At 41.5% G+C, this 72,089-nt stretch overlaps 1 protein-coding gene across 3 annotated transcripts; it reads right to left on the bottom strand.

Moving 5' to 3' along the window:
* Positions 1-37,561: 37,561 nt before the first annotated feature.
* Positions 37,562-68,131, bottom strand: LOC109866530 (ankyrin repeat and SOCS box protein 2). Of its 3 annotated transcripts, none has more exons than XM_020455241.2 (10): positions 68,019-68,131; positions 58,570-58,872; positions 57,173-57,307; positions 56,065-56,234; positions 55,543-55,698; positions 54,913-55,158; positions 54,607-54,778; positions 47,344-47,911; positions 41,673-41,826; positions 37,562-39,050 (listed from the first exon to the last, which is right to left on the bottom strand). In XM_020455241.2, the coding sequence occupies exons 2-10, from the start codon at positions 58,863-58,865 to the stop codon at positions 38,893-38,895; spliced, it is 2,055 nt and encodes a 684-aa protein (XP_020310830.1). In that variant the 5' UTR covers positions 58,866-58,872; positions 68,019-68,131; the 3' UTR covers positions 37,562-38,892. The 3 variants fall into 3 exon arrangements, with proteins under 3 accessions (XP_020310830.1, XP_020310831.1, XP_031656680.1); XM_020455242.2 differs by having other exon boundaries at positions 68,000-68,127; XM_031800820.1 differs by having other exon boundaries at positions 57,173-57,304; positions 68,000-68,127.
* Positions 68,132-72,089: the final 3,958 nt, after the last annotated feature.

The raw sequence follows: 72,089 nt of genomic DNA, 5'->3' as shown, positions 1-72,089 counted from the left end.
CTAACATTAGTAACCTAACCAATTCGCTATAGTAATAACTGGTATGCGGCTCCTTGCCGTTGTTGTGCTGAAAATCTCCCCCCTGCCAGAATTCCACACCCCTTCGCATGAATGCGCACACAATCAATTATTCATTGCTGCAACTTGCTTGCTAGTTGAGATTTCTGCTCTTTACTCCATTGTCAGTATAGCAAATAGTTCACTGATCTTAGTAGCAGAAAACTTTTTTTATTTGTGTCCTTTCATTGCGGGGGAGGCACTAGTAATGTCTGCAGTTTTCAGTTTGGCTATTTGTTTCAAGTGTATTAGTTTATAAATACATCTCTTTGCCAAAATCCATCATCTCTCACATGTCTTATTCGACTAGTATTTGTTCTGAAATGTTTATTGCTTACATTTTACTCCCTCCTCTATGTTTAATATAACACACATACATTTCTTATTGATTTCGGTTGATTATCCTGATGTGAAGTTTGTTCTATAGAAAGTATTTGACTCTGATGTTTGCCACAGAAAATATTTCACTCTAGTGACAAAATTAAGGAAATTAAAAGGGGGGAGTGAGGATTTTGGCAAGGCCACTTTCTTTTTAATTTCCTCAATTTTGTGGCTAGAGTCAAATACTTTCTGTGGCACACACTACTGGTCAACATGAGCTACCAACATGATTCGGAAGTGTGCCAGGCCTTGCAGTCCCAAGATAGAAGGGGGGGGGGCTCGGGAACACCCGTTCGTCTGATGATGGCACTCATCCTAAGGAATCCAGAAATCCCTGAAGTGTGTATTTCCGAGGAGAGCCGAAAACACCCGAGGTTCCCCGAGAATCATCAACGACGGGTGAATTGGATACTCCTGAGCTTATGCAACTGGGAGAGCTAGGTTATTGGTTGGGGAATGCTCATGTAGGCAGAGTTGTAGAGGGGCAGGACATATAATAGTTACCTGACCTGTTAGGAAACCCTTGTCTCTGGTGGGTACAAGTGCTCTGGTGAGCCAGACTGGGAGTTCACTAATATCATGACACAAGGGGAGACCCAGATGCAAACACAGGGGGCAGATGGTTGGAGTCTTACAATATTTATTAATCCAATAGGGTAAGGCAGGAGAATAGTCGTGGACAGGCAAAAAGGTCAAAACAAGTTAAATGTCCAAAAGGTACCGAAGGGAAGGCAGAATCAAGGTCAGGGCAAGCAGGATGATCAGGCAGGTAGGAAAGTAGTCCAGAGTCAGGCAGGGGTCAAAACCGGGAAGGCTAGCAAAAGGAATATGGGAAAACACACTGGTTGACTTGACTTAACATACAAAACAAACTGGCACAAAGAGACAGGAAACACAGGGATAAATACACAGGGCGTGACACTACCACTGTATCATCAAAGCTAAGTAAGTTTCAGAGATGGTCAGAATATGAATGTTATCTGTTGCTAGCAAATTATTGATTTCATGAACCTTGTTTCTTAATTTGTGGGATAGGGGGCAGCATTTTTACTTTTGGATGATAAACGTGCCCAGAGTGAACTGCCTCCTACTCTGTCCCAGATGCTAATATATGCATATTATTAGTATTGGATAGAAAACACCCTGACGTTTCTAAAACTGTTTGAATGATGTCTGTGAGTATAACAGAACTCATATGGCAGGCAAAAACCTGAGAAAAAAATCCAACAAGGAAGTGGGACATCTGAGGTTTGTAGTTTTTCAACTCAGCCCCCATTGAAGATACAGGGTTATATTAGTTATGTTCAACTTCCCAGTGCTTCCACTAGATGTCAACAGTATTTAGAAACTGTTTTGAGGATTATACTCTAAAGGAGGGACTCATGAGGGCTCTTTGAATGAGTGGTCTTGCAGAGTTTCACAGCCTCGGTCTGGCGCGCACATGTGAAAGTTAGCTACGTTCCACTTCACTTGTACAGATAACGGAATTGTCCGGTTGAAACATGAATGAAGTTATGTTAAAAACGTCCTAAAGATTGATTCCATACTTAGGTTGGCATGTTTCTAAGGAATGTAATGGAACTTTTTGAACTTTTCGTCCAACGTTTGGCGCGACCTGAACACACTTTTGGATTTGTTTATCAAATGCCCACCAAAAGAAGATATTTGGACATAACTGATGGACATTAATCGAACAAATTAAACATTTATGGTGGAACTGGGATTCCTGGGAGTGCATTCTGATAAAGATCATCAAAGGTAAGTGAATATTTAAAATGCTATTTCTGAGTAATGTTGACTACCCAATATGGCGAGTATCTTTTTGGCTGCTTTGTTGTCTAAAGGCTGTACTCAGATTATTGCATGGTTTGCTTTCTCTGTAAAGTTTTTAAAAAATCTGACACGGGGGTTGCATTAAGAAGAAGTCAATGTAAAGTTCCATGTATAATAGTCGTATCTTTATCAATGTTTATTATGAGTATTTCTTTAAATTGATGTGGCTCTCTGCAATATCACCGCATTTTTTAGAACTACTGAACGTAACGCGCCAATGTAAACTCAGATGTTTTCATATAAGTATGAACTTTATCGAACAAAACATACATGTATTGTGTAACACGAAGTCCTATGAGTGTCATCTGATGAAGATCATCAAAGGTTAGTGATTCATTTTATCTCTATTTCAGCTTTTTTGACTCCTCTCTTTGTCTGGAAAAAATTGATGTGTTTTTCTGTGGCTTGGTGGTGACCTAACATAATCGTTTGTGGTGCTTTCGCTGTAAATCCTTTTTGAAATCAGACACTGTGGCTGGATTAACGATAATTTTATCTTTAAAATGGTGTAAAATACTTGAATGATTGAGGAATTTTAATGATGAGATTTTTTTTGTTTTGAATTTGGCGCCCTGCACTTTCACTGGCTGTTGCGGGGGTTCCGCTAGCGGAACCAGTCCTAGACAGGTCAATGTTAACGTGGGCTATTTTTAGTACTCTTCTGGAATGCTTGACTGTTTTCGTTGCTTTACTGGGAAGCTTAGTAGAAGTAGACATTCTCATGTTATTTATGTTAGTGCTGGGTGAGCTGCACACAGTGGACTTCCTACTAGGGTACAACGCCTCACTACTAACAATATAACTCTGGTTCATAAGCACTCGATTACTGCATGCCATAGCTGGAGGATCAGCAGAAGCAGGTGTCTCCTAACGCCCCTCGGATAATGTACATTTTCTGAAGCATTAGGACAACTCAGTGACACATTGGTATGGATTAACTGAGCTAGGCTTTGATCATTGATAAGGAACCCAAATTATTTTGGTGGATCCCATCCTCCGTATAAAACAAAAACTTTGTTTTCCAGAAGGTATCGCAATTGTTAATAAATGTTACACCCACAGAGCTGCAATAAACACAAAGCCAGCTATTGAGGGCTGAAAGTCTGCTGTTCAATGCCACGAGGGCACAGGGCCAAATATTATGGGGTGTTTGTTGGTGTCATTTAGAGGCCCAATCAGTTCTTTAAAATGAATTTTCATCTGTTCTGAGCTGCCCTTCATAATGTTATTGAATCCCACATGAATAATGACAGACTAAATTTCCTGATGCAGGTTTTAAATGTTTGGGAGCAGATTATTGATGTCCTGATGCAGGTTTTAAATGTTTGGGAGCAGCTTATTGATGTCCTGTTGTCGGTTTATCATTTTTGGGAGCAGCTTATTGATGTTCTGATGTCGGTTTATCATTTTTGGGAGCAGTTTATTGATGTCTTGATGCAGGTTTAAAATGTTTGGGAGCAGTTTATTGATGTCCTGATGTCGGTTTATCATTTTTGGGAGCAGTTTATTGATGTCTTGATGCAGGTTTAAAATGTTTGGGAGCAGTTTATTGATGTCCTGATGTCGGTTTATCATTTTTGGGAGCAGTTTATTGATGTCTTGATGTCGGTTTATCATTTTTGGGAGCAGTTTATTGATGTCTTGATGCAGGTTTAAAATGTTTGGGAGCAGTTTATTGATGTCCAGATGCAGGTTTATGATGTTTGGGAGCAGATTATTGATGTCCTGATGCAGGTTTATCATGTTTAGGAGCAGCTTATTGATGTCCTGATGGAGGTTTATAATGTTTGGGAGCAGATTATTGATGTCCTGATGCAGGTTTAAGATGTTTGGGAGCAGCTTATTGATGTCCTGATGCAGGTTTAAAATGTTTGGGAGCAGTTTATTGATGTCCAGATGCAAGTTTATGATGTTTGGGAGCAGATTATTGATGTCCTGATGCAGGTTTATCATGTTTAGGAGCAGCTTATTGATGTCCTGATGGAGGTTTATAATGTTTGGGAGCAGATTATTGATGTCCTGATGCAGGTTTATCATGTTTAGGAGCAGCTTATTGATGTCCTGATGCAGGTTTATAATGTTTGGGAGCAGATTATTGATGTCCTGATGCAGGTTTATCATGTTTAGGAGCTTCTTATTGATGTCCTGATGCAGGTTTATAATGTTTGGGAGCAGACTATCGATGTCCTGATGCAGGTTTATAATGTTTGGGAGCAGATTATTGATGTCCTGATGCAGTTTTTGTATGTTTGGGAGCAACTTATTGATGTCCTGATGGAGGTTTATAATGTTTGGGAGCAGCTAATTGATGTCCCGATGGAGGTTTATAATGTTTGGGAGCAGATTATTGATCTCTTGATGCAGGTTCATAATGTTTGGGAGCATTTTATTGATGTCCTGATGCAGGTTTATAATGTTTGGGAGCATCTTATTGTTGTCCTGATGCAGGTTTATAATGTTTGCGAGCAGTTTATTGATGTCCTGATGCAGTTTTTGTATGTTTGGGAGCAGCTTATTGATGTCCTGATGCAGGTTTATAATGTTTAGGAGCAGATTATTGATGTCCTGATGCAGGTTTATCATGTTTAGGAGCATCTTATTGATATCCTGATGCAGGTTTATAATGTTTGGGAGCATCTTATTGTTGTCCTGATGCAGGTTTATAATGTTTGCGAGCAGTTTATTGATGTCCTGATGGAGGTTTATAATGTTTGGGAGCAGATTATTGATGTCCTGATGCAGGTTTAAAATGCTTGGTAGCAGTTTATTGATGTGCTGATGCAGGTTTATAATGTTTGGGAGCAGCTTATTGATGTCCTGATGCAGGTTTATAATGTTTAGGAGCTGCTTATCGATGTCCTGTTGCAGGTTCATAATGTTTGGGAGCATTTTATTGATGTCCTGATGCCGGTTTATCATGTTTAGGAGCATCTTATTGATATCCTGATGCAGGTTTATCATGTTTGGGAGCAGACTATCGATGTCCTGATGGAGGTTTATAATGTTTGGGAGCAGACTATCGATGTCCTGATGCAGGTTTATCATGTTTAGGAGCATCTTATTGATATCCTGATGCAGGTTTATCATGTTTGGGAGCAGACTATCGATGTCCTGATGCCGGTTTATCATGTTTAGGAGCATCTTATTGATATCCTGATGGAGGTTTATAATGTTTGGGAGCAGATTATTGATGTCCTGATGGAGGTTTATCATGTTTGGGAGCAGACTATCGATGTCCTGATGGAGGTTTATAATGTTTGGGAGCAGATTATTGATGTCCTGATGGAGGTTTATAATGTTTGGGAGCAGTTTATTGATTTCCTGATGCAGGTTTAAAATGTTTGGGAGCAGCTTATTGATGTCCTGATGCAGTTTTAAAATGTTTGGGAGCAGTTTATTGATGCCCTGATGCAAATGTATAATGTTTGGGAGCATCTTATTGTTGTCCTGATGCATGTTTATAATGTTTGGGAGCAGTTTATTGATGTCCTGATGCAGGTTTATAATGCTTGGTAGAAGCTTATTGATGTGCTGATGCAGGTTTATGTTTGGGAGCAGCTTATTGATGTCCTGATGCAGGTTTAAAATGCTTGGTAGCAGCTTATTGATGTGCTGATGCAGGTTTATGTTTGGGAGCAGCTTATTGATGTCCTGATGCAGGTTTATGTTTGGGAGCAGCTTATTGATGTCCTGAAGCAGGTTTATAATGTTTAGGAGCAGTTTATTGATGTCCTGATGCAGGTTTAAAATGCTTGGTAGCAGCTAATTGATGTGCTGATGCAGGTTTATGTTTGGGAGCAGCTTATTGATGTCCTGTTGCAGGTTCATAATGTTTGGGAGCATTTTATTGATGTCCTGATGCCGGTTTATCATGTTTAGGAGCATCTTATTGATATCCTGATGCAGGTTTATAATGTTTGTGAGCAGTTTATTGATGTCCTGATGCAGGTTTATAATGTTTGGGAGCAGTTTATTGATGTCCTGATCCAGGGTTTATAATGTTTGGGAGCAGTTTATTGATGTCCTGATGCAGGTTTATAATATTTGGGAGCAGCTTATTGATGTCCCGATGGAGGTTTATAATGTTTGGGAGCAGATTATTGATCTCTTGATGCAGGTTCATAATGTTTGGGAGCATTTTATTGATGTCCTGATGCAGGTTTAGCATGTTTGGGAGCAGACTATCGATGTCCTGATTCAGGTTTATAATGTTTGGGAGCAGCTTATTGACGTCCTGATTCAGGTTTATAATGTTTATGAGTAGCTTTGAAGATTTGAAAGAAAATGTGCCTTTAAAAACTGCAAAGCCTATAACCCGCGATGGGATTGAATCGTGGTCCTAGTTTTTCAACACTTACACCCCAATGTGTTGAGCAGTTTTTATCCAATGGCCTAAAGTGCTACTCTCCTTCCATTTTTGTCATCACCACTGAACATGTTTTTCCTGCTGTACAATCTCAAAAGTATGACATTAGCAGAATGTAACTTAGGGACCAACCCAAAGGACTGTGAAGGAAATTTTACTTTGTGAAGAAACAGTCTTGAAAATGTTCATCTTGACTTTGGTGTCCTAAACAATCCTTGGTTCCTGCCTGAGCCTGGTAAAGATATGAGGGGGGACCGTCATGACCTCCTCCTTTGGATCATCTAGCAGAACATCCAGAATATGTTCTATAAGTTAAGATAGGAGACGGAGCCAGACATGCCGGAACCAACCCTATGAACTATGTCTATGTAACGTGTCTGTAACCAATATATAAGAGAACTAATGGGACAGCCCCGTCGGAGCTCCTGATCGATATGTGCACTTTTGTGTATTGAGTTGGTTGGAACCTCTCCAACGTGCTGACAACAAAGGATGATTACTTTAATATTGACTTTGAGTGTCCCTGTGTAGTATTTCCACGACAGGACTAACAAAATCAGTGGCAGTTTCCCAGACACAGATTAGGCCTAGTCCTGGATTTAAAATAACTTCAGATGAAGATGATCTATTTAGCTTTTTAGTCCAGGACTATGCTTAATCTGTGTCTGAAAGAAACTGCCCCATAAAGCATGTCATGCACTGACCTATGCTTTATATTAGAATAAGATAGTAAATTGAGCTCATTATTAACGCATGTCAGATTTTCAACGCAGGTTTTATTGATTGGGTGGTGAGGGTTGGCGTGGGCAGATCCCTCCGGAGGCACCAGTAATATAAAACAAAGAGAAGAGAGAAAGCATGCTATAATACAGGGACAAAAATATAAGGAGCCAATAAATAAAATAAAAGTACAAAGATGTTACATTTTTTGTTTGAATGACTTTTTTTTGTTGTTGACAAATGGTAGAAGCCTCAAACCTTAACTAAGGAAGATTTTAGACCAGGGATAAGCGAGTGTTCACAATGCCTAGAGTGCTCACTGTCCAATCACAAAAGCTACACTGTCACCTAATTTACATATGCTCGTGATGCCTGTGATGCATTCATACTTTCATCCTTCCAACCAAAATAATTTATTCTGTTCTTAAACATTGGTTGCTATGACTATCAAAAATAGCTGCTATGCAAGCTGACTAATGTCGTCTCACTAAAATCCTACTGAAGTTACAAAAAAAACTCTACAGCTGGAATGGGATAAAATGCATAGAATTAAAATAGCCTAGTAATAATTTTATAGGATCTCTATGAGCAGACACTACATGTTTGTCTGTTTCCATAGCTTTTCCATTGACATTTAATTGGATTCAGAGATTCAGAAAACATGCATCGCATTCTTTTTAAAGGGGAGAGATCGAATTTCAAAAGGTCAGACAGGCAGACAGCAAGGTTTATGCAATCCATCACTGTTGGAAAGCAAATGCTAGACTAGAAGCAAGGGGAAATAATGTGTTGATAAATGTCAATGCTTATAACATTGGTCGCATGTTGTGTTTGTCCGTTAGCTCAGGGCTTTGGAAAGTGTGAATCCTTAGCCCAGGGTTAAAGCTTACCTCCGGGTTAAACTGAAGAGGATCAAATTATGCCCTTTCTATGCTAAAAGCACCACCATTTTATCTATACTTCGAGCTAACAAAAACAATGAAGAAGCATATTATAGCTGGCTACGTGTTCATGTGCCAGATACACCTTGAACATTTCTCTCGACCCTCTAACACAGGCCTGGGCAATCCCAGTCCTTGGGAGCCTGATCGGTGTCACACTTTTCCCCAATCCCAAGCAAACAACCTGACTTAAATGAATTGCATTAGTAACACAATATACGCACTGCAGCAACTAAACAGGTTTCTATGGTGACGACATGCTACAGCAGTGCCTGGCTGAAAGAGTGTAATGCATCTCTTTAAATTTGTAATAAAATTGTACAGGGGACAATACATTTCATTTGGTTAAAATAAAATAAAACTCTATACACATTGCACGTAAATGGCGCATAATTTTTGGTTTCCATTTAGTAGGGCTGCTACATGATGTCTGATCTCAGGTAAAATCCTGCCATTGCGCACTCGACCAAGGCACTTCACCCCTAAAGTGTTCTTGGGGCACTGCTCTGTGGCTACCCGTTGAATAAAGTAGTAGCAGTAGTGGAAAAGTAACCATATATATATATATATATATATATATATATATATATTTCACCTTTATTAAACAGGTAGGCCAGTTGATAACAAGTTCTCAATTACAACTGCGACCTGGCCAAGATGAGGCAAAGCAGTGCGACAAAAAACAACAACACAGAGTTACACATGGGATTAACAAACGTAGTCAATAATACAATATAAAAATGTGTATACAGTGTGTGCAAATGAAGTAAGGAGGTAAGGCAATAAATAGGCCGACAGTGGCGAAGTAATTACAATTTAGAAATTTACACTGGAGTGATATATGTGCAGATGAGGATGTCCATGTAGAAATACTGGTGTGAAAAGAAAAACAAAAACAAATATGGGGATGAGGTAGGTAGTAGGTTGGATGGGCTATTTACAGATGGGCTGTGTACAGGTGCAGCGATCGGTAAGCTGCTGTGACAGCTGACGCTTAAAGTTAGTGAGGGAGATATGTCTCCAGCTTCAGGGATTTTTGCAATTAGTTCCAGTCATTGGCAGCAGAGAACTGGAAGGAAAGGCGGCCAAAGGGGGTGTTGGCTTTGGGGATGACCAGCGAAATATACCTGCTGGAGCGCGTGCTACGGGTGGGTGTTGCTATGGTGACCAGTGAGCAAAGATAAGGAGGAGCTTTACCTAGCATAGACTTATAAGATGACCTGGAGCCAGTGGGTCTGGTGATGAATATGTAGCGAGGGACAGCCAACTAGAGCATACAGGTCACAGTGGTGGGTGGTATGAGGGGCTTTGGTGACAAAAAGGATGGCACTATGATACACAGCATCCAATTTGCTGAGTAGAGTATTGGAGGCTATTTTGTAAATGACATCGCCGAAGTCATCCTTGATGGTAGGATAGTCAGTTTTACGAGGGTATGTTTGGCAGCATGAGTGGAGGCTTTTTTGCGAAATAAGAAGCTGATTTAGATTTAACTTTGGATTGGAAATGCTTAATGTGAGTCTGGAAGGAGAGTTTACAGTCTAGCCAAACACCTAGGTATTTATAGTTCTCCACATATTCTAAATTAGAACCGTCCAGGTTAGTGATGCTAGTGGGGCGGGCAGGTGCGGGCAGCGATCGATTGAAGAGCATGCATTTAGTTTTACTAGCATTTAAGAGCAGTTGGAGGCCACAGAAGGAGTGTTGTATGGCATTGCAGCTCGTTTCAAGATTTGTTAACACAGTGTCCAAAGACGGGACAGATGTATACAGAATGGTGTCGTCTGCGTAGAGGTGGATCAAAGAATCACCCGCAACAAGAGTGACATCATTGATATATACAGAGACGAGAGTCTGCCCGACTATTGAACCCTGTGGCTCCCTCATAGAGACTGCCAGAGGTCCGGACAACAGGCCCTCTGATTTGACACACTGAACTCTATCTGAGATGTAATTATTGAACCAGGCGAGGCAGTCATTAGAGAAACCAAGGCTGTTGACTCTGCCGATAAGAATAAGGTGATTGACAGAGTCGAAAGCCTTGGCCAGGTCGATGAAGATGGCTGCACAGTACTGTCTCTTATCGATGGCGGTTATGATATCATTTATGACCTTGAGTGTGGCTGAGGTGCACTCGCGACCAGCTCGGAAACCAGATTGCATAGCGGAGAAGGTATGGTGGCATTCGAAATTGCCGGTGATCTGTTAGTTCACTTGGCTTTCAAAGACTTTAGAAAGGCAGGGCAGGATGGACATAGGTCTGTAACAGTTTAGGTCTAGAGTGTCTCCCCCTTTGAAGAGGGGTTGACCGTGACCGCTTTCCAATCTTTAGGAATCTCAGATGATACGAAAGAGAGGTTGAACAGTGTAGTAATAGCGGTTGCAACAATGGCGGCCGGTTGCTGCGGTGGTGCAGAGCTGTTGGTCGGGGTTGGGGTAGCCAGGTGGAAGCATGGCCAGCCATAGAGAAATGCTTATTGAAAATCTCGATTATCATAGATTTATCAGTGGTGACAGTGTTTCCTAGTGTCAGTGCAGTGGGCTGCTGGGAGGAGGTACTCTTATTCTCCATGGACTTTACAGTGTCCCTTTACAGTCTGCCCAATCTTTTTGGAATTAGCACTGCAGTTTTCATACTTGAGTAAAAGTAAAGATGAATTCATAAATGACTCAAGTAAAAGTAAAAATCACCCAGTAAAATCTTATTTGAGTAAAAGTAAAAAAGTATTTGTTTTTAAATATACTTAGGCATCAAAAGTTAAAGTGTATATATATCATTTCAAATTCCTTATATTAAGCAAACCAGACGGCACGGATTTAAGGATAGCCAGGGGCACACTTCAACACTCAGACATAATTTACAAACAAAGCATTTGTGTTTAATGAGTCCGCCAGATCAGATGCAGTAGGGATGACCAGGGATTTTCTTTTTTAGTGAATGAATTACACCATTTCCTGTCCTGCTATGCATTCAAAATGTAACGAGTACTTTTGGGTGTCAGGCAAAATGTATGGAAAGTACATTATTTTCTTTAGTAATGTAGTGGAGTAAATGTAAAAGTTGACAAAAATAGAAAAAGTAAAGTACAGATACTGAAAAAAACTACTTAAGTAGCACTTTAGAATTTTTACTTAAGTACTTCACACCACTGAGTAGTAACAAAATAAAGTAAGTAGGTTGAGGAGCAGTCATGTCTCTCCACTCTATTTATAAAATGTACCATGTTTACTGGTGAGTTGCTGGTCTGGCAACCACTTTCAGTGGATACAAAGTCTCTAAGGCTGAAAACCTCAACAACACAAACACTACTTCAAATCCCTGCAATTGGCACTTCTACAGAACAAGGTGTTGCTGGCATTTTTCCTCTCAACCACCATTCAGAAACCTAGGCCTATTTTACGTAAACATATACTCAAAATGAAATACTTTTAAACAAATAATGAAACACTTTTCAACAAGATTGTATAGCAACGGTCTTGTCTTTCGCCTGTCTTTCAATCTGTACAAATTATTGGGTCATGGGAAGCGTATCATGAAAATTTGATCTGCGCATCCCAAATGGCACCCTAATCCCTTTATAGTGCTTTTTTAAACTTTAGCCCTAGCAACAATTGGTGCACTATGTAGGGAATAGTGGTCAAAAGTAGTGCACTATGTTGGGACGCACACATATCTTCTTTCAGTACCAAGTGAGCTTGGCCGATAGGGACATTCCCCAGCTGCCAGCACTCCTGCACACTCACCCAGTGAACACTTTGCTGATCCATTTCCACATTCTCTGAATGGGGGAAAATTTAATCCCTGCCTGACTGAAATTAAGCGCCTCGCACTCTTGGCCTTGCATTTAGCAGAAACATAACACTATGTTACATATCTCACTACTTTGTTCCATACTCTGTGCTCTCCTGATTCCTAATAATTAACACTTGTCAATATTAATGAAAGGGATTATGTTCAGTAAAACCATGGAATATGGTGTTAATAATATTTATACAACTCTATTAGCAAAGTACAAATTACAAGTACAAGTGCATAAATATCATAATTTGTCATGAAGAAAAATAGTTGGAAAAGCTATTTATCATTTTTGTCACGGTTTTCTTGTGGTGAAGGAGAGGCGGACCAAAACACAGCATGGTTATATTGATTCATGTTTGATAAAAAAAAGATAAACACGAACACTACAAAACAATAAACGTGGAAAACCAAAAACAGCCCTGTCTGGTGCAAAACAAAGATACAGGACCATCACCCACAAAACCCAACACCAAACAGGCTACCTAAATATGGTTCCCAATCAGAGACAATGACTAACACCTGCCTCTGATTGAGAACCATATCAGGCCAGACATAGAAATAGACAAACAAGACATCCAACATAGAATGCCCCAGATCACACCCTGACCAAACAAAACATAGAAACATACAAAGCAAACTATGGGTAGGGTGTGACAATTTTGTTGCAATGTTTTTATAAATCATGTCCAATATTTGATTGGCAATAAAAAATGTGTTGATGTTGGTCACATCTAAATGATTTGAGTTTGTCATGCTGCGCAGTTCCAAAACAATCCAAATGGTAGCAGCCTAAACCACAAATGAATGTTTTGCATGAAATTATGTTTTAGTTACACGCAATGTAGCAGGATTGAGAATTTAGGCTACCATCCTTTGGATTATGTTGGAACTGCTTAAAATCACATTAGCATTAGGCTTGTATTACAACTGTAGAGTATTTAATTACACAAAAACACCACCTCCAACCCGCTGTAGTAACAACACTTCACAATTTTACACACATGTACATACCAGCAGACAATCCATTCTCCAACTAAATATTCACGTTTGCGAGTTATATTACACAGTACTAGGACGTTAGTCCATCAATAAAGATTAGAAATAAAACTAAATGAATCTGTAGATGCAAACCTGTTTATGACTTCACTCTTCCCCAAGCGTGTTATTATCTATATCTTCGTCAGTTGTCATGATGCATTCTATTTTGGGTCATTGGGCTCCACAACCAGACGTCTTAATGCACTGAAAGACCTCTCACAGCTGCTAACTGGGATGGTCAGCGCGGCCTGTATGATTGCCTTCAGTGATGGAAACATTACAGGGTCTAACAGTTTATACACACAGGACGTGTCAGAAGTGGCATCTTTCTTTTTTTGAGAGATAATGTTTAGCAAGAACTACTTTCTCTGGCTTGAGAGGAATATGACATGTTTGTCTTGTGTGGGCCTCCCCTCTCTCTGTGTTCTCTCTCTGTCCTTTCTGCTCCCCTCTCTTCCCTGTCTGAAGTTCTGCTTTCCTAGATCTCCTATATTATTACAGAGAGGGCATAGTATCAGTACCATAGCAATATGGAGTATTGTGAACAGTCAAACACACAGAAGCAACATACACACACACACACACACACACACACATGGAAAATATGAACAACAGGCAAATAATGTTTACCTGAATTGAGCTAAAGGTCAAATCTGGGATTATTTCTGTTCCATAATAATATTAGCAGTTCACTCAATCTTAAACCTGATTAACATTCAACTGTCTTATCCTTCACTAACCTCAATACCTGTGTTCTCTCTCGCTCTGTCACTTTAGCAACAAAATCGACATGCGTGCAACCATGGGAAAAACCGATGAGGTTGGCTTAGATTGTTGACAACATGTAAACTATTTTTTTTTTCCAATGTGTATTGAAAACAAATACATTTGCACAATGACCAATTGTTGTTTCAAATACATTTACAGTCGTTGGTTAGCTAGCTAGCAAATACTTGCCGTATGTGACCGACCGCCTTGATTTGGTCTTATGTAGCAAAATTTGAAATTGTGTTTTTTTTGCATTGGATAAAAGCTGAGACACAGAGCTCCCTGTCATGGATGCCATGGTTGCCCTTAGTTTGAAGATGTAATCTGGAGACAGGTGTTTTCTTAATCTCCTTAGCTTACATACTCTAATTGCACTGATTTCAAAACTCGGTCCTCCAGAAAGTGGAGAGCAACACTGATGCAGTCCTACTATGCGATACATTTAAAATAAAGCTGCATTAGACAGGATTACCAACACATACTGACCAGCTCAAATAGACAGAACCGTGAAATCAAATCAAATTTTATTTGTCACATACACATGGTTAGCAGATGTTAGTGCGAGTGTAGCGAAATGCTTGTGCTTCTAGTTCCGACAATGCAGTAATAACCAACAAGTAATCTAGCTAACAATTCCAAAACTACTACCTTATAGACACAAGTGTAAGGGGATAAAGAATATGTACATAAAGATATATGAATGAGTGATGGTACAGAGCGGCATAGGCAAGATACAGTAGATGGTATTGAGTGCAGTATATACATATGAGAAGAGTATGTAAACAAAGTGGCATAGTTAAAGTGGCTAGTGATACATGTATTACATAAGGATGCAGTAGATGATATAGAGTACAGTATATACGTATACATATGAGATGAATAATGTAGGGTATGTAAACATTATATTAGGTAGCATTGTTTAAAGTGGCTAGTGATATATTTTACATCAATTCCCATCAATTCCCATTATTAAAGTGGCTGGAGTTGAGTCAGAGTGTTGGCAGCAGCCACTCAATGTTAGTGGTGGCTGTTTAACAGTCTGAAGGCCTTGAGATAGAAGCTGTTTTTCAGTCTCTCGGTCCCAGCTTTGATGCACCTGTACTGACCTCGCCTTCTGGATGATAGCGGGGTGAACAGGCAGTGGCTCGGGTGGTTGCTGTCCTTGATGATCTTTATGGCCTTCCTGTGACATCGGGTGGTGTAGGTGTCCTGGAGGGCAGGTAGTTTGCCCCCGGTGATGCGTTGTGCAGACCTCACTACCCTCTGGAGAGCCTTACGGTTGTGGGCGGAGCAGTTGCCGTACCAGGCGGTGATACAGCCCGACAGGATGCTTTTCGATTGTGCATCTATAGAAGTTTGTGAGTGCTTTTGGTGACAAGCCGAATTTCTTCAGCCTCCTGAGGTTGAAGAGGCGCTGCTGCGCCTTCTTCACAATGCTGTCTGTGTGGGTGGACCAATTCAGTTTGTCTGTGATGTGTACGCCGAGGAACTTAAAACTTATTACCCTCTCCACTACTGTTCCATCGATGTGGATAGGGGGGTGTTCCCTCTGCTGTTTCCTGAAGTCCACAATCATCTCCTTAGTTTTGTTGACGTTGAGTGTGAGGTTATTTTCCTGACACCACACTCCGAGGGCCTTCACCTCCTCCCTGTAGGCCGTCTCGTCGTTGTTGGTAATCAAGCCTACCACTGTTGTGTCGTCCGCAAACTTGATGATTGAGTTGGAGGCGTGCGTGGCCACGCAGTCGTGGGTGAACAGGGAGTACAGGAGAGGGCTCAGAACGCACCCTTGTGAGGCCCCAGTGTTGAGGATCAGCGGGGTGGAGATGTTGTTGCCTACCCTCACCACCTGGGGGCGGCCCGTCAGGAAGTCCAGTACCCAGTTGCACAGGGCGGGGTCGAGACCCAGGGTCTCGAGCTTGATGACGAGCTTGGAGGGCACTATGGTGTTAAATGCCGAGCTGTAGTCGATGAACAGTATTCTCACATAGGTATTCCTCTTGTCCAGATGGGTTAGGGCAGTGTGCAGTGTGGTTGAGATTGCATCGTCTGTGGACCTATTTAGGCGGTAAGCAAATTGGAGTGGGTCTAGGGTGTCAGGTAGGGTGGAGGTGATATGGTCCTTGACTAGTCTCTCAAAGCACTTCATGATGACGGAAGTGAGTGCTACGGGGCGGTAGTCGTTTAGCTCAGTTACCTTAGCTTTCTTGGGAACAGGAACAATGGTGGCCCTCTTGAAGCATGTGGGAACAACAGACTGGGATAGAGATTGATTGAATATGTCCGTAAACACACCAACCAGCTGGTCTGCGCATGCTCTGAGGGCGCGGCTGGGGATGCCGTCTGGGCCTGCAGCCTTGCGAGGGTTGACACGTTTAAATGTTTTCCTCATGTTGGCTGCAGTGAAGGAGAGTCCGCATGTTTTAGTTGCGGGCAGTGTCAGTGGCACTGTATTGTCCTCAAAGCGGGCAAAAAAGTTATTTAGTCTGCCTGGGAGCAAGGCATCCTGGTCCGTGACAGTGCTGGTTTTCTTTTTGTAATCCGTGATTGACTGTAGACCCTGCCACATACCTCTTGTGTCTGAGCCGTTGAATTGAGATTCTACTTTGTCTCTATACTGACGCTTAGCTTGTTTGATTGCCTTGCGGAGGGAATAGTTACACTGTTTGTATTCGGTCATGTTTCCAGTCACCTTGCCCTGATTAAAAGCAGTGGTTCGCGCTTTCAGTTTCACGCGAATGCTGCCATCAATCCACGGTTTCTGGTTTGGGAATGTTTTAATCGTTGCTATGGGAACGACATCTTCAACGCACGTTCTAATGAACTCGCACACCGAATCAGCGTATTCGTCAATGTTGTCGTCTGACGCAATACGGAACATATCCCAGTCCACGTGATGGAAGCAGTCTTGGAGTGTGGAATCAGATTGGTCGGACCAGCGTTGAGCAGACCTCAGCGCGGGAGCTTCTTGTTTTAGTTTCTGTCTGTAGGCAGGGATCAACAAAATAGAGTCGTGGTCAGCTTTTCCGAAAGGAGGGCGGGGGCAAATGCCTAGTTTCCTGAAACGAGTCACATATTTGCATTGACATGAAATCAGTCAAAACACCTCAAAACAAGACATGGTATCAATAACATGATGAAACATGCTGAAATAAGCCACTTATGATTCCCTACATGGCAGTGTCATTCTTGCTAGCAGTCTGGCCATCCAGAATCACAACAGGCTGACTTCTGCCCCATGGAAGGCCGCACATTGTTCTCATGACGTTGTCAGCCAATCCATCGATATAGCTACTGTAGATGCTAAGTAATTGTACTGTAAACACACATACAAAATGTATTAAATTACTCCTGCAAATAAAACAACTGTCACTGTGTTTGCTGAGTTGTATATTTTGCCCTCTTTCTCATGAAGGAATGTCCATCTTCTATAAATTGGAAAAAAATGTGACTCGGCTATCCAGCTAAGTTTTTCAACAGATAGCTAGCTAATTGAGCTGATGACAAAAAGTAGCTAACGATTTAGCCTTAACTAGCTTCTTAAGGCTAGGGGGCAGTATTCTGAAGTTCGGATGACTGACATGCCCAAAGTAAACTGTCTGTTACTCAGGCCCAGAAGCTAGGATATGCATATAATTGGAAGCATTGAATAGAAAACATGCTGAAGTTTCTAAAACTGTTAAGATAATACCTATGAGTATAACATAACTGATATGGCAGGCAAAAACATGAGGAGAATCCATCCAGCATTTCTTTTGTTGAGGTCACAGCCCATTCAAATGCTTGTTTATGGGATATTCAAAGGAATACCTCCTAGATTGCAGTTCCTATGGCTTCCACTAGATGTCAAGTCTTTAGAAAGGGTTTCAGGGGGGATCACGTGACCCTTGAACGAGATGGCCGCATGAACTAAGAGCTCCGCACAAGTAGTTTCCAATTCCTAATCTTACCTCCACTCCAAGTTCAAACTCATTTAGCTTTAGTAAGAAAAAGTCATGGTGGCTACAAAAGGCGACACTACAGGTGACATTTTACCCGGACTCGAGCATTAGCGATGGAAAAAGCCTCCAAGAAGAAGCTAGCTTCAGAAAAAGCTAGCTCCATTAGCCAGGAGCAAGAGGACCCGCTCCCCCCCGAGGCCCAATGAATGCCAACCTCGCACTCTGTCGAAGACATCCTTTCTGAGTTGAGATCCCAACATACAGAACTAAACACTAAATTAAATGCTATTAATTCTCAGCTCAGTGCGATAGGGGGCAAGGTGATAATCCTGGAAAACGCTTTGCCTGACATCAACCAAAAACGCGGGACGCCTGGACGAGGCAGAGGGGTGAATCCTATGCATGGAAAACTTATTGACAGATGCCATGGAAACAATAGCATATGCAAAAAAGAACATAGAGCATCTGGAAGAGAAAACAGAGGAACTGGAAAACAGGGGGCGAAGGAATAATTGTGTTCTATTCAATCTGGGCGAAAAAGAAGAGGGAAACATGCCACTGATCCGCTACCTGCAACACAAACTTCCCGAGTGGCTCCACCTTGGCCAGGTCGCAATTGTAAATGAGAACTTGTTCTCAACTTGCCTACCTGGTTAAATAAAGGTAAAATTAAATAAATAAAATAAAAACCTGTCCACCGACAGGCCCATAGAACTCGAGAGAGCTCACCGAGCACTGAGGCCCCCACCAGCAACCAGACAACTACCGCGCCCAAACACCATACATTTCCTGAGATTCACCGACAAGGAACGAGTCCTACAGGCGGTGAAAAACAACACCATCACAGTGGGAAACGCCAAACTCAATAATAGATCCAACGGGATGTGTCGAGTTGTTTGGGATCTCGGCTGGGGTGTTCAGAGATTGTTATTTTATGTACACCATTTATTTTCCTTTTATGTGAACGCAGCTGTAACTACTATCCACTTTTACCCAGTGATGACTTGCACTAAAGTTCGATTACTTTTCGATGACGATGACTAGTACCTTAAATCTATTGACATGGAACTGCCATGGTCTAGGGCATGCAATAAAACGGAAAAAGATACTATGTGCTCTAAAAAAGGAAAAAGCAGACATTGCGCTATTACAAGAGACACACCGCTGTGACGCTGAACATGCCAAACTCCGCAGAGCTTGGGTGGGACAGGTGTATTTCTCATCTTTCAAATCAAACAGTAGAGGCACAGCCATACTTATCCATAAAAATGTTCCATTCATAATTGACAAAAACATATCTCATCCGGAGGGGAGATTTATTTTGATAACTGGGTCACTATATGGGCAACTAATTACTATCTTAAACATATACGCCCCTAACACAGATACTCCTGCCTTCATGTCAAAAATGATAACCCTGTTCAATGAGCATTGTGTTTCCTTTGGCATTGTGGCCGGAGATTTTAATTGCACTCTTAACCCAACCCTAGACAAATCATCTCAAGTCCCCACCACAAATCCTAGATCTGCAAATATGTTGAACTCTCTTACTAAAGAGATGGGACTGATAGATATCTGGAGAGGGACTAATAGCTCATCTATGGACTATACATACTACTCTAATGTCCATAACACCTACTCCCGTATAGATTACATTTTTATCCCAAAGAGTTTCATAAATTCAGCCACATGTACAATCGGACTCATAACACTTTCAGATCACGCCTTTGTCCACCTCCGCTTTGACCTCTGCAAAAACATCCCGAGGTCAAAGAGCTAGAAATTCAACACCTCCATGCTATCAAAAACAAAGCGTTCCATACATTGGTAACTACATGGATAGACAATTACAAAAACAAATACAAACAACTAAATACATAAACAATCCCCAGACAGCACCTCCTGGAGTCACCTTAAAGCAGCCAAAGCTAAACTGAATTTGGACTATACTCGTGAGATAAAAAAAAAAGTTTTCTTTACTAAACAGAAATACCATGAGTATAGCAATAGGCCCAGTAGATTGCTTGCTTACCAATTAAAAAAGGAGCAGTCAGAGCATACAATCATGGCTATCTGAACAGCAGAGGACGAGGTCACATATGACCCAAAAAATATCAATTTAACCTCTTGAATCTAGGGGGCACTATTTTCATTTTTGGAAAAATAATGTCCCCAAAGTAAACGGCTATTTTGTCAGGACAAGATGCTAGAATATGCATATCATTGACAGCTTAGGATAGAAAACACTCTAAAGTTCCCAAAACTGTAAAAATATTGTCTGTGAGTATAACAGAACTGATATTGCAGGCGAAAGCCTGAGAAAAATCCAATCAGGAAGGGACTCTTATTTAGAAAGCTCTGTGTTCCTATGTGTCCCTATTGAGCAGTGAATGAGATATCAACCAGATTCCTTTTTTCTATGGTTTCCCTAATGTGTCTACTGTCACAATACATAGTTTCAGGCTTATATTTTGAAAAATGAGCCTGAACGTCAACATTGCGTCAGTGGTCAGCTGAAGTCTCTCAGAGTGTTTGGTGCGTAAAGGACAAATGCGGCTATTGTTTCTCTATCCTACTAAGAAGCCACCTGTCCCGGTTGATATATTATCGAATAGATATTTGAAAAACACCTTGAGGGTTGATTATAAACCACGTTTGCCATGTTTCTGTCGATATTATGGAGCTAATTGTAGTGCCGCAATTTCCGGATGATTTCTCAGCTAAACGTGAAGAACAAACGGAGCTATTTCGCCTACAAAAATTATATTTTCGGAAAAAAGGAACATTCGCTATCTAACTGGGAGTCTCGTGAGTGAAAACATCCGAAGCTCATCAAAGGTAAACAATTTAATTTGATTGCTTTTCTGATTTTCGTGACCAGGTTGCCTGCTGCTAGCTAGTCATAATGCTATGCTAGGCTATCGATAAACTTACACAAATGCTTGTCTTGCTTTGGCTGTAAAGCATTTTTTCAAAATCTGAGATGATTAACAAAAGGCTAAGCTGTGTTTCAATATATTTAACTTGTGATTTCATGAATAGGAATATTTTCTAGTAATATTTATGTCCGTTGCGTTATGCTAATTAGTGTCCGTTGATGATTACGCTCCCGGACCCGGGATGGGTAGTGTCAATGAACTTTTCATGATTTTTACTGCAAATTATATACCTCTGAGAGAAAACACACGGAGGCAGAACTCCACTCTTTCCTAGAGGGAATCTCGCTACCTAAACTATCAGAAACCGACCAAGAAGATCTCAACTCCCCCTTCACTCCTGAGGAGATCCTGGCAATTACCTCCATGCCGCCTAATAAGTCCCCAGGCCCAGTAGGATTCCCCAGAGAGTTCTACAAAGCTTTTTGGCCCCAGCTCAGCCCTATCTTCATGCCAATGCTGGAGGATTTTTGCAAAAACTGAGTTCTCCCAGACTCAATGCACACAGCTCGCATTACAGTGTTGCTCAAAAAGGACAAGGATCCCCTATCCTGCTCGTCCTTCTGGCCCATAAGCTTGTTGGATTTCGACTATAAAATAATTACCAAATTGCTCGCCAAAAGACTAAACACTCTTCTTCCCAAAATAATAAAAGCGGACCAAACTGGATTTATTAGAGACAGATACTCTTCTGATAACATTTGCCGTCTTTTTGATATTATTGATCAAGTAAACGCACAGAATTAAATGTATTAAATGGATCAAATCACTATACTCTCATCCAAATGCCATGGTGACTACTAATGGACTGAACTCTGACAGATTCTCTCTGGAACGGGGCACAAGACAAGGGTGCTCGCTGTCCCCCCTGCTCTACTTGTTGGGGGCGGAGCCTCTGGCAGAGCTGATTAGGAGCAATCCAAGTATTATGGGTGTTTCTGCAGGCGGCCTGCAGCACAAGATTTCGCTTTACGCGGATGATGTCTTGCTCTACATATCCAACCCTGAGAAATCGCTCCCTCTCATTTCAGACACAATTGCTCAGTATGGCAAGTTTTCAGGTTATAAGATAAATTTTAACAAATCCACTGTCTGCCCTCTCAATATTACACTCACCAGCTCTATGAAGACACGATGTCCTTTCCAATGGAAAACACAGGGGTTTCAATACCTCGGGATCTTCATAACACCAGATCTGAATTGCCTTTTCAAGGAAAATTATCTTCCACTCCTGGATCGAATCAAGAATGATCTCCAAACCTGGATCTCCCTCCTAATTAGCTTAGTAGGAAGAATTAATGTCATCCATATGAACGTCCTCCCTAGACTGAACTACTTGTTTCAGATGCTCCCATGCTATCTCCCAGTCTCCTTTTTCAAAACAACTAACCAAAGCATTACCAAATTTATATGGGGCAATAAAAACCTAGGATCAAGTTTTCCACTCTATCGAAACCTGAATCTAAGGGTGGTCTTGCCCTTCCCTCCCTTCAATTGTACTACTGGTCTGCCCAAATCCACAACATGCTGACATGGATCACAAACAGACAAGAGTCAACGTGGATTCAGATAGAAGCCCAATCATGTGGTTCATTGCCCTTAAGCTCAATTATATTCATTAATACATTTAGAGAAGTGGGCAACATAGGCAAAACTCTACTAGAGTGGAGGGACTGGCATTTCCTCCCAAATATGTTCTCACTCGCCTATAGTAGGCAAGCCAGACTTGCCAAAAGCCCTGAGGGATGCCAACTTTAATCTTTGGCATACTCTAGGAATCAGGACCTTTTCAGACCATCAGAAAACCACTACACTGAAATCCTTTCAAGAGCTCTGCAGTGAATTCAATGTGCCAAATATCTTCAAATTAGACATGTAATTTCCTCATTAACCTCCAAGAGGAGGTTTAGAACTCAATGAAGTAGAAACCCTTCTTGTCACAGCACAATCCATTAAAGGCAAAATATCTTACATCTATAGACGCCTTTCTGAGAAAGGAGGCTCCTCCTTTACTCCTCTGAAAATAATCTAGGAAAAGGACCTTGGTCTGACTATCAGTGATGAGTTAAGGGCGGAGGTTTGCAACAGGGTATACTGCACCTCTACTAATGTAAAAATGAAAGAACCTAATTACAAATTTTTGTACAAATTTTATTACACTCCTTTGAGACTCCATAGAATGAAAACCGATATGTCTCCTAACTGTAAAAGATGTACCTCTAAAAGTGGAACCTATATGCATGTATTTTGGAGCTGTAGAGAGATTGCCCGATTCTGGCAATCTATACATACTGCTGCAACAGAAAATACTAGATGTACAGTTTGATATGACCCCGTGTATCTATCTTCTTAATGCCCAGCAGGACTTTATTCTTGATCCTGACAAAGAAAATGTGCTCATGACTATTAAATACTTTGCTAAGAAATGTATTATTCTACTGGACAGAGTGAACGGGGTGACTAGGGAAATGTGCAGATACATGTTGTGTAAGGTGCTGTAAAATCTAAAAACAAATGATTGGCTTGTCATCTCAGCGAAGGCTAGAAATAGCTGATAAGAACGTTGATAGTGCTGCTGCAAGTTTTATATGTTTTTTTGTGTGTTACATTTTTTAAAATCTTTGAGTATGTGTAGGTATGTAGGATATGTATGTGTGTATGGGTGTGAATGTATGTATGTATGTATATGTGTACGTATGGGTGTGTATGTATGTATAAGTGTATGTATGTGTGTGTATGTATATGTATATACAGTATATATATATGTGTGTGTGTGTATGTATGTATGTATCTATGTATATGTATATATGTATATATGTATATATGTATATATATACATATATGTATATATATATATACATATACACACATATATATATATATATATATATATATATATATATATATATATATATATGAATGTATAAATATATATGTATGAATGTATATATATATATATATGTATGTATGTATGTATATATATATGTGTGTATATATGTGTATATATATATATATGTATATATATATGTATATGTGTATATATATATATATGCACGCTTTTCATCCAAAATTCCAAATGCTGCCCACTCTACCCTAGAGAAGTTAACAAGAAGTTAAGTTTATAAATGATGTATGACACTTGTATTTTCATGAATGTTTAATATTACGATTTTTGTATTATGAATTTCGCACTCTGCAATTTCACCAGATGTTGTCAAGATGGGGCGCTAGCATCCCACCTAGCCCAAAGAGGCTAGCTAAGGTATTGTCTGTGTGAACAATGGAAAGCTCCTCGACTGATCCCAGTCCTTTGTATTGTGCGTTTGTTATAGAAAGAGGCGACAATTGGCAGAACATATGTGTGCTCTACAAATGTTTTGTCGTTTCTTTTGGATGTAGAGAGAGAATTCTGATACATTTAAACAACCTGATTTCCGAGGTCCACGTTAGTCTCAATCACACACAACAGAGTTATAGCGTTGCAGTACAGCACCGGTTACATTGGTGCCTTCTAGACCCAGTCATCACGACGCTGCTGCTCTAGAGACTGCTAACATCATTGAGGTACTCCTGTCGCCTTGTGGCAAAAAAAGTTTATTTTCTTTCATGTTTAATTGTTTTCTTCTAAATCAAATTTTATTGGTCACATACACATGTTCAGCAGATGCTATTGCGGGTGTAGTGAAATGCTTGTGCTTCTAGTTCCGACAGTTGATAAATATCTAACAAGTAATATCTAACAATATCACAACAAATAACGAATAGACACAAATCTAAGTATAGGAATGGAATGAAGAATATATAAATATATGGATGAGCAGTGTCAGAGTGGCATAGACTAAGATACAGTAGATAATATAGAATACAGTATATACATATGAGATGAGTAATGCAAGATATGTAAACATGATGTGACCCAGCTTTTATGCTCTTGTATTGACCTCACTTTCTGGAAGATAACGGGGTGAACAGGCAGTGGCTCTGGTGGTTGTTGTCCTTGATGACCTTTTTAGGCCTTCCTGTGACATCAGGTGCTGTAGGTGTCCTGGAGGGCAGATAGTTTGCCTCTGGTGATGCGTTGTGCAGAACTAACTACCCTCTGCAGTTGTGGGCGGTGCAGTTGCCGTACCAGGCGGTGATACAGCCCGACAGGAGACTCATTTGTGCATCTGTAAATGTTTGTGAGGGTTTTAGGTCTGTGTGGGTGGACCATTTCAGTTTGTCAGTGATATGTATGCCAAGGACCTTAAAACTTTCCACCTTCTCAACTGCTGTTCTGTCGATGTGGATAGGGGGGTGCTCCCTCTGCTGTTTCCTGAAGTCCTCGATCATCTCCTTTATTGATGTTGAGTGAGATTATTTTCCTGACACCACACTCTCAGAGCCCTCACCTCCTCCCTGTAGGCTGTCTTGCCATTGGTGGTAATCAAGCCTACTACTGTTGTGTCATCTGCAAACTTGATGATTGAGTTAGAGGCGTGTAAGGCCACGCAGTCATGGGTGAACAGGGAGTACAGGAGGGGGCTGAGCATGCATTCCTGTGGGGCCCCAGTGTTGAGGATCAGCGAAGTGCAGATGTTGTTTCCTACCTTCACCACCTGGGGGCGGCTCGTCAGGAAGTCCAGGACCCAATTGCACATGGCCGGGATCAGACCCAGGGCCTTGAGCTTAACTTCCTACGGGCAGGTAGCTTCCCATCTCGATAACTTCCTGTGAAATTGCGGAACGCAAAATTCAAATGACAGAAATAGAAATATTTAACAATCATGAAAATACAAGTGTCATACATGAAAATAAAGCTTAACTTCTTGTTAATCCAGACTGTGTCAGATTTCAAAAAGGCTTTACGGCTAAAGCACACCATGTGATTATCTGAGGACAGCGTCCCCCCCCCATACAAAAGCATGAAAAACATTTCTCAACCAGGTAGGTGCACCACGAAAGTCAGAAATAGCAATATAATAAATGCCTTACCTTTGAAGATCTTCTGTTGGCACTCCAGAAGGTCCCAGCTACATCACAAATGGTCCTTTTGTTTGATAAAGTCCTTCATTATATCCCCAAAAACTCAGTTTAGTTGGCGCGCTTCATTCAATAATCCACCGGTTTCCCTCCTTCAAAATGCATACAAAATGTTACCAATAAACTTCTCCAAACAAGTCAAACAACGTTTGTAATCAAACTTCAGGTATCCTAATATGTAAATAAATGATACAATTTAAGATGGAGAATTGTTATTGTCTTTACCGGAGATAAACAACAAAGAACCCGCTCTCATCCACGCGCATGAAAACACTACAGCCTAAATGGGAGCCACTACAAATTTTTCCAAAAACAAGCCTTTCTAAAGACTGTTGACATCTAGTGGAAGCCCTAGGAACTGCAATCTGGGAGGATTTCACTCATAATAAACATGACAGCCATTGGATGTTTTGTCCTCGGGTTTCCGCCTGCCATATCAGTTCTGTTATACTCACAGACATTATTTTAACAGTTTTAGAAACTTTAGAGTGTTTTCTATCCAAATTATATACTACCAATTATATGCATATCCTAGCTTCTGGGCCTGAGTAACAAGGTAGTTTACATTGGGCAAGCTTTTCATCCGGAGGTCAAAATACTGCCCCCTAGCCCATTAATGATGAGCTTGGAGGGTACTATGGTGTTGAATGCTGAGCTGTAGTCATTGAACAGCATTCTTATATAGGTATACCTCTGGTCCAGATAGAATAGGGCAGTGTGCAGTGTGATGGCGATTGCATCGTCTGTGGACCTGTTGGGGTGGTAACAAATTGGTTCTAGGGTAATATGTAAGTTGGAGGTGATATGATCCTTGACTAGTCTCTCATAACATGTCATGATGACATAAGTGAATGCTATGGTGCGATAGTCATTTAGTTCAGTTACCCTTGAATTCTTGGATACAGGAACAATGGTGGCCATCTTTAAGCATGTGGGGACAGCAGACTGGGATAGGCAGCTGGTCTGTGCATGCTCTGAGGATGTGGCTAGGGATGTTGTCTGGGCCGGCAACCTTGCGAGGGTTAACACGTTTAAACGTCTTACTCACGTCCGCCACGGACAAGGAGAGTTCACAGTCCTTGGTAGCTGGCCATGTCGGTGGCACTGTGTTATCCTCAAAGCGGGAAAATTATGTGTTTAGCTTGTCCGGAAGCAAGACGTCAGTGTGGCTAGCTTTCCTTTTGTAGTCCATGATTGGCTGTAGACCCTGCCACATATAACTTGTGTCTGAATTGCGACTACACTTTGTCTTTATACTGACGGTTTGCCTGTTTGATTGCCTTGCGGAGGGAATGACTACTCTGTTTGTTTTCTGCCATATTCCCAGTCACCTTGCCATGGTTAAATGCAGTGGTTCGTGCTTTCAGTTTTGCATGAATACGGACATCTATCCTAGGTTTTCGGTTAGGGTAGGTTTTAAATGGTTACAGTGGGTACAACATCTCCTATACACTTCTTGATAAAATCAGTAACCGTCTCAGTGTACACTTCAATATCATTCTCAGAAGCTACCTGGAACATATTCCAGTCCGCGTGATCAAAACATTCTTGAAGCTTGGATTCCGATTGGTCAGACCAGCATTGAATAGTTCTTAGCATGGGTACTCCCTGTTGAGGTTCTGCCTGTAGGAAGGGAGGAGCAAAATGGAGTCGCAGTCAGAGTTGCCAAAAGGAGGGTGAGAGTTGGAGTAGCAATGGTCAAGTGTTTTTCCAGCGCGAGTACTACAGTCGATATTTTTTTTATTTTTTTTTATTTCACCTTTATTTAACCAGGTAGGCTAGTTGAGAACAAGTTCTCATTTGCAACTGCGACCTGGCCAAGATAAAGCATAGCAGTGTGAGCAGACAACAAAGAGTTACACATGGAGTAAACAATTAACAAGTCAATAACACAGTAGACAACAAAGGGGGAGTCTATATACAATGTGTGCAAAAGGCATGAGGAGGTAGGCAAATAATTACAATTTTGCAGATTAACACTGGAGTGATGAATGATCAGATGGTCATGTACAGGTAGAGATATTGGTGTGCAAAAGAGCAGAAAAGTAAATAAATAAAAACAGTATGGGGATGAGGTAGGTGAAAAGGGTGGGCTATTTACCAATAGACTATGTGCAGCTGCAGCGATCGGTTAGCTGCTCAGATAGCTGATGTTTGAAGTTGGTGAGGGAGATAAAAGTCTCCAACTTCAGCGATTTTTGCAATTCGTTCCAGTCACAGGCAGCAGAGTACTGGAACGAAAGGCGGCCAAATGAGGTGTTGGCTTTAGGGATGATCAGTGAGATACACCTGCTGGAGCGTGTGCTGATTTGAATTTAGGTAGCCTTTTTCTCAAATTTGCTTGTTAAAATCCCCAGCTACAATAAATGCAGCCACAGGATATATGGTTTCCAGTTTGCATAAAGTCCAGTGAAGTTCCTTGAGAGCTGTTGTGGTGTTGATTTGAGGGGGGATATACACGGCTGTGACAATAACGGAAGAGAATAGAGAATTCTCTTGAGAGATAATACGGTCGGCATTTGATTGTGAGCTATTCTAGGTCGGGTGAAGAAAGGGACTTGAGTTCCTGTGTGTTATTACAATTACACCATGAGTCATTATTCATGAAACATATGCCCCCGCCCTTCTTCTTCCCAGAGAGATGTTTATAATGGTGTTGATGAACCCAAATCCCCTGCTGAGAGGGGGAGGTTTTTCTCATACCCCGATCAAACCCCTGTAAAGCGTGTAGGTGCAGTAGATTCCCCCATGTTTTGATCCACAAAAAATTCTGATGAAAGCCCTTCATCTAGTGTTAATGCCCCTGTAAAAAAATGCCCCTGTAAATGATTTATTTGAGCAGGTCCAGCACTCATGAGCCACCAGTAAGTACAGAGAAGATAAGTGAACATCGCTCAGGGTCAGCAGGATATGTAGACCTCAGTAAAAGGAAGTTCATCATGCAATCAGATGTAAAGGAACCTTCTACATATAGAGGAGATGGTACAGAAAATGCTCCATTCATGAATGGGAGGAGTTGATGTGAATTAGGGCTATGCCCCTTTTTTTCTAAATTTCCACCTGAATGACGTGCCGAAAGTAAGCTGCCTGTAGCTCAGGTCCTGAAGCCAGGATATGCATATAATTGGTACCATTGGAAAGAAAACACTTTGAAGTTTGTAGAAATGTTAAGACAATGTAGGATAATATAACACAATAGATATGGTAGGAGAAATACAAAGAAAAACCAGCTGGAAATGCAAGAGAAAGGTCATATTGTAAATTAGCTCCCTGGATGCAATTCCTATGGCTTCCATAGGGTGTCAGCAGTCTATGTTCAAGGTTGCAGGTTTGTAACATCAAAAAAGCAACAAAAAAAATGGTTTCCTATTGAACATACTTCTTTTCAAAATAAATATTATAGTTTGATTACATTTTTAGGGTATATACGGAGTAAATAGAAACGTATTTTGACTTGTTGAAACAAAGATTAGGGGTAGATTTTCGGATTCCTTTCTCTGCAAGTTGAATGAGTGTATTACTCTAATCGATAGCGCCAACTAAACTGACTTTTTGGGATATAAAGAAGGATGGTATCTAACAAAACGACACCTCATGTTATAGCTGGGACCCTTTGGATGACAAATCAGAGGAAGATTTTCAAAAAGTAAGTGAATATTTAATCTTTATACGTGATTGCATGAAATGTTCGGTGGAAAAATATTTTGCTGTGGGGCGCCGTCCTCAAACAATTGCATGGCATGTTTTTGCTGTAATAGCTACTGTAAATTGGACTGTGCAGTTAGATTAAGAAGAAGTTAAGCTTTCAGCCGATATAAAACACTTATTTGTACCTAAATTTAAAATCCATAATATTTATATGAATTACGAGCCCTCCAGTTTCACCGGAAGTTGTCCCGCTAGCAGGACACCGATCCTTAGGGAGTAAGGGATGACCTGTTCAGGAACAATTGGATGAGATGATTAGTTGATTATCTGGCAAGAAACATGGTATGCAATGAAACAACTGTTGATCCTAAAGAGAAGCCAGAGAACATTTTTGACATTCTGAAACAGAATTTCAGTGAATTGGCCTACTCATGCATGCTTTGAGCTGATTTTTACAATACTAAACCTGTACCCGGAGAGGCTATTATGTAGTATTGGGTTCGATTGAACAAGGCAGTAGATGTTGCTGATGAGGGCATTTAAGAGACAAGGTAAGAAGATTGACAGCTCTAACTCCGATGTCATTAGGATGTTTGTAACATACTGCCCTGACCCCAAACTGGCAGCAGTATTCCAATACAAGTCTGCTGAGAAATGGACTGAGAGTGAATTACAGGAGAGAATCTATGAACATGAACGCAGCAGAAAGGCCACCACAAGTCAATCTATCACTGTATCCTCAAAGTCAGTAACAGTACATCCTCAGACAACTCTGTTTGAATGTGTGGCCAATGCGGGTGCGTGCAGTGACACTTCTCTCACATCAAGCGCCAAACAAGATGGGCAAACTGCAAGTATCGAGAGGCTAATTCACCTGCTTGAACGTACCTTAGAGAAGAGCATACCACCTGTTATGGTTTCACAGACACAGGCCAAGCCGTCATCTTTCCCCACCCTCCCCTTCAGGCATCTGTAATGCAGAGTTTGTGGCTCAACAGATCATTCCACTGTGATGCACTGTAGACAGACATGTGAACCTATGCCTCTGGTGCTTTTCCCTAGATCATTGGAAGTCAAATTGTCCAAAACTCTATGCCAATCCCAGCAGTGAGAGACAGCCAACACAGCAGCAGAGAAACCTATCACAGCAGCAACCATTAAACTGACACACCCACAGGTGAGGGGGGGAAATGTGGGTGTTCAACTGTCTGCCCCAAGAAAGAATCTGATGACCATGAGAAAACATATGAGATTTTGTTCTCTGATGCAAAAGGAGAGAAAATTGTTATGTTATGTTCACAAAAGGTTGAGGCTTTTTCAGGTGTGTTTTACACCTCTGAGTCTGTACATGGGAAAGTGAAGCTTAACTTCTTATGGTATTACGCTTGCGTCCCACTTGGCCAATAGTCAGGGAAAATGTAGAGCACCAAATTCAAATAAAATGATATAAAAATCTAACTTTCATTAAATCACACATGTAAGATACCAAATTAAAGCTACACTCGTCGTGAATCCAGCCAACATGTCAGATTTTTAAAAGGCTTTTCGGTGAAAGCATAAGATGCTATTATCTGATGATAGCACAACAGTAAACAAAGAGGGTAGCATATTTCAACCCTGCAGGCGCTACACAAAATGCAGAAATAAAATATAAAACATCCCTTACCTTTGACGAGCTTCTTTTGTTGGCACTCCAATATGTCCCATAAACATCACAATTGGTCCTTTTGTTCGATTAATTCCATCCATATATATCCAAAATGTCCATTTATTTGGCGCGTTTGATCCAGAAAAAAACAGCTTACGTCACTACAAAACGTTTCAAAAGTTGCCTGTAAACTTTGCCAAAACATTTCAAACTACTTTTGTAATACAACTTTAGGTATTTTTAAACGTTAATAATCGATCAAATTGAAGACGGGTCTATCTGTGTTCAATACAGGAAGACAAGACAACAAGACAACAAACCAAGCTACTTTTCAAGTCTTCAGCAACTCTCAACAGTGTTACCCATATCCTAGATGGCCATACTTCTTCATTACACAAAGGAATAACCTCAACCAAATTCCAAAGACTGGTGACATCCAGTGGAAGTGGTAGGAACTGAAAACAAGTGCCTAAGAAATATCGTTTCCCAATGAGATCTCACTGAACAGACAGAGACCTAAAAAAAAAGATCTGAACGGTTAGTCCTCTGGGTTTTGCCTGCTACACAAGTTCTGTTATACTCACAGACATGATTCAAACAGTTTTAGAAACTTCAGAGTGTTTTCTATCCAAATCTACTAATAATATGCATATCTTATATTCTTGGCATGAGTAGCAGGAAGTTGAAATTGGGCATGCTATTTATCCAAAAGTGAAAATGCTGCCCCCTATACCTTAAGAAGCTCTCCAGTGTCCAAAAGCCAAGAAACATCACCCAATGGGGAATGGAGAGACAGACCGCTTCTTCAAGACTTTAGGTAGCATGCTCAGGAGTCTACCTCTGAAAACCAAAGAACATTGGCCTGAACAAATCCAGTCATTGACATTCGCCTACAATGCCACTGTTCATGAGACTACGGGCTATGCTCCATTCTGTCTCATGTTTGGTAGGGTCCCTCGGCTACCAGTGGATGTGATGTTGCACAATGTCTTGGACGACTCCAGTGTTGTGGATTGCAATAAGTATGTCGAGACTCTGATTACTGGGCTGAAGGAAGCTGTCAATGTTGCCCAAAGACACACTGACAAGCAACAGAGATGATAAGGTCGAGAGTACGACAAGAGGGTTAGAGGCATCAGTTTGTCCATGGGGGATCGTGTCCTCATCGCCAACAAGGCTGAAAGTGGCTGCAGAAAGTTGGCTGACAAATGGAATCCTGAGATTGTCACAGTGACTTCAGTCAATCCACAAACTCACATGTATAGAATCCAAGACTGTGACAGCTGGGTGGTTGACAGAAATCTACTGCTGCAGGTGAACTTCCTGCCATCTGAAATCGATGATTCAGAGCACTTCAATGACAGTGATGCTGCAGGACCTTCGATCATTGTAGATGCAGGAGAGGCCACGCACTCTGGTGTTGGACTGGACAGGGAAGACATGAAGGACTGGGGGCGGAAAGTACATCTTGGATAGCAGAGGATTCAAGCGATTACTCTGAGCTCTGGACATTGGATAGAAAGATTGACACAACATATTTGTGCTTTACAAATGTTTTGTCTTTTCTTTCGGATGCAGAGAGAGAGATTTCTGATACATTAAAACAACCTGATCTCCGAAGTCCACGTCTTTGGTCTCAATCAATCACACACAACGCAAAGCTACAGTGGTGCAGTATGCAGCACAGGTTACATCAGTACATTGATAAAAAGGTTCAAAAGTAAGCTCCATTTCTCTACTTTTCCATTAAGAATCTGGTATTTGACTTGGTTTGATGATAATACATTGGTGTGTGCTCTATAATTTGGTTTTCATGGAAACATTCTTATTAAAATCCTACTGCGCAAAACACATCGTCCTCTTGGCTTCAGTAGTATGCTAAACTAAGCTAATCAAATCAACCCTCCAGTGCCAAATGTGTTGGTTGTTTTGGTTGTGTTAGTGAGACAGGGGATTGCTATAGCCTATGGTCCATTTTTTAGACATATTCACAACTGACTGAAAGCATCAGGTTATGTTTAAAGATAGTAACACAAAAACAACTAGGAATTATGTCAGCAACAACAAAAATGTCTGTGCTTCCTTAAATACCTAAGTCATAAAACAGGCATTATAACATCATTTAGGAGACACTTGATCATGCTATTAAGAACTATTATAAAATCATTGTGTTGGGAAATTTTAATATTCATGTTGACGAAGAGACTGACTTCAAGGCCATTGGATGAGTGAGGAAAATAATCAAAGAGACATTTCAGAAAGGCAGAATGGAAGTGGAAAATGTTGGCTAGCCTCTAGTTGCAGGTCCATTATTATATTCCGAGAGAGCAACTTGGCAATTAGAAATCCAAGACGGGCACATTTTTCTAACTCTATCACTATTAACCAGAATACTTTGAGAGCACTTTTCTTGATCATTGATGCATTTTTTTCTAATTCCAATCTGGTTATCGTGCCCACCACAGCACAGAAACAGCCTTAGTTAAAGTGATAAATCATCTTAGAGCCAACACAGATGCCAAACAGCTCTCTGTCCTTGTACTCTTAGATTTAAGTGCTTAATTTGAAACTGTTGACCATGATGTTCTTCTGGACAGACTGGAGAGGTGGGTTGGCCTCTGGTCCAGTTCTAAATTGGTTTATGACCTATTTAACCGGTCAAGAGTTTTTTGTCACCCTTGGTGAACATAACTCAGCAAAAATACATATCACGTGTGGCTTTCCACAAGCTTTAATTTTGGGTTCAGTACTGTCCAGTTGATATATCTTACCCCTTGGCAGTGTTATTAGAAAGCACAGCATTGATTTTCACTGCTACGCCGACGATGCACAACATTACATTTCTTTGTCACCAGAGGATTTTAGCTCCACAGATAAATGATTAGACTGTATTAGTGATTGTCATAAGGTTCCAGGACTTTGTCCACACAGGGCATCTGAACACACAAAATACATTTATGATTTTCATAACATTTTGGGTGTTGTATTTAACTTTTGTACACCTGTGGTGTTCCCTGTCAAAAATGACCGGTCATTAAAAATGAATGGGTGAGACTACAATTAGTGTATAAAATTGAGTTCAGGCACATGCCCATTCATCAGATGGAAACACTTCCTCTCCCAGACCCCCACATGCATGTGTGTTTGAGCACACACACCTCACTCTCCTTCTTTGCTTCCATGGCAACCCCCACGGCAACCTTTCCCCAATAGAACATTTCCCCCACGGGAACCACACCTGTTGGCATTCTCACAAACAATCGCAACATTGTTTCAATAATATATAGAACTGTGCACGTAGCTCTGGTATATAAAGCTTTTTTTTACTCAGACATTATTTTAACAGTTTTGGAAACTTCAGAGTGTTTTCTATCCAAATCTACCAATTATATGCATATCCTAGCTTTTGGGCCTGAGTAGCAGGCAGTTTACTTTGGGCATGCTTTTCATCCAGACATGAAAATACTTCCCCCTAGCCCGAAGAGGTTATTAAATCCTGTATTGATGCTTTGCTTGTTTGATGGTTCGTCTGAGTGCATAGCGGGATTTCTTATAAGCGTCTGGATTAGTCTCACGCTCCTTAAAAGCGACAGCTCTAGCCTTTAGTTTGATGCGGATGTTGCCTGTAATCCATGGCTTCTGGTTGGGATATGTACAAACAATCACTGTGGAGATGACGTCGTCGATGCACTTTTTGATGAAGCCGATGACTGAGGTGGTGTACTCCTCAATGCCATTGGATGAATCGCAGAACATATTCCAGTCTGTCCTAGCAAAACAGACCTGTAGTGTAGCATCTGTGTCATCTGACCACTTCCATATTGAGCGAGTCACTGGTACTTCCTGATTTACTTTTTGCTTGTAAGCAGGAGGATAGAATTATGGTCAGATTTGCCAAATGGAGGGCGGAGGAGAGCTTTGTATGCATCTCTGTGTGTGGAGTAAAGGTGGTCTAGGATTTTTTTTCTCTGGTTGCACATGCAAGATGCTGGTAAAAATGAGGTAAAACTGATTTAAGTTTGCCTGCATTAATGTCCCCGGCCACTAGGAGCTGCCGCTTCTGGGTGAGCATTTTCTTCTTTGCTTATGGCCTTATAGAGTTGGATGAGAGTTGTCTTAGTGCCAGATTCGTTCTGTGGTGGTAAATAGACGGCTACAAATAATATAGAGGAGAACTCTCTTGGTAGATAGTGTGGTATACAGCTTTTCATACGGTAATCCACCTCAGGCGAGCAATACCTCAAGACTTCTTTAATATTAGACATCACGCACCAGCTGTTATTGACAAAATATACACACACCCCCACACCTCGTCTTACCAGAGGTAGCGTCTTTGTCCTGCCGGTGCATGGAAAATCCCGCTAGCTCTAAATTGCCCGTATCGTCGTTCAGCCACGTCTCGGTGAAACATAAGATGTTACAGTTTTTGATGTCCCGTTGGTAGGATAATCTTAATCGTACGTCATCAGTTTTATTTTCCAATGATTGCACGTTAGCAAGCAAAATGAATGGCAGTGGGAGTGTACGCACTCGCCTACAGATTCCCAGAATCAGATCGTCAGCCCAATTTCCTGTGTCTTTTCTTCACGCAAAAGGCGTGGATCTGGTCCTGTTCCAGTGAAATCAGGATATCCTTCTCGTCGGACTCGTTAAAGGAAAAAGTTTCTTCCTGTCCACTGTGAGTAATCACTGTTCTGATGTCCAGAAGTAATTTTTGGTCATAAGAGATGGTAGCAGCAACATTATGTACACAATAAGTAAAAAAATAAGCTGAGACCGAGACAAAATAGCTCAATTGGTTGGGAGAATGTAAAAGATCAGCCATGTTCTTCGGCGCCATCTTGTCTCGGTCTCAGCTTTGAATCACTGATCTTGTCTTTTGGATGAGAGCGGGGTTAACGGCCTGTGCCTCGGGTGACAAAGGTCCTTGATGATCTTCTTGGCTTTCCTTTGACACCGTGTGCTGTAGATGTCCTGAAGGGCAGGCAGTGTGCTCCTGGTGATGCGTTTGGCTGACTGCACCACCCTCTGGAGAGCCCTGCAGTTGCGGACGGCGCAGTGGCGTTACCAGGCGGTGATACAGCCTGACAGGATGCTCTCAATGGTGCACCTGTGAGGGTCTTAGGGGCAACGACAATTCATTTATTCAGCCTCCTGAGGTTGAACAGGCACTGTCACGCATTCTTCACCACACTAACTCTGTGGGTGGACCATTTTAGATTGTCAGTGATGTGTACATCGAGGAACTTGAAGCTATCCACAGTCTCCACTGCGGTCCCATCAATGTGAAAGGGGGCGTGCTCCCTCTTCTGTCTCCTGAAGTCCACGATCAGCACCGAGAATCTAGGTGGCTTTACCGACTCTGATAGCATATTCTGAGAGAGACATATTTCCGTGAAACAGAGTATGTTACAATCCATGATGTCTCTCTGGAAAGCAACCCTTGCCCTAATTTCGTCGACCTTCTTATCTAGGGACTGGACATCAGTGAGTAATATACTCAGAAGCGGTGGGTGGTGTGCGCACCTCTGAAGTCTGACCACAAGACCGCTCCATCTTCCTCTTCTTCTCCGGCGTTGTTTTGGGTCGGCCTCTGGGATACGTTCAAATGCCCTGGGCGGTGCGGCCATAGGATCCGCTTCGGGAAAGTCGTATTCCTGATCGTAGATGTTTTCAATCCAAATAAATATACAATGACAGGTTATGAATGAAAGACTAGCTGTGCTACAAGTGTGACCAGTCCTTTCACATTGGCAGCCACATTGGCAGCCTTCCTAGGGTAAGAAGACCATTCAAATTCAAAAATGTTTGACATTCATATTTCTCCTCCTGCAGGCTGCTGATGAGCTGGTTGCTGACAGGCTGGTCCTGGGGCGGGCTGCTGATGGGCTGGTCCTGGGGGTGCTGAGGGTCAATCTCATCCTATTCTTCCATCACACTGTCAGACTATGAATTGACAGAGACATGATCCTCCTATTCTGAAAATTCATCATCTTCCAAAGTAGAAAACGCTCCTTCCACACTATTTGTAAGGCCCTCTGAGCCACACATGCAATGCTATTTATGTTTTGTGTCCCTCCCCCAATTTGTTCCTGGCTGGGATAGTGTGGGAAAATACATTTTTACAATGTATCGAAATAATATATTGTAATAACATTGTGCAGGTTCTCGCAAGACATTGTGTAGTTTCACACACTACAAAGTAGTAAAGAGTGCAAGAAATGCGGGAGGCAGACAAGTTCTGGATGCTATTTAGAAACAGCAGGCCCAGGGAGGAGGTATACAGAGTGAAGGCACGCAGTAAACCATTTTGTAAAATGTTTACTTGTTTCCACCTACACGCACACTTTTATTACCCTCAGGTCCAGTGGACCCGAACACCACATATGTAATATAAATGTGTAGGGGGATGCAGTGTGCACTCAATGACAATGTGTTCTTCACAGAAAATGAGCCAAAGCCATTGAGTCTCAGGTTGAAAATGTATTAATTCTATCATTTTTCTTTTAGTAAACATTGAAAATGTTAACCCACACAAGGGTTAATCTTCAGAATGTAGAAACTGTGCTAAATGACGCTGAAAAGTGGTGTAATTTTCATTTTAGGAAAATGGGAAACAGGTGCAGTCAAACAACAATCATTTGGTGTATGAAGAGTAAGGCTAATTGCAGCATCATCATAGATGGATTATAGCTCAAAGATGACTTGTCATTCAAATAATGATAATCTCTACATTTACTTTTAGTGCCGCCTAATAAGGAGGTTGCACATAACAGTCCATACATATAAATGTGAACTTTGAAAATATATTTTTTACACTCAAGTAACACCAAACAGCAGCAATGTCATATCAATGTAGCCTGTAACCATCTGCAAAATTCACTGGGGAAAATCACAGAGCAGGATTTACAAACAATAAATCAAAATGCATGTATATTTTTTAAATAGCATATTTTCTTAGGTTAGAGTAAGAAATACTTCTCAAAAGATCCACCTTCTCTCTGCTTTTGAGTTTTCACTACACAGTTCAAGTGAGCTGTGAGCTAAAGATAGCACCTCAGTCTAACAAAGCCATCTTCTGTGGCATTCCTCAGTTTGGACAGAGTGGACCACTGTGCTAGAAGTGGAACCAGATTCCCACACGTCTTACAGATCAAGTGATGAATTCTACAGAAAAGGCCTTGACAGGTTTCCATTGCCTTGACAGGTTTTGCAATTACATACTATGTTTTTAATACTGACCAATGCAGTTCAGTCATGGATAAATAATAGCTTGTTTATAGACCTATTTCAAGACTAAAACAGCTGCCTCTACCATATGGATGTTTGTGATAATTCACAATCCAATTAATGGTCATAATGTAATTGAACAACAATCCAAGAGACAACATTGTAGATTATTATATGTTGTAAAATGTGAGCCATCATAACATGGACAGTACATTGCATGAATAATGCACTAGGTTGGGTTATGTGGTACAGTAGTAGTTCAGTCCAATGCTAGAGGGCAAGAGGAATGGTGGTGTCAAAAGAACTTCATTCATGGATCCATCCTCTGTGAAGTCATTTGGCACCCTCATGAGGAGTTTGTCTGAAGTGAAGTGCAAGCACACACACTTACCGACTTTGGTAAGTCTACCTTAGTCTGGTCTTAAAGTTTAATTGTGAACTCTAGGTTCAACGCACTCTACTCTATATTATTGCTCAAATATCACACTAAAAACAATGAACATGTGAAGCGATTTTGTGCTGTATTCCCTCTGTTGTCTCTTACTTTGACTATGATTTTACACATTAGTATTCACCAAACTGTTCTTGGTTGCACTCTTCATGGTTGAGGTACTTGATCAGTTGTTGTGGGAGGGGCAGTTTGTTGATGCACCTCAGTCTGTGGATCCCAACTTTCTGGCGGATCTTCAGCCTGCACAGCTGCATCAGTGGACGTGGTGGCGCTGGAAGACAATGACAACATATATGGGGTTGTACATGTTTGTATACATATATGTACATATAACATGTGCACAAGTCACTCCAAATAAGTGCCCGTTTGGGCAGTGCATTGTGTGTGTGCGTACATGACATCCCCCCCTCATCACAGCAGTAACCCCAACAGCCAAGGGCGTAACTTTGTGTTGCATATTAGGGGGGGTCAACACCCTTCCACGGGGGGTCAGGGGACATGCTCCCCCTGGAGATTTAATATATATAAACAAATAAATAACTGTGAAATGCTTGTTTCTGGTAGGGAAAACATATCAAAACATTCCTGATAATTGGGTCTTCGGGAAAGTATTCAGACCCCATGAGTATGTCCACATTTTGTTACATTACAGCCTTATTTTAAAATGGATTAAATAAAAAACACCTTAGCAATCTACACACAATATCCCATAGCGACAAAGCGAAAACATGTTGAGATATTTTTGCAAATGTATTAAAAACAGAAATACCTTATTTACATATTCAGACCATTTGCTATTAGAGTAGAAATTGACCTCAGGTGCATCCTGTTTTCATTGATCATCCTTGAGATGTTTCTACAACTTGGCGTCCACCTGTGGTAAATTACATTTATTGGGCATGATTTGGAAAGGCGCACACCTGTCTATATTAGGTCCTACAGTTGACAGTGTAAGTCAGAGCAAAAACCAAGCCATGAGGACAAAGGAATTGTCAGTAGAGCTCTGAGACAGGATTGTGTCGAGGCACAGATCTGGGAAAGGGTACCAAAAAAATGTCTGCAGCATTGAATGTCCCCAAGAACACAGTGGCCTCCATCATTCTTAAATGGAAGAAGTTTGGAACCACCAAGACTCTTCCTAGAGCTGGCAGCTGGGCCAAACTGAGCAATCAGGGGGAGAAGGGACTTGGTCAGGGAGGTGACCAAGAATCCGATGGTCACTCTGACAGAGCTCCAGAGTTCCTCTGCGAAGATGGGATAACTTTCCAGAAGGACAACCATCTCAGCAGCACTCCACCAAAAGGCCTTTATGGTCGAGTGGCCAGACGGAAGCCACTCCTCAGTAAAAGGCACATGACAGCCCGCTTTGAGTTGACCAAAAGGCACCTAAAAGACTCTCAGACCATGACAAACAAGATTCTCTGGTCTGATGAAACCAAGATTGAACTCTTTGGCTTGATTGCTAAGCATCACATCTTGAGGTACCCTGGCACATCCCTACAGTGAAGCATGGTGGTGGCAGCATCATGCTGTGGGGTTGTTTTTCAGAGGCTAGGACTGGCAGAATAGTCAGGACTGAGGCAAAGGTGAACGGAGCAAAGTACAGAGAGATCCTTGACGAAAACCTCAAACTGGGGGCGAAGGTTGACCTACCAACAGGACAACGACCCTAATAACATAGCCAAGACAACGCAGGAGTGGCTTCGGGACAAGTCTCTGAATGTTCTTGAGTGGCCCAGCCAGAGTGGCCCAGCCACCCGGACTTCAACCCAATTGAACTTCTCTGGAGAGACCTGAAAGTAACTGTGCAGCAATGCTCCCCATCCAACCTGACAGCTTGAGAGGATCTGCTGAGAAGAATGGGAGAAACTCCCCAATACAGGTGTGCCAGGTTTGTAACTTCATACCCAAGAACACTTGAGACTGTCAATGGAGCTGCAATAAAGTGCTGAGTTAAGGATTTGAATAATTCTGTCAATCTGATATTACAGTTATTTTTTTTATTTATAAATTAGCAAAAAAGAAACAAACATGTTTGTGCTTTGTCATTTTAGGGTTTTGTGTGTAAATTTCCCCCCCTCATTAATCAATTTTAGAATAAGGCTGTAATCTAACAAAATGTGGCAAAAGTCCAGGGGTCCGAATACTTTCCGATGACACTGTATCCCCAACCACTGAACTGAACTGAACGACTTTTGTACTCCAAAATGATTTTTTTTTAAATGATGCTGACACTGTCTAAAAAAATCATTTTATCCTCCAGAAATGAGCCGAACAACATACTGGTCCATATTATTAGGCTGGTGTGTTATTTAGCAATAAGCATTATCAGCTGTGCCTAACTGATGCAGCATACTGACTATAAACAAATAGGCCAAATCATGGGGTTGCCCATGATTTGTGCTAACCATTCGGTTGATCAGTGCTTCCCAAACCTTTTCATTCATTAACCCCCTTTCATCATGGGGGAACATAATTGGCTCTGGAAGTATTCTAAGGGTGACTATTAAGTTGCATAAACATGATTAGTGCTATCCCCCCACAATTCTGGCCTTCCAATTTGTTTTCTGAACATAAATAAGGAGGATAGGCTGCTGGTCAGAGTCTGGGAGACAGGCAGGGCAGGCTGCACTAGGAGAAACAGCCTTGCTTGAGTCTACATACTAAATGAGGTTCAGAGAAGCAACCCTCTAGCTGCTGGCTAGACATTAGCTCTGGGATTCAGGTCGCGGCACCACTGTAACATGCTGGTATTGAACCCTAGTTATCAACCACACATACTGTACCCCTACACCAAATGCTACCTTCTGTTGTGTAATATGTGGAATTGTGTAGGTGTATATCTACAGTATGTATGCATATGTGCGTCTGTTTGGAAGCCGGGGACACTCACTTGCTTTCTCCTTGATGACTTCCCAGTTCTTGAAGCTATCTAGGTGTTCAGTGAGTCTGGAGCAGAGTTTCACCTGGCCAACGTAATCCAGGAGTACGTCTATGATGGGTCCTGCCCAGCGGCTTATTGCCCGAGTAGATATTATCTCACAAAACTAATGACGGAAACACAAAAAGCAATTGTCCCCACTTAACAAGAAGTGTAAGAAGTGTCCCAAATACCTATGTGCTAACATAAAATCATGACAGTTACATTGGTGATTACAGTGTTGTTAAACATTGTTACATAGTAAATCCAAAAAAACATTCCTTACCAAAGGACACTTCAACAGGAAAATAAAGAAAAAGGAGCTCTCGGTTCCTGTATAGAAAGTAAGATGGCGCAGACAGACATGGTAGCTCTGCTTCTAGCTCCTAAGCAATTTTGCAGTTTTTGTGTGTGTGTGTTATTTCTTATTTTATTAACCCAGAATGTTTGATGTATTATTACATACAGCCGGAAACAATTTTGTATATAAGAGCGGCGGTAACTCACCAGCATTACAACCAGGAATAAGATTTTCCCTAATTGGATCCTTTGTTCGTACCCCCAAGGCAATTAAACTTATCCCAGAGGATGCTCGAAGTCACTGCTGTTGGAGAAGAGGTATTCGGAATGGACTTCTAGTCCGACTCAGGAGGCTGGCACACCCTCCATTGCTTCCAAGTAAATCACTCGCTAAGGTTCAGTCTCTGGACAATAAAGTAGACGAGCTCAGAGCGAGGATCTCCTTCCAGAGAGACATCAGGGACTGTAACATACTCTGTTTCATGGAATCATGGCTCTCTGGGGATATACTGTCTCCATCCAGTCGGCCAGCTGGGTACTCAGTTCATCGTACAGACGGGAAGAAATAACTCAGGGAAGAAGAAATGCAGGGGTCTATGCTTCATGATTACCTACTCATGGTGTGATTGCGATAACATACAGAAACTCAAGTCCCTTTGTTCACCCAATCTACAATACCTCAATCAAATGACGGCCGTATTACATCCCAAGAGAATTCTCAAGGTGGGACGCTACCGTCCCACTGGTAGCAGACAGGTTAAATGACGATCGCCCAGTAGCACTCACTTGTCATCATGAAGTGCTTTGAGAGGCTAGTTAAGGATCATGTCCCCTCTACCTTACACCAACAGTAGTAGGCATGATTACCAACAATGACGAGACAGCCTACACGGAGGAAGATTTGGATAGAAAACACTCTAAAGTTTCCAAAAATGTTTAAATAATGTCTGTGAGTATAACAGAACTGATATGGCAGGCAGAAACCTGAGGAAAATCCAACCAGGAAGTACTATTATTTTGAAAGGCTGTTTTTCCATTGAAAGCCTATCCACCATACAAAGACTTAGGACCCAGTGCACTATCTCTATGGCTTCCTCTACATGTGGCCAGTCTTTAAGCATTGTTTCAGGCTTTTACTCTGAAAATTTAGGGAGATACAGCACATTCAATGAGTGGTCAAGCCAAGCTCGTGATCGGGAGCGCGCCACTTGTTTCTCCTTTTCTATTGACGAAGCTTTTGTCCGGTTGAAATATTATTGATAATTTGTGACAAAAACAACCTGAGGATTGATTTTAAACATCGTTTGACATTTTCTACAAACTTTTAATGTACTTTTAAAAAACTTTTCATCTAGATGTTGTGAGTGCGCATTGTACCTTTGGATTACTGATCTAAACGCACCAACAAAACTGAGGTTTTTGGACATAAAGAGAAACATTATCGAACAAAACAAACATTTATTGTCTAACATGGAGACCTGGGAGTGCCTTAGTATTTTTGTAATTTGATGTGGCTCTCTGAAATTTCACCGGATGTTTGTTTGAGACAATGATTACTGTACATAACGCATCAATTTCAACTGAGGTTTTTGGGCATAAAGATTAACTTTATTGAACAAAACACACATTTATTGTGTTACATGAAGTCCTATGATTGCTATTTGCTGAAGATCAAAGGTTAGTGATTTATTTAATCGCTATATCTGTCTTTTGTGAGCTCTCTCCTTTTCTGGAAAATGACTGTTTGGTTTTCTGTGACAAGGCACTGACCTAACATAATCAGATGGAGTGCTTTCGCCGTAAAGCCTTTTTGAAATCAGACACTGTGGTTGGATTTACAAGAAGTTTATCTTTAAAATGGTGTATAATACTGGTATGTTGGAGGACTTTTAATTATGGGGTTGCTGTTGTTTTGAATTTGGCATCCTGCAATTTCACTTGCTGTTTTTCAAGGTGGGATGCTACCGTCCCACTGGTAGCAGACAGGTTAAATGACGATCGCCCCGTAGCACTCACTTGTCATCATGAAGTGCTTTGAGAGGCTAGTTAATTAAGGAACATGTCCCCTCTACCTTACACCAACAGTAGTAGGCTTGATTACCAACAATGACGAAACAGCCTACACGGAGGAAGTGAGGGCCCTGGCAGAGTGGGGCCAGAAAAATAACCACACTCTCAACGTCAAAACTAAGGAGCTGATCGGGCACTTCAGGAAACAGCACGTGGAGCACACCCCTATCCACATCGACGATACAGCAGTGGAGAACGTGGAAAGCTTCAAGTTTCTCGGCGTACACATCAATGATAATCTGAAATGGTCCACCCACACAGAGAGTGTGGTGAAGAAGGCACAACAGCGCCTCTTCAAACTCAGGAGGCTGAAGAAATTCGGATTGGCCCATAAGACCCTCAGAAACTTTTACAGATGAATAATTTAGAGCATCCTGTTGGGCTGTATCATCGCCTGACGGCAACTGCACTGCCCGCAACCGCAGGGCTCTCCAGAGGGTGGTCCGTCTATCCAATGCATCACACTGCCTGCCCTCCAGTACACCTACAAACACCCGATGTCACAGGAAGGCCAAAAAGATCATCAAGGATATAGATGCTTTAGATGCTGCTCCCTTATATACAGTTGGGAGAACAAGCATATGATACACTGCTGATTGCAGGTTTCCCTACTTACAAAGCATGTAGAGGTCTGTTATATTTATCATAGATACACTTCAACTATGAGAGACGGAATCTAAAATTGTATGATTTTTAAGTAATTAATTTGCATTTTATTGCATGACATAAGTATTTGATACATCAAAAAAGCAGAACTTAATATGTGGTACAGAAAGCTTTGTTTGCAATTACAGATATCATACGTTTCCTGTAGTTCTTGACCAGGTTTGCACACACTGCAGCAGGGATTTTGGCCAACTCCTCCATACAGACCTTCTCCAGATCATTCTGTCGCTGGGCAATATGGACTTTCAGCTCCCTCCAAAGACTTTCTATTGGGTTCAGGTCTGGAGACTGGCTAGGCCACTCCAGGACCTTGAGATGCTTCTTACGGAGAAACTCCTTAGTTGCCCTGGCTGTGTGTTTCGGGTTGTTGTCATGCTGGAAGACCGAGCCACGACCCATCTTCAATGCTCTTACTGAGGGAAGGAGGTTGTTGGCCAAGATCTTGCGATACATGGCCCCATCCATCCTCCCCTCAATATGGTGCAGTCGTCCTGTCCACTTTGCAGAAAAGCATCCCCAAAGAATGATGTTTCCACCTCCATGCTTCACGGTTGGGATGGTGTTCTTGGGGTTGTACTCATCCTTCTTCTTCCTCCAAACACAGCGAGTGGAGTTTAGACCAAAAAGCTCTATTTTGTCTCATCAGACCACATGAACTTCTCCCATTCCTCCTCTGGATCATCCAGATGGTTATTGGCAAACTTCAGATGGGCCTGGACATGCGCTGGCTTGAGCAGGAGGACCTTGCGTGAGCTGCAGGATTTGAATCCATGACGCCGTAGTGTGTTACGAATGGTTTTCTTTGAGACTGTGGTCCCAGCTCTCTTCAGGTCATTGACCAGGTCCTGCCGTGTAGTTCTGGGCTGATCCCTCACCTTCCTCATGATCTTTGATGCCCCACAAGGTGAGATCTTGCATGGAGCCCCAGACCGAGGGTGATTGACCGTCATCTTGAACTTCTTCCATTTTCTAATAATTGTGCCAACAGTTGTTGCCTTCTCACCAAGCTGCTTGCCTATTGTCCTGTAGCCCATCCCAGCCTTGTGCAGGTCTACAATTTAACCCTGATGTCCTTACACGGCTCTCTGGTCTTGGCCATTGTGGAGAGGTTGGAGTTTGATTGAGTGTGTGGACAGGTGTCTTTTATACAGGTAACGAGTTCAAACAGGTGCAGTTTATACAGGTAATGAGTGGAGAACAGGAGGGTTTCTTAAAGAAAAACTAACAGGTCTGTGAGAGCCGGAATTCTTACTGGTTGGTAGGTGATCAAATACTTATGTCATGCAATAAATGCAAATGAATGACTTAAAAATCATACAATGTGATTTTCTGGATTTTTGTTTTAGATTCCGTCTCTCACAGTTGAAGTGTACCCCTGATAAAAATTACAGACCTCTACATGCTTTGTAAGTGGGAAAACCTGCAAAATCGGCAGTGTATCAAATATTTGTTCTCCCCACTGTACATAGAATCACTGGACACGTTAATAATTGAACACTAGTCACTTTAATAACGTTTACATTCTGCTTTACTCAACTCCGATGTATATACTGAATTCTATTCTACTGTATTTAGTCAATGCCACTCTGACATTGCTTGTCCTAATATTTAAATACAATAACTTGCGAAAGTATTCACCCCCCTTGGCATTTTTCCTATTTTGTTGCCTTACAACCTGGAATGAAAGTGTATTTTTGGGGGGTTTGTACAACAACACAATATTTTTTTTTATTGTGAAACAAGAAATAAGACACACAACAAAACTGGGTCTAGGCTTTGAATTTAAATGCTTTGAATTTAAATGTTTCCCCTTTAAATGTTTCCCCTTTCCCCTGTCCGGGCCTAGCATCGAGGGTCCCCAGTCCTGGGCCCGCAACGAAGGTCCCCAGTCCAGGGCCCGCAGAGAGGGTCCCCAGTCCGGGGTTGTCGACGAGGCGCCACCAAAGTTCGGTGAGCCAGAGGTGGAGCGGGATCTACGTCCCGCACCAGTGCCGCCACCACAGATCGATGCCCACCCAGACCCACCCTTATAGGTTCAGGTTTTGTGGCCGGAGTCCGCACCTTTGGGAGGGGGGGGGGGGGTACTGTCACGCCCTGACCTTAGAGATCAATTTTTCGATGTTTCTTTATTTCTATGTTTTGGCCGGGTATGGTTCTCAGTCAGGGACAGCTGTCTATCGTTGTCTCTGATTGGGAATCATACTTCGGTAGCCCTTTTTCCCTCCTTTCAGTGTGGGTAGTTATCTTTGTTTGTGGCACTATAGCCCTGTGAGCTTCACGGTTGTTTTTTAATTTCTTGTTTTGTTGGTGACATTTTAAATAAAAAAAGAAATGTACGCTCTCCACGCTGCACTTTGGTCTACTTCTTTCGACGACCGCGACAGTACCACGACCGCTATCCTTTTAAATTGCTTGTTATACAAAATGCAATTACATTAGTATACAATTAATATATTTTTTTTTAGCATACAAGAGAGCTCAGTATGTATTCATTTTATACAGTCTTCTATTCTCATCTTTATCAAGGGATCCCTAAAGAAGTGTACCCTACTGTATGTGAAAATATTACACACGCACACACTAAACATTTCACTCCTATTCTATTTACCTGAACAGGTTCCCCGGTATTTCTGTGCATATCAGTATTGTAGCCATCTCTCTCAGAGGTCTCCTGAAGGGGTGGGTGTGGACCACTGCTGTAAGTGCAACTAAAACAGGAGAGGGCATCGCAACCGTTGTCCATCAGATACTTCAGCATGGACAGATACTTCATACTGAACATGACGGTGGCCGGGAATGAGGTGGGGTGAGTGGGGATGTAGGCATTGACGTTGGCCATGTGCTCCACCAGCAAAGTGACCAATTCGATACTACCTTGCCTCATGGCCACAAGTAGTGGGTTGAATGTGTCCAGGTTTGGGTTGGCACCGGCTTCTAGAAGCATGGTGGTCGTGTCCACGTTGCCGTTGGTGACGGCGAAGTAGAGCGCTGTTCTACGATGGTCCTCATACATCCTGGAGCGTTCCTCCGACAGCACGGCATTGACATCGTAGCCGGCCTTGATCAGGACCTCCAGGACTTCATCCCAATTGTACTCGGCGGCCAGGTGGAGGGGACTGATGCCACTGCGTTTCACTCTGGACTTGCTGGTGGCTTTGATCAGCAACGACACGATACTGAAATAGAAAATCACACAGGGGGAATTAGGGGGTGCCCAGATTTGAGGATTAAGGGCTAGGGTTGCAATTTCCCCCTAAAACTTTCCCAAAGTTTCCACGTCTTTCAGAAATCTGAATATTATAGACATGATAGACCAATCCAAACTGATCTCTGCATGTCCAGCACACTCATTATCTCAAGCAATCATGGCTAACGGAAAGGTTACTTCCTTTTTCTGTTGCTAAACCAACTAGGCTTGTAATTGAACAATTGTAGTCGTATTTACAGATGGGATAAAAGTTTGATTTTAAGGTAGACGAGAGCTGCATGTAGCCATGTGTGCACATTTTATTCATATTTTGCTAGTTAGTGAGTTATTACCCCAGTTATAGATCATTTGTAGTCAGCAATACGGGAGTAATTGCTTCCTATAAAAGTACAAAACGTGTGCATTTCTAGTCATGTTTGAAAAGCGAGTCAGGTAAGTAACTTTTTTTGTCTTATAGGGGTAGTGTTGTATTTTGAGACAGGCTTGAATAAGCTAAGTAACCAATTTGCAGGGGGTAGCATAATTTGTCTGATTCTCTGTAATAATGGTATAAAGCATTTTATTTTGTAAAATTATTTATTGCACCAAGCAACAACATTTTCAGTCACCTCCTTCTCTGAAGAAAAGTGAAGCTCCATACTCCAAGTGATGCTCCATGTTCCATTGCTTGCTGTTTGGGGTTTTAGGCTGGGTTTTTGTACAGCACTTTGAGATATTAGCTGATGTAAGAAGGGCTATATAAATCAATTTGATTTGAATATTCCAAGATGGAGAATTCCCTCCCTGGATATTATCCTCCTGATTGTGGGAATCATCCAACCGGAATAAGGGGTCAAAGTCCCCACAAGTAAAGCCCACCACAAAGGCCGGACACAAGGGGTTCATATTCTAGGTAGAACAATGACATTTCTTCACAGCTTGGTTTTAGTGTGTCTAGAATATTTGTCACAGTTCCGACCAAATGTTTATGCATGACTAGCATTTCGTATCATGTGCTCTACGAACTGAATGATTACAGCAGCATTTTCATTGGCTGGGAGTCCCTTTAACTTTTCTTTTGAGGTGCGGAGAAAAGGTGCAAGTGAAAGGGAAGTCAGTAGATTCAGAAAAGAAAACTAGGAGGTAGGGTAGAGTACAGGATAGAAAGAAGGTGGGGGAAAGTACAATAATGGTATTATTATTGGCCATGATGACAAAGATGGCCATGACACGAATGTATCCTTTGTGGGAGCAAAAACTCAGAATTTGACCACAAAATGATGCACCGCTTGTTGTAATCAGACCAATTTTTGGCAGAGTTATGCTTTTAAATTTGTAATAAAGGAGAGACTACTTCTAAGAAAACAGCCTTCTTGCAATGAAGGGCTGCTCATGCTCATAGCTCACATTTCAACAGTCAATGACAGCGCCTCAACTGCACAGTTGGAATGCATTAAATTGTTAAAGAAGTCAAGGAGATTTTGGGAGTACATGTACAGTATGACTAAGAAGAGACGTAAGGGCTCGATCCTGATTTAGGAAATGATATCTTTCTGAAGCATGACTTTCCTACGCACTTCTCAGTATTAAGTTGCGTAATGCACTTTGCAGGTATGGTTACCTTGCTCGCTCTGAATAAATGTAATTAAACCATTGAGTCTGTACCACAGGGGGTCAGAATATGGTGAATTTAACGAAAGCAATCTATGCATATTTGTCTCCGTTTCAGCACCAACTGGTAGATTTAAAGATATTGTGATCTTGTATATTATTTATTTAGGAAGTATGTATGACAAAAAAAATCCATGTCTCAATTGTTTCAAGGCTTAAAACTCCTTTAACCTGTCTAACCTTCATCTACACTGATTGAAGTGGTTAACAGGCGACATCAATAAGGGATCATAGCTTCACCTGGTGAATTTGTCATGGAAATAGCAGGTGTTCCTAATGTTTTATACACTCAGTGCGTATTGAAGAAGTCAGTGGTTTGATTCATCCTGAAAGTTGTCATATTCAAGTTCAATCCATACGATATTGGAAGGTGGAATAAAAAAAAGTGTACAATAGAGGTTGAACAATAATCCTATAAATCTACCCTAATTCTCACAAATCATGGAACTGTATGACAAATTGTTGCACAACGTTAGCCTAATATGATCTACTAACGCTAGCGTCCCTCAGGAAGAATTTACAAGGACATGAGAGGAAAGAAAGGTTAACGAAATTATGCTAAAATAAATGTATGTGAGTATTACTGATGTTGGCTAATATTTAACATTATGCAAATTGTACAAACAAGGCAGGTTCAGCCCTAAAGAAGCCTATAGCTTGGGTAGGGCTGTTGTGGTAACCATATTACCACCACACCTGTGGTCACGAGTCATGAAGGCAGTCAAATTCCATGTGAGCGTTTAGTTACAGTAATTAGGCATCTCCAAGCTTGGATGCTGCTGATGGTCATTAGTAGCCTACCAAACTTGATAACTGCTTGGTACTCAGCACGCTATTGTCCCTCAAATCAAATGTAATCGAAAATCTAATCAAACACTTCATGAGAGTCCCATGAGCTCATGTTGCGCAACATTCCTATAGGCCATGCAATTGCGTGAGAAAACAGAGTGATGGCCTCTATTATAAAGAGGAGGATCCCATCAGCTTTCTGAAGACAGACATCAGGAAGTTGAAGTCGCCAATTACGCAGACAGATGAGCCGTCTTCAGGAAATTAAGAAAAGAAAAGAAAATCTCCACTTAGGAGAAATGAGTAGACCTTTGCCACCACCACGATGACAACCAGATGCTCTCGGACAATGAGAGAAAACATAGATTAAGAAAGAGAAGCTGGAGTAGCAGTGTTCTCTGGGGTGATCCATGTCTTCATCAGGGTCAAAAGTTGAGGGACTGAAGGGCAGCATAGACTAAGATGAACTCGCCGTTTTTGATCGTGGAATGGCAGTTCCAAACGCTGCCAGAGACCCAGCGGAATTCCACATCGGTTGTGCGCTCAGGGTAAACTAACTTGGAAGGGTTGCAGCCAACGGATGAGGAGCGTCTGTAAATCCTACAGGAAGAAGTGCAAACAGGTATAGAAAACAAATAGTTGACAAAGCTACAAAAGGGAAAAATGACAATCTGTAAATATATAGGGAAGATACTCAAGTGAGAGTGGTGTGGAGTCTTCCTCGAATAACTTGTCAGAGCGGTCTTTGTTTTGAGACACTACCGCCACTGACGTGACCGCAGCTTACAGCTGCCACTGAGAAACCAGAGGAGACTGAAAAACTAACACTAACTGCTGATTGCCTCGCAGAGGTGGAGAGCACACCTCCCTGTACTAAATGCTGATTGCCTAGGAGAGGTGAAACCACCCCCCCCCCCTACAATGGAGCCAGTGATTACCAAAACAAGTTACAAATTGCCTTGCCCTTTGATCCTGGTTGATGTGTTAACAACTATCTGCAAATAATTAGCAATCAGCAGTTCACACACCAAGTAGGCCATTGGGAAAACAGACAGCAATTAAAGTAGATGGCCCTAGCTAGCAAAAAGACAGTACTAGACAACAAATAAAGACAAAAAATGTTTACTTATCACTCATGGAGATATCAGGAGTTCTCTAGCTATTGAATGAAGCACACTGAGATGGAGCATGAGAAGCTGGTTATATACACTCAGAAAAGAGATGAAACCACTCACCCTTCAGTACAGCCACTGATTACCAAAACAAGTCGCAAATTATCCTGCCCCTTGATCCTAGTTAATGTGTCAACAACTACCTGCAAATTATGAGAAGGCAGCAGTTCACACACCAAGTAGACCACTGGGAAGACAGGCAGCACTTACAGTGGCAAAAAAAAGTATGTGAACCCTTTGGAAATACCTGGATTTCTGCATAAATTGGTCATAACATTTGATCTGAACTTCATCTTGGTCACAACTAACACAGTCTGCTTAAACTAATATCACACAAACAATTATACGTTTTCAGGTCTTTACTGAACACACTGTGTAAACATTCACAGTGCAGGTTGGGAAAAGTATGTGAACACTTGGATTTAATAACGGTTGACCCTCCTTTGGCAGCAATAACCTCAAACAAAGTTTTCTGTAGTTGTGGATCAGACATGCAATGGTAAAGAGGAATTTTGGACCATTCCTCTTTACAAAACTGTTTCAGTAAAGCTATATTCTTTGGGATGTCTGCCGTGAACTGTTCTCGAGGTCATGTCACAGCATCTCAATCGGATTGAGGTCAGGACTCTGACTGGGCCACTCCAGAAGGTGTATTTTCTTCTGTTGATGCCATTCTGTTGTTGATTTATAAACAGCTTCTCCGGCTCCATCTTGGGTCATTGTCCTGTTGCATCACCCAACTTCCATTGAGCTTCAATTGGTGGATAGATAGTCTAACATTCTCCTGCAAAATGTCTTGATAAACTTGGGAATTTATTTTTCTGTCGAAGACAGCAAGCTGTCCAGGCCCTGAGGCAGCCCCAAATCATGATGCTCCCTCCACCATGATTTACATTTAGGATGAGGTTTTGATGTTGGCGTGCTGTGCCTTTTTTTCTCCACACATAGTGTTGTATGTTCCTTCCAAACAACTCAACTGCAGTTTCATCTGTCCACAGAATATTTTGCCAGTAGGGCTGAGAAACATCCAGGTGCACTTTTGCAAACTTCAGATGGGCAGCAAGTTTTTTTTTGGACAGTGGTGGCTTCTTCCGTGGTGTCCTCCCATGAACACTATTCTGTTTAATGTTTGACGTATCATAGACTCGTCAAAAGAGATGTTAGCATTTTCCAGAGATTTCTGTAAGTTTTTAGCTGATGCTCTAGGATTTTTCTTAACCTCACTGAGCATTCTGCGCTGTGCTCTTGCAGTCATCTTTGCAGGACGGCCACTCCTAGGGAGAGTAGCAACAGTGCTGAACTTTCTCCATTTACAGACAATTTGTCTTACTGTGGACTGATGAACATCAAGGCTTTTAGTGATACTTCTGTAACCCTTTCCAGCTTTATGCAAGTCAACAATTCTTAATCGTAGTTCTTCTGAGATGTATTTTGTTCGAGGCATGGTTCACATCAGGCAATGCTTCCTGTGAATAGCAAACTCAAATTTTGTGAGTGTTTTTTATAGGGAAAGGTAGCTCTAACCAACATTTCCAATCTCGTCTCATTGATTGGACTCCAGGTTTGCTGACTCCTGACTCCAATTAGCTTTTGGAGAAGTCATTAGCCTAGGGGTTGACATACTTTTTCCAACCTACACTGTGAATGTTCAAATTATGTATTCAATATAGACAAGAAAAATACAATCATTTGTGTTATTAGTTTCAGCTTTTAGCGCACGGTCTAGTTTTCTGAATTTCCGCCTCTCTGACATGCCCAAAGTAAACTGCTTGTTACTCAGGCCCAGAAGCTAGGATATGCATTTAATTGCTATAATTGGATAGACAACACTCTGAAGTTTCTAAACCTAAGAGGTTAAAAGTATGTCTGTGAGTATAACAGAACTGTTATGGCAGGCAAAAACCAGAGGGAAATCCTTTTTCTTTTTTAGCTCCCAGCTATTTCAAATGTGAAGCTATTGAAAACTATGACTTACACCTCCCAGATTGCAGTTCCTATGGCTTCCATTAGATGACAACAGTCTTTATTCATGGTTTCAGACTTGTTTGTAGAAAAACCAATGAGGAATAGTAGTTTATCCAAGGGGAGCAAAAGTAGTCTCTTTGCGCTCATGAACGAGGGCGCGCGCTTCATTATTTTCCTTTCCTATTGAACATACTAGTCTTGGTATCAAATATTATAATTTATTTCGATATTAGACTACCTGAGGATTAATTAGAAATGTTGTTTGACTTGTTTGGATGAACTTTACCAGTAACTTTTCGGACTTCTTTGTCTTCATGGTGAACTGGTGGATTACTGAACTCAATGATGCCTACTAAACTGACTTTTTGGGATATAAAGAAGGACTTTATCGAACAAAACGAACATTCATTGTGTAGCTGGGACCGTTGGGATTGCAAGCAGAGGAAGATCTTCAAAGGTAAGTGATTTATTTTATATCTATTTATGATTTTATGACACCTGTGCTGGTTTGAAAACATATGTTGTTGTGGGGCGCTGTCCTCAGATAATCAAATGCTATGCTTTCGCCGTAAAGCCTATTGTAAATTGGTCAATGCGGTTCGATTACCAAGATTCTAAGCTAAAGAATCATGTATGACACTTGTATTTCCATTCATGTTTAATATTACGATTTTGTATTTTGAATTTGGCGCGCTCGGATTTCACCGGATGTTGATGAATTTGATCCCGCTAGTGGAATCCGTGCTTGAAGAGATTTGAACACTCCTGGAGAGTCTTCTAGCTATAGAATGAAGCACACAGATACTTAGGCATAATAAAACACTTAAGCTTTTTCTGATCATGAGTATCAACTGTCAATTTACAGATACGATTACAAATACAAGTATAGCCATGTTGTTACACCTCTAATACTAATAACAACACAGTAGATGAATCTGATACGTAAGCTAAAGAGGATGACCAACAGTGCTTTCTTTAGCGAGTACTTGGAGGTTAAGAAGCCCAGTGGTTCTAGTGTTAAGGGTGCTGTGCAGGGATATTTGTAATCTAACCATGTTTCAAGGCAATTTAAGCTAATTTCACCTACCCATCATTTCCTTGTTGGGCAGCGATATGTAGTGGCAGAAGTCCTTTCTTTCCCACTTTGTTTGCGACAGCTTTCTGAGAAAGAAGAATCTCCACAATGTCCTCATGGCCATTCTTAGCCGCCTCATACAGAGCTGTGGACCCATCACTTGCCTCACTATTGACATCAGCACCTAGAACATATTCAGAACAATGTACAGTAAGAAAAGTTTTTTTGCTATATCCATGGTTACAGCCTCAATTCGGTGTAATGCCATTTGGCATACAGAATTCATCCTTTTCCCCCCAGGGGAAGTCATACCCATACCGTGTTTAATAAGAAATCGAAGTGTTTCCACATGTCCATTCTGGGCTGCAGTAGAAAGTGGTGTGATACCGTACATGTCGGTTGGGTTGAGCTTAGCCCCGCTCCGGACTAACATCTCACAGATCTCAACGTTGTTGCGGCTCACAGCTTCTAGGAGAGCTGTCCAGCCCTGGGTGGAGTATTTGTTCACCATAGCACCGTGATTCAGAAGCATGGCCACAATCTCGGCATTGTCCATTTCACAACCTGAAGAAAATGTCAAAGATTGACAGACAGCAGTTATATGGAAGAATTTTCTGGGGTACTCAAGACCGCTTGAGAGGATACTGGGAGAGGCACTCTGTAATGGCAGATTTTGGGTGTAGCTGTATTTCTATATCAAGCCATTCCTGTCTCCCAATAACCTCTCCTTTCTCCTGAAGTGTGGCCTTGTTCACAAGTGCTCCCTTGTATCATGTATTCAACATGTTTTTCAGCTAAAAAATGTTTCACGGTCTTCTGATCTTGCTACCTAACAAGTTATTTTACTATCAGTAGCCTATGACTTACTATGCTTAAAGTAAAAGGATAATAACAAAGTGGTTGGCAGATATTGTAGGTCTTAGTAGGTCTTAAAGGCAAATGTTTTACCTTTGTAGAGGGGGCTCTCTCTCTCCTTGTTGGCAAGGTCTGGGTCAGCCCCCATCTCCAGAAGTGCCTCTACACAGGCCACCTTTTCGCTTTCCACTGCCAAGATGAGAGCGGTCCGGCCTTTCAGGTCGCACGTGTTAATCACACCAGGTTGAGCTTGAAAAGTGGAAAGAAGAACACTAGGATATACTTTATTTTACACTGTATTTTACAGTCTGCTATTTAGCTGGCATTTACTTGGTAAAATACTTGGTAATTACTTGGTAAAATGGGTGCACCATTTGGTATGGACTGCTTTTGTATTCTTTAACATGAGACTAGAAAATGTCAATTGTTACCACTACACACTTTCCTAGTAAATAACAGGTAAGTACCAGTTTAAATGGGACTATAAAATATAAAGATACCAGCCTTACAAAAAAGGACAACAACCAATGATGCAAAGAATGACGGTACTAAATGTACAAGGAACCACTCACAATACATGTACAGTACATCTATGGGGTTTTAAATTGCATTTACCCCCAAGAAGAACTCTGACACACTGGTCTTGGCCACAATATGCAGCCTCGTGCAGCGGGATCCATCCATACTTGTCAGGCCGCAGTATGTTATTCCCACTGTTTCTAGCCATAGCTCGTACCGTAGTCACATCACCATTCAGGATGGCTTTCACAATAGGGTCCTGTTCCCTAATAGGCAAACATACCCATCATCATCCACTTGCCTTTTTCCCTAGCCCACATAAACTATAGAAGAGCTAACATATGCTACTGTACCTGTAGACGTCCAGTCATTGCGCTAATGCTAGTTAACAATAGCTCGCAAAACTACCTCTAGCATCCTTCATAATGCACATAGAGACATAAAATGATATCCACAAGTTCATCTGACTCTGGCTAAGTAGAGAAACGGCTTAATTGCCAGAATCTCGCAGTCCTTTAAAGAGACAATCCAGAACATTCTCAAATTCAATTAGTGCATATTTTATTGATTTGCTATCTTTGAGTTATGGAAAGTGGATTAAAATTAAATACACACATCCTTAGTTAGGGTTTATGGTGTTGGAAAGACATTGGTTACGTAAGTTGTGAATTTCACCACTTTTCTACCTCATTTATTATTTCCAACACCCAACCATTGTCTATATATGTGAAAATGGCACTGTGATTAAAAAGCTACGATAAAAAAATTGCAATTTGTCGATGTCATCAAAAGTAAAAACATTTTTAAATATAGTGATTTTCAAAGACTATGAGAATCGCGGTCACGTGGTGAGCAGGAAAATGTCCTCCCCTGGCTAGAAACGTTGCAGGTTTTGAAAACCGCTGTTGTGCATTGTTGTTCTTCTTTTCGTTGTTCTGTAGTGTAAAAGAAATGCATCGTTTTCACATACAGTATGTACACTTTGGTATGTTGCTGGAGATAATGCATATGAGGTTGAAAAGTGGTGGAAATCCCAGCAGGTATCCCAACAGGTTTGTATTCTTTAATGTGGAAAAATGATGTACAAAGTACAACAAATGTCATCACATATTATAGAAACATTATTACATATACTGAAGTGTTCATGTCTTGGTGTGAAGGCAATATATGTTGCTAAATACCCTCTGTGAAAGGACACACTTACTTTTCTGTGTCTGGCACGTACTGAATGGAGCCATCGCCTCTGTGATATGCCAGCATGCGCTTTCCATTGCCAGTTACAAAATGAGTCACCACAATGTCTCCACATTTCCTTCTTTCTTCACATGTCCTTCTCCTGCTACAGGAACGGTGAGATATAATTAGTTGACAGTCACATTTTATGAAAATGTATACATAAAATAAATGAAAGTAATATGGGGGGGTCCTTAATCTAATTGTATATTGTGTTTCTTCAAAGTGAAATGTTTGAATCCTGAAACAACTTTCATTGCTGACATGCGTACTATGGAAAGCTCTGTATCAATGAATACAGTACAGCCATCTAAAGTAATTGTGCACCATCACAATCCACTGCTCAAGTGTTCCTCCGAAAGCATTTCTAAGTGGTAGGCTTAATGCATGTACATAGTTGATATCTAACATGCACAGTTGCAGGGTACTAATAAGTTATCTTTTTTTTAAACCCTGGTACCACCAAGTTTTTGTGAAAAACTATAGAGTCACTATTAGTCTAGTTATTTTGACTGGTATTGTTGCAGCAAAACAATCCTGCAGCAAGAGGATTTCAATGTTTAATCCAGAATGTTTTTGATTGTGGTTAGGCTATTAGCTGGCCAAAATTAGGCTACATGAAAAGTGCAGTACTGTTAATATAACTGTGTTAGCGTGGATTTTCTGTGAATTTAGATAAATCACAAAGCTCATTTGCATTTCCTTCAGCGCAGGAATTCTCACCCAAAAATAGTGATCAAATTAAGATCCTACATCATTAAGTAAACACTGCACGAGTCAAGTCATTTATTTGAGGAAACCGCCACTCATGCATACTTATGAAGTCTGCAACCTACATATGAAATCGAATGGCCAAACCACACCAAAGGTTGTATAACTCTGGAAACATATACTGCATTTGCTTTGAAGGAGATGTCTGTATAGTGATACATAGACACACATTACTGACGAGATCCATATAATAATCAGAGAAAGCTTTTATTTTCTACACTGTAACTATAGATAAGGTACGTAATAAGGACAGTTATAGTGCTACGGGGCGGCAGGTAGCCTAGTGGTCAGAGCGTTGGGCCAGTAACCCAAAGGTTGCTGGATCAAATCCCTGAGCTGACAAGGTAAAAATCTGTCATTCTGCCCCTTAACAAGGCCTTAACCCTAACCCTGGTAGGCTGTCATTGTAAATAAGAATTTGTTCTTAACTGACTTGCCTAGTTAAATCAAATAAATGTTCAAAAGAATTACATGTATTATGCCAATGAATTTGAAATACATGTAAATATCTGTAGCCTACAACTTAATATAAATGGGGGCCCAAAACCCAAAGTGGATCATGAAAAACAATGAAGGGTCTTTTCAGCTGGTACACACGCATCAGGTGGGTTGGCAGTAGGCGGCCTATGGCTTGGGTCCTCCCTAGGTGGATTTGATGGGTTCGGTGTAGTTGTGGGTGGATTTGCCCTGAACTGGACTGTTCTTCTGCCTAGAGCTGTGGAGGTCTTGCTGGCTTCACCCAGTGAAGTGGCATTGTGGGGATCACTAAGGCTGCGTTCGATAGCCAGCTGCATCAGCTCGTCATCTGACAGGTTGCTGTAGAGAGTGTAGTCATCAAACCCCAGAGTGGGGCTGATAGTGGAGCCAGGCATGGACTTACTGGCAACTGCCATGTTGGATCTGGAAAGAAAAGAGAGCATACAATATAACGGTTACATATGATGCTTTATGCATTATGTCCACCATGTTGGATCTTGAGACCCATTCCTTGGCACCTACACCAGTGGTGGTCAAGACTGGTCCTAGCGGGTGCCACAATATCGTCCATCTAGAGACCATGATTAAAGGAATAGTTTACCCAAATAGCAAAAATACATATTGGTTCTGATTGTGTAGATGATTTGGACATGACATGCAAAAATGGGATTATCAGGGATATTGACTTGCATTGGTTATGTGCCACAAATGCAAAAAACTGAGCATTTGTAGACAGTGGTCAGATAATCAAAACCAAAGGTTTTCTGGGGAAGCATATCAAAACATTTCTGCAGCCTTGAATGTCCCCAAGAACACACATTCTTAAATTAAAGAAGTTTGGAACCACCAATGCTCATCATAATCTGTCCGCCCGGCCAAACTGAGCAAATGGGGGAGAAGGGCCTTAGTCAGGGAGGTGACCAAGAACCCCATAGCCAGGAGAACCTTCCAGAAGGACAACCATCTCTACAGCACTCCACCAATCAAGCCTTTATGGTAGAGTGGCCAGACGGAAGATACTCCGAAATAAAAGGCACATGACAGCCTGCTATGAGTTTGGCAAAAGGCACCTAAAGACTCTCAGACCATGAGAACAAGATTCTCTGGTCTGATGAAACCAAGATTTACAATTTTGGCCTGAATGCCAAGCGTCACTTCTGGAGAAAACCTTGCACCATCCCTACTGTGAAGCATGGTGGTGGCAGCATCATGTTTTGGGGATGTTTTTCAGTGGCAGTGACTGGGTGACATATTCAAGATCGAGGCAAAGGTGAATATGGAGCAAAGTACAGAGAAGTGCTTGATGAAAACCTGCTCTACAGCGCTCAGGACTTCAGACTAATATGAAGGTCCACCTTCCAACATGACCCTAAGAACACAGCCAAGACAACGCAGGAGTGGCTTCAGGACAAGTCTCTGAATGTCCTTGAGTGTCTCAGCCAGTGCCCGGATTTGAACCCGATTGAACTTCTCTGTAGAGACCTGAAAATAGCTGTGCAGCAATGCTCCCCATCCAACCTGACAGAGCTTGAGAGGATCTGCAGAGAAGAATAGGAGAAACTCCGCAAATACAGGTGTGCTAAGCTTGTTGCGTCATTCCCAAGAAGAATCAAGTCTGTAATCGCTGCTAAAGGTGCTTCAACAACGTGCTGAGTAAAGGGTCTGAATGTATTATAATAAATGATAAATTAACAAAAAAAATCTAAAAAATATTTTTTTTCTCATGTGAAGGCCTAATTACAGAGGAGAAACTTCTAGATGCAAGTAAAGCCTTCACGTCCGGGAAAACTCCAGGGCTGGTATATCAAAGGTATATCAAATATTTTTCAATGTACTCAAAGGTCCGTTATTAACATGCTTTAACCACTCCTATAAAAATCTTAAATACTCAGCAAGAAGGTCTGATTTAATGATTACTGAAACAGGACCCAAGAGGTAAATATAAAGATCAAGTCTGACCTAAAAAACTGGAGACCCCTTACACTTCAGTATAGTGATGCCAAAATTTTAGCAAAATGCATAGCGCATAGAATTTATTAAAAAGGTATTGTCATATATTATTCATTCTAGTCAGACAGGGTTTTTACATGGACGTTAGTTTCGAGAAAATACTGGATATCATACAACTATAAAGAATCTGTGACACCAGGCCTGGTATTCATAGCCTTTGATGAAGTATGACTGGAATTCATATGTAAATGCGTGGACAATTTTAATTTTGGAGAATCTCTTATACAATGTGTTAAAGTTATGTATAGCAACCCCAGGTGTAAAATAGTAAATAATGGCTACTTCTCAGAAAGTATGAAATTGTTAAGAGAAGTAAAACAAGGCTGTCCACTATTGGCATATCTATTTATTATGGCATTGAAATGTTAGCTATTAAAACCAGATCCAACAATAATATCAAGGGGCTAGAAATCTAGAATTGTGATCAATAAAAAAGAATACAAGTTTTATTTAAAACCTCTCTGGGATAGGCAGGACGCTTGCGTCCCACTTGGCCAATAGTCAGGGAAAATGTAGAGCACCAAATTCAAATAAAATACTATGAAAATCAAACTTTCATTAAATCACACATGTAAGATACCAAATTAAAGCTACACTCGTTGTGAATCCAGACAACATGTCAGATTTCAAAAAGGCTTTTCGGTGAAAGCATAAGATGCTATTATCTGATGATAGCACAACAGTAAACAAAGAGAGTAGCATATTTCAACCCTGCAGGCGCAACACAAAATGCAGAAATAAAAATATAATTCATGCCTTTGACGAGTTTATATTGTTGGCACTCCAATATGTCCCATAAACATCACAAATGGTCCTTTTGTTCAATTAATTCCGTCGATATATATCCAAAATGTCCATTTATTTGGCGCGTTTGATCCAGAAAAACACAGCTTCCAACTTGCGCAACGTCACTACAAAATATCTCAAAGGTTACCTGTAAACTTTGCCAAAACATTTCAAACTACTTTTGTAATACAACTTTAGGTATTTTAAAATGTTAATAATCGATCAAATTGAATACGGGACAATCTGTGTTCAATACAGGAAGACAACAAACTCAAGCTACTTTAAGTCATGCACCTCTCTCAAAAAGTAGACTTCAAATGACACTCATTCAAGATGGCCGTACTTCTTCATTACACAAAGGAAAAACCTCAACCAATTTCTAAAGACTGGTGACTTCCAGTGGAAGCGGTAGGAACTGAAAACAAGTCCCTTAGAAATCTAGTTTCCCAATGAAACTTCATTGAATAGACAGTGACCTCAAAAAAAGAAATCTGAATGATTTGTCCTTGGGGTTTTGCCTGCTGCATAAGTTCTGATATACTCACAGACATGATTCAAACAGTTTTAGAAACTTCAGAAATATACTAATAATATGCATATCTTATATTCTGGGGATGAGTAGCAGGAAGTTGAAATTGGGCACGCTATTAATCCAAAAGTGAAAATGCTGCCCCCTATCCCGAATAAGTTTTTAAGGCCTAAAAAATGGACAGCTTTTCCATACAGCTTCCAAAATAGCTGGTAGAAGAATGTTGACTTACTGAATCCATGTCACATGGTTTATGAACTGATACACAAAATATCACCAGATTTAAAACTTTGAGTTTTTAAATATAATTGACAATACAACATGCGTGCAGTCAATAGAATGATATTTATATGGGGGATACAACCATCCCAGCTCTGCACATTTTTCAGCGAAGTGACAGAATCATTAGATCACTTGTTTTGGTACTGCCCATATATAGGTTGTTTTTGGTTGAAAGGTTCAGGAATACCTGAATAATTGCAACATTTACTTAGAGATAACTCTGCAAATAGCACCAAAGCCATCTTCGATGCGAGAATCTCTTAATTCCCCACATCACTCAGTGGTGGTGAGGCGGTGGGAGAAGACGGCGCAGGGAATCAGCTCAAGATCCAAGGCAGAACAGAACAGCCCCCACTCTGACATCCAAAGCATCGGCCTCCACCACAAACTGACGGGAAGGGTCTGGATGAACCAGGATCGGAGCCGTGGTGAAGCATTGTTTAAGGTCCCAGAATGCCTGGTCTGCAGCCGTGGACCACGTGAACGGAACCTTGGTAGAGGTGAGGGCAGACAGGAGGGAGAACAGGGGGCTGTAAACCTGGATAAAGTGGTGATAAAAGTTGGCGAACCCAAGGAAACGTTGCAGCTACACCCTGGCCAATCCACCACAAGCGTTGCATCTGCTGAGGCCAATCCACCACCACTTTCACCTTCTCGGGATCCATCTTGACACTCCCAGCAGAGATGATGTAGCCCAGAAAGGGAATGGTGGAGCGATGGAACTCTCACTTGTCCGCCTTAACGAACAACAAGTTCTCCAGTACTGGAGAAACTGCCGGACATGGAGCGTGTGTTCTTGGGGGGAGAGGGAGAAGACGAGGGTGTCATCCAATTAGACAAAGTGGAACTGGTTCAGCATGTCGTGGAGAATGTTATTCACCAGAGCCTGGAACACGGCAGGGCCTTGGTGAGGCCAAAGGGCATGACTAGATATTCGTAACATCCACGGGAATGGAGAGGAGCTGAGTGGGGATGTTCAGCTCGGAAGCCAGTGTGGCGTCCAAAAAGCTCTCATCAGCCCCAGAGTCAATGAGGACCCGGAGATATTTGGACTGGTTTCCCCACAGCAGAATGAAATGAAAAGGGGTGCGAGTAAAGGAAAGCAGAAAAGTTCCCCATATGGCCCACCAGAGTACTCGCTCCTACCGGTGAGCCTGGTAAAAACCGGGCATGAGGACACAAAATGACCAAAGGTCCCACAATACAGACAGCTCCTTGCGCTGATCTGGTGTTGCCATTCAGCTGGCAACAACACAGCCCTGCTTAGTTGCATGGGCTCAGGAAACAGTTCCTCAGCCCTCCTTGGTGATTCTCGAGGAGATCTCGGGTGCTCTCGGCCACAGGACCATCAGAGACTTCCAGGATGACTCGGAGGAGAGGTGGAATCCCTGGACGTGTGAGTGAAATCGAATTTCCTGTCCATCCGTCATTCCCGCAATCGCCCATCGATGCGGACGGTCAACACGATGAGGGAGTCCATATCTGTGGGTAAGTCCCGATCCGCAAGCTCGTCCTTAACCTCCCCCGAGACGCCGTGCAGGAACATGTTGAACAGTGCTTCCGGTTCCACGCAGTCTCCGCTGCCAACGTATGGAAATCCACCGCATAGTCGGCCACAATGCGGGCATCCTGCCAGAGATGGATTAGCTTCCAGGCAGCTTCTCTCCCGGAGAACGGGGCATCAAAGACCTTCCTCACCTTTCCCATGAACCCCTCCAGGCTCACGCACATGGCCCATTCTGCTGATGTTCCCATACGGTGGTAGCCCAGGTGAGAGCCCTTCCAGACATCAGCGTGATGAGGTAGGCTATTTTGAAGCGATCTGAGGAGAAGGAGGAGGGATGAAGCCCAACAGGTGCTCGGCTCTCCATTAAAGCATTCCGGAGGAAGTAACCGGGGCTCCTGGGAAGGTGGTGGGGTGGCGCTGCTAACTGCCGAGTTACTGAGGTGCCACCGTGGCAGGCTGACCCCCAGATGTCCCGCGGAACTGCTCTAGCAGCATGTCCTGGTCATGGCGCTCAGCAAACATTTGGACCACCTCCATCAGCCCCATAAGCAATTGCTCATGCCTACCAATGGAGGCTCCTTGGGAGGAGATGGCGTTGCGCACCTAGTCCGGGTCTGCTGGGTCAGTCATGGCCAGTTCGTACTATCAGGTACAGTGGGGCAAAAAAGTATTTAGTCAGCCACCAATTGTGCAAGTTCTCCCACTTAAAAAGATGAGAGAGGGCCTGTAATTTTCATCATAGGTACACTTCAACTAGGACAGACAAAATCTGAAAATCACATTGTAGGATTTTTTATGAATGTATTTGCAAATTATGGTGGAAAATAAGTCAAAAGATTAGTATTTGGACTTAGTATATTCCTAGCACGCAATGATTACATCAAGCGTTTGACTCATAATTATTCACAATTCATTAATGATTATCTGTAATTATGGTAGCATCCTCATTAATGTAGAAGTGTTCTGAAATATATTATATTCTTATTTACAATAGAAGTGACTCAATACATTATTTACCATTCATTTCTATAGGGCACAACATAATCCAAACACAACCAAACAAACTGCAAATGTTTCCACAAGTTTGATGCAGTCTGTGTCACGTGGTATAATGATAGAAGACAAGCCAGTAATACGTGATAGTTTTTTCTTTTTCTCCACCCAAACAAAGAGGAAGGTGTAAAGCTCTAAATAATACATGGGACTAGAACTGTAAAACAAGTGCACAATAACACGTAGCATGGAAGCCGATACAACAGCACAGGTGCTCACAGGACTAACGGACATGGTAGCAATAACATGTAGCATGGAAGCCGATACAACAGCACAGGTGCTCACAAGACCAAAGGACATGGTAACAATAACCAACAAGGACAATGGGGAACAGAGAACACATACAGTTGAAGTTGGAAGTTTACATACACTTAGGTTGGAGTCATTAAAACTCGTTTTTCAACCACTCCACAAATTTCTTGTTAACAAACTACAGTTTTGGCAAGTCGGTTAGGACATCCACTTTATGCATGACATAAATCTTTTTTCCAACAATTGTTTACAGGCAGATTATTTCACTTATAATTTACTGTATCACAATTCTGAGTGGGTCAGAAGTTTACATACACTAAGTTGACTGTGCCTTTAAAAAGCTTGGAAAATTCCAGAAAATTATTTCATGGCATTAGAAGCTTCTGATAGGCTAATTGACATAATTTGAGTCAATTTGAGGTGTACCTGTGGATGTATTTCAAGGCCTATCTTCAAACTCAGTGCCTCTTTGCTTGACATCATGGGAAAATCAAAAGAAATCAGCCAAGACCTCAGAAAAAACATTGTAGACCTCCACAAGTCTGGTTCATCCTTGGGAGCAATTTTCAAATGTCTGAAGGTACCACTTTCATCTGTACAAACAATAGTACGCAAGTATAAACACCATTGGACCACGCAGCCGTCATACCGCTCAGGAAGACGACGCATGTTGTCTCCTAGGGATGAACGTACTTTGGTGAGAAAAGTGCAAATCAATCCCAAAACAACAACAAAGGACCTTGTGAAGATGCTGGAGGAAACAGGTACCAAAGTATCTATATCCACAGTAAAATGAGTCCTATATCAACATAACCTGAAAGGCTGCTCAGCAAGGAAGAAGCGATTGCTCCCAAACAGCCATAAAAAAGCCAGACTCCAATGTGCAACTGCACATGGGGACAAAGATCGTACTTTTTGGAGAAATGTCCTCTGGTCTGATGAAACAAAAATAGAACTCTTTGGCCATAATGACCATCATCATGTTTGGAAAAAAATTGGGGAAGCTTGCAAGCCGAAGAACACAATCCCAACCGTGAAGCACGGGGGTGGCAGCATGATGTTGTGGGGGTGCTTTGCTGCAGCAGGGACTGGTGCACTTCACATAATAGATGGCTTCATGAGGGAGGACAACAAAGTCAAGGACAATAAAGTCAATGTATTGGAGTGGCCATCACAAATCCCGGACCTCAATCCTATAGAAAATGTGTGGGCAGAATTGAAAAAGTGTGCGCAAGCAAGGAGGCCTACAAACCTGACTCAGTTACACCAGCTCTGTCAGGAGGAATGGGCCAAAATTCACCCAACTTATTGTGGGAAGCTTGTGGAAGGCTACCCGAAACATTTGACCCAAGTTAAACAATTTAAAACAATGCTACCGAATACTAATTGAGTGTATGTAAACTTCTGACCCACTGGGAATGTGATGAAAGAAACAAAAAGCTGAAATAAATCATTCTCTCTACTATTATTCTGACATTTCACATTCTTAAATTAAAGTGGTGATCCTAACTGACCTAAGACAGGGAACTTTTACTAGTATTAAATGTCAGGAATTTTGAAAAATTGAGTTTAAATGTATTTGGCTAAGGTGTATGTAAATGTACGACTTCAACTGAATATACACATACTAATCAAGAGGAATGGGAACCAGGTGTGCGTAATGAGACAAGACAGTCCAGGTTGGGTGGTAATGTATCCAGTTCAGTGATGCCTAGACATAGACCTCTGGAGCTGGTGAACGGAATGAGCAGCAGTACCAGGGGATCCGTGACACTTTGCATACTAGGAATATGGGACCAAGTACTACACTTTTGACTAATTTTAATTTACAATAAGTGAATTTGTCCAAATACTTATGACACTTTCAAATGGGGGTGCTTTCATTTCTAAATGGTAAAAAAGATAGTGTTTTAAAATGCCCTCAAATAAAATGTGACATTCCCTACTGTCACTACATTTAAAACATTTTATCTCAAATCCAAAATGTTGGAATATAGAGCCGTTAAACGTTTTAGAATCACTGTCTAAATAAATACGTAGTTGAATGTAACTGCAAAACCAAAGTATGTGCAAGTGGCTTGTCAACTAATAAGGCAAACTCCCATTGTACACAATAATTAGGGATGGGCCGAGTAGTCGGACAAAGCGAGTTTTGTAACGGATAATGTCATTTTCTGGATATGATTATGATCACGTTTTTTTGTAATTATCCGTTATAGAAAAAAATGTGGGTGCCAGCACTTATCTTATTAATGTCAGTCAGTCATGTGCAAGGTTCTATGTGGTCTAAATAACTCAACTGGCTGTTTGTAAAGAGAAGGGCGTATATACGTTAATCTTGCTGCGTTGATTGGATAGATTTAAGCTGTATTTCTCCTGTCCACTCGCTTCATCATTTCACTTGATCAGTTTTCCTCGCATGTTTTCGGTCTGATCATTTAGATTGCTACTATGATAAATCACATGTCGAGGACTGTTGCTGTCAAGCCATCAATGTGCATACTATCTAGCAAGCGGGGGAAGGTTAGGGCAAAAATATTAAACGCTGATGTGTATTCTGACTGAGTGACAGCAAACTTGTCTGCCTGCAGCAAGTTGATGACACAGGCACACACACACACACACCCCTCCACGTGCTGATCCTAATCTGCAGCTTTTTTGCAGTGAAAATGTGCAGGGAGGTATTTTGCCAACATCTATTTAGTCATCATTTTTTCAGTTTTTTCCACTCACAACTATGAACTGTCAATTTATGGATATGATTATGGCCATGTCGGCACACCCCTAATAAGAATGTCATGCAAATTCTTATTTACAATGACGGCCTACACCGGCCAAACCCAGACTACGCTGTGTGCCGCCCTATGGGACTCCCAATCATGGTCAGTTGTGATACAGCCTGGATTCAGACCAGGGTGTCTGTCTGTAGGGACACCTCAAGCAATGAGATGCAATGCTTTAGAGCACTGTACCACTCGGGAGCCCTTGCAGGTTGCAGGTTCCTTCTCGACAATGCAATAAGTAATAGTAAAAGATGAGAATATGAAAATAAAGTAAATGGCTCAGTAGAATATTTTTTTTAGCATAAGTATAATACAGGGAAGAACAACATAGTCCAAAATTTGTCTTACCTTCCACCCAAGCTCTTACCGTTCTCCAGAGGCAAAAACTGTTTAAAAGTGTTTTTCTTCTCTGGTTAGTCTCACTTTCCCCCACTAAGACTTCTCCACTCCTCTGACGGTGGAGGGCTCTGAGCCTGGGCATCTGCTCCAGCCGTCTAGGATATTTTTGGAGGCTTCACGTGATATCCAAGGTATGGTGGGCCAATTTTTCCTCTCCCCCTTCATAGCTCAGATTGCTCCAGAGCAGGAGCTGGCCTAGTTTTTTGATGAGGGACTGAGTTCGCTGAACAACAAAACAAATAGCTGGAACTCTTGGGAGTAAAAGCAAAGATTCCCAAAATTCAGGAAATGTGTCAATCATACAATTCGTAAATATTACAATAAAGTGATATTGACTATGTTCAATGGAAACTGTGAGTAGTCCAGAGTACAGTCTTTAGGCTTGTAGTCCTCCTGTGCTTGGTCAGACTCTTGCTGCGTCTGGGTCAGGTTTAATTATGGTGAGTTGTTTCTTATGTTAAGTAGTCTGGTATTGTGTTGTGTTAAAATCACTGCAATGCAAAGAGGTGTTCATTAAATGCATGAAAAAAGATTCAAGTTGATCAACAAGGTTAGCTTATTTCCGTTGTGTTGGCAGCTCAATCTGTGTCATGTGTTTGTTTACTTCTAAACCCAGTACACTTTACGTTCCTTTTTGTATGTGGACAAATTCACAGATACCCACAGGCTGGAATCGAGAATACCAGCCACTAGAGTTACAGTCATGTCGTCAGTGAATTTGTTAATACCCTGTTGAGTGTAGAGCTTAGGGGTTTGTTCTGTACTCAGCTAATTGTTAGTTGTCGTGCAGAACAAGCAATAAAAAGTCTGTTGCAGAAAGCCTGGCGTCAGCAGAAAACACCATTTCTAGTTTTACCTACTGAATCAAAGTGTGAACATTTGCGTGCCTATTATTATTATTATTTTTGTGAATAGCATCAAAATAGAAAACAACTAACTTGTCCAAGTAGATCTTGGATTCAAAGTTAGTTTAACCACTAGGCTCAACCGCGAGGGGGGAAATTTTAAGCGATAGTTATCGGTTTGAACCCCTAGCTGCTGCCTGTGGGAAAATCTGCAGGGAGTAATCCGGCAGCCAAAAGGTTACCAGCTACAATATCTCTGTATACTACCTGCTGATGTTGTGCCCTTGAGCAAGACACTTTACCCCTAAGTGCCCATGAGCTGCTCCCAGCCTGTGTTGTGTGTCAGGTTGGTCACTGTGACCATGGTCGCGAGGGTAACGTTAGCTACCTAGTAAACATTATAATAGCCAGCGATATTAGCACAGAAAATACACTATATAAGTATTCAGAACTATAAGTATTCAGAACACTTCTCTTTTTCCACATTTTGTTACGTTACAGCCTTATACTAAAATTGATTAAATAAACATTTCCGTCATCAATATATACACAATACCCCACAATGACAAAACAGAAATACAGAAATACCTATTCAGACCTACTCAGACCTTTGCTATGAGACTCGGAATTGATCATCCTTGAGATGTTTCAAGAACTTGATTGGAGTCCACCTATGATCAATTCAATTGATTGGACATGATTTCTATATCAGGGTCGACAGTTGACAGTGCATGTCAATGCAAACACCAAGCCATGAGGCCAATGGAATGGTCCGTAGAGCTCTGAGACATTATTGTGTCAAGGCACAGATCTGGGGAAGGGTACCAAAATATTTGTGCAGAGTTGAAGGTCCCTAAGAACAAAGTGGCCTCCATCATTCTTAAATGGAAGAAGTTTGGAACCACCAAGACACTTCCTAGAGCTGGCCGCCTGGCCAAACTGAGCAACCGGGGGAGAAGGGCCTTGGTCAGGGAGGTGACCAAGAACACGGTGGTCTCACTTACAGATCTCCAGAGTTACTCTGTGGAGATGGGATAACCTTCCAGAAGGACAACCATCTCTGCAGCACTCCACTAATCAGACCCTTATGGTCGAGTGGCCAGACAGAAGCCAGTCCTCAGTAAAATGCACATGACAGCCCGCATGGAGTTTGCCAAAAGACACCAAAAGACACACCTTCTCCCCCGATAGGACTCTCAGACCATGAGAAACAAGACTCTGGTCTGTTGAATTCAAGATTGAACTCTTTGGCCTGAATGACAAGCTTCATGTCCGGAGGAAACCTGGTATCCTCCCTACGGTGAAGCATGGTGACCATTTTGCTGTGGAGATATTTTTCAGCGGCAGGGACTGGGAGACTAGTCAGGATCGAGGCACAGATTAACGGAGCAAAGTACAGAGAGATCCTTTCATGAAAACCTGCCCCAGAGCACTCGGGACCTCAGACTGGGGTGAAGGTTCACCTTCCAACAGGACAATGACCCAAAGCACACAGCCAAGACAGCTCAGGAGTGACTTTGGGACAAGTCTCTGAATATCATTGAGTGGCCCAGACAGAGCCTTGACTTGAACCCGATCAAACAACTCTGGAGAGACCTGAAAATAGCTATGCAGTGACGCTCCCCATCCAACCTGACAGAGCTTGAGAGGATCTGCAGAGAAGAATTGGAGAAACTCCCCAAATACAGGCGTGCCAAGCTTGTACTGTCATACCCAAGAAGAATCAAGGCTGTAATCGCTGCCGAAGGTGATTCAACAAAGTACAGAGTTAAGGGTCTGAATACTTATGTAAATGTGATATTTAAGTTTTTTAATTTTTTAAAAGTTGCTAAAATTTCGAAAAAACCCTTGGGGTGTTGTATGTAGGTTGATGAGGAACATAAAAAGATAAGGCTGTAAACTAACAAAGTCAATTGGTCTAACTACTTTTCTGAAGGCATTCCATACAAAAGTACAGTATGTGGACACCACTTCAAATTACTGGATTTGGCTATTTCAACCACACCCGTTGCTGACAGGTGGATAAAATCGAGCACATAGTCATGGAATCTCCATAGACAAACATTGGCAGTAGAATGGCCTAGCTGAAGAGCTCACTGACTTTCAACATGGCACCATCGTAGGATGTTACCTTTCCAGCAAGTAAGTTAATCAAATTTCTGCCCTGCTAGAGCTGCCCCGGTCAACTGTGAGTGCTGTTATTTTGAAGTGGAATCATCTAGTAACAAAGGCTCAGCCGCAAAGTGGTAGGCCACACAAGCTCACAGAACAGGACCGCCGAGTGCTGAAGCACATAGCAACACTCACTACCGAGTTCCAAGCTCCCTCTGGAAGCAACATTGGCTCAAGTCATTGGGCAGCTTGCGGCTGGGTTTTCCTTTGTGGTCTGTAATAGTTTTCAAGCCCTGCCTCATCAGACGAGCGTAGCCGGTGTAGTAGGATTCAATCCTAATCCTGTATTGAGGTCGGACTGACAGATAATTGGCATATACATTACTCTTACTGAATTTCCACGTGGGAAAGGATATTATATTATATATATATTATATTGGAAATCTAATCAAAGCCTAATGGGTGTTAACTTGTTTTTAACTAAGACAGAGGAATTTATAACTGAATTGTTCTAACATATCATAGGTATAGCAAATCCGCTTATTGTATGGAACTCTTTTAAATGTGCCTTTAGGGGCCATGCAATTCGGTACTCAGCTCTAAAACAAACAAAAGCAATTTAGGTCAAAGGAGTCCATACTAACAAAGGTCTAACAGAACAGAAAAATAGCAATAAAACTGTACCATAGAGGCTCAGAATAAGTCAGGGGAAAAACAAAAATAAATGGTGGAACTTATTCAACATAGATCAAGTGTAATATATTATAATAATAAAGCAATTCGAATATGGGAAAAATGCACTAAATTATTATTGAATCTTCAACAAAGGAATGCTACCAAAATGAATTGAAACTTGACGGAGTCATCCATGATTCACCAAATTATATTTTGAAAGAGGAAGCAAAGAACTTAAAGCATATGTTTTAATTTCAGTCTCCCCCATCTCCTCTAACCGAAGCTAAATGTATGGATTTTTTTTCTATTAAAACTTCTTAGAGCTAGGCATCCCGATAGAGGGACAACTTCCGGTGAAACTGGAAGGCGCGCAATTCAAGTAAAAAATCACAAGAATTACGGATATT

The sequence above is a fragment of the Oncorhynchus kisutch genome, linkage group LG21 (genome assembly GCF_002021735.2).
Source record: "Oncorhynchus kisutch isolate 150728-3 linkage group LG21, Okis_V2, whole genome shotgun sequence".
NCBI classification, from domain to species: Eukaryota; Metazoa; Chordata; class Actinopteri; order Salmoniformes; family Salmonidae; genus Oncorhynchus; species Oncorhynchus kisutch.
The sequence above is the reverse complement of the archived record's forward strand: the minus strand, read 5'-3'. Positions and strand labels throughout refer to the sequence as shown.

Coding starts and splice junctions, on each gene's coding strand:
- LOC109866530 (XM_020455241.2), bottom strand. CDS start 58,865: ATGGCAGTTGCCAGTAAGTCCATGCCTGGCTCCACTATCAGCCCCACT. Junction 54,779..54,912: donor TCGATTTCTTATTAAACACG/GTATGGGTATGA, acceptor AATATGTTCTAG/GTGCTGATGTCAATAGTGAG. Junction 41,827..47,343: donor ATACCGGGGAACCTGTTCAG/GTAAATAGAATA, acceptor TTCCGTCATTAG/TTTTGTGAGATAATATCTAC.